Source organism: Orbicella franksi, chromosome 2 (genome assembly GCF_964199315.1).
Source record: "Orbicella franksi chromosome 2, jaOrbFran1.1, whole genome shotgun sequence".
Taxonomy (NCBI): Eukaryota; Metazoa; Cnidaria; class Anthozoa; order Scleractinia; family Merulinidae; genus Orbicella; species Orbicella franksi.
This window is the reverse complement of record NC_138146.1, coordinates 17,548,099-17,599,285: the sequence shown is the minus strand read 5'-3', so window position 1 is coordinate 17,599,285 and position 51,187 is coordinate 17,548,099. Positions and strand designations below refer to the sequence as shown.

The following is a 51,187-nucleotide window of genomic DNA, read 5'->3' as shown; positions in this document are numbered from 1 at the left end:
CATATTGACGCGAAATCAGCTAAGTCTCCATTTTTAAAACTACTACCTTCCTGGAACCCTCCATCCATACATTCGCGATAAACCCAACCTGTATTAGTTTTTAAGGCTTGGGGTATTGTCATGACCTGTTGTAAATAAAGACAGTGGAAGACTACGAACAGTCGGTTATTTTGTTCCTGAAATCCTCCTAGTGATTGGAAAACCCGAAGTTATATAAACCAGGGAAAGAAACGAGAAGGGAATGAGGCGAGACAGGAAAAAAACCTTTTCCTTCTTTCCGCGTCCGCACTTCTCGCCGCTCGATCGTTCTTTTGCTTTGCGTGAGTCGTGTATTCGCGCCGCATGCTAGGAAAAGAAAGGGACGACTCCAACTCTAAGCCAGTGGCCTGCATCCTTCCGACAGACTCATTTGCAAGCTGTTTATCTAAGAACTAATTGAATGTTGTTAACTACGCTTCCTACTGAGTGACCCCGCATAGATATAAACTATATATTCAAGGGCGACGCCAAAAGGTATGGTTACATAACCGTTCTGGTCTGAAATAGGGTATCTTATGTACACTTTGAACAGCAATTAACTATCATTTTAAAACAATCTATTTTTATCAGTGTTTTTAAACATAATTATAAAAGTTAACATCGGGAATTTGAAGCAAACCGAAGCAATTTCTCTGCCGGATCTTGTCTGATATAGGGTTAGTGATATCACATAATTTGGTCTGAAATACAGTTAGAATTTCAAGAAGGCATTGCACATACTCCACTCAAATGTTCGGAAGGTAAAGCCGAGGAGAACACTCAACTTGAGAAATGAAACGATATGGTGCGATAATGGAAATGCTTTTTACAAAGCACTGACTTCTGAACTTTATTAAGTTATTAATGCAAGCAAGACAGGTATGGATACGGTTTTAATGAAGATGGTGTATTTCTTAAACTAATACAAATTACCGTTTACGTTACGTAATTTCCCAAATGAACTTTCGTTCACAAAAATGGTGCAAGCCACTGCACCAATTAAATTGTTTTTATTCTGGCATCTATCTTAAACATGTAAACACACACTGAACACAGACCATGAAATATTCACTGTTATTCTACCAAATGAACGTTCGTTCACAAAGGCAGCAGACCTCTTCCTGAATTAGACTAATGGTGGCTGCTATCTATAATACATGTATATACAGACTGTGAATTCCTTAATATAATTTCTCCAAATGAACTTTCGTTCGCAAAAATGGTGTAACAGCCACCAATTAAATTTTTTCTATGCTGGTATCTATCTTATACATGTGTCTAAAAACTACTGATGAATGTAATTTCTCCAAATAAACTTTGCATTCACAAAAACGGTGAAAGCCACCAATTAAATTGCACTATACATAACGTAAACACTGTCCCTTTCATGTTATAAGACGATTCTTTAGAAATCCTTTCACAGAAGTCCTTAAACCTTTCTTGTTGCAGGTGTCATGATTCCAAACACATTATTTATTCTCATTTCAACTTTGATTTCTCACTGTTTAAATCCAGTAGAAAGCTACTTCCATGAATTTTCCCAACACAGACGTATCTTGCGCACAGATTCACAGAGGACTTAGTGTCTTGTAATACATCAAAACCGAGATACAGAGTCTTATCAGTTCTAAACATCGAGAAAGGAGTTGACAGTACATGTACGTCGCCACACAGCAGAGCATGGAAATGTGTGTGTGGAAATTTGGATTTGCTTTTGATCAAACATTGTGTCGAGCTGTAGATACACTCCTCTCTCAACTGAAACTATGACTAGCTGAGAAATGAAATCCTAAACTTCTACCCTAATTAAGCTCCGATACCCAAACTACAGTCACTGTTGTGACTTTCATTGTTTAAACTTGATGAAATCTAAATGCAGTTTGCGTTAAAGCCTACTTGAGAATTGTCTCCTAAGCTAAATAGTTTTAATAAACTATTCTATGGTTCGCGTTAATCAGTTTCTACCACTCGGTAACTGCTCAGATGAGAACAGGTCGGCTTAAAACTGCAGGGCTAATCATTGTTTTTCTGGCACATTTCTTCAAACAGCAAGTCCTTGGAGGTAAAGAAGGAGGAAGTACCTCCAGGAACTGTGTAGGTGCAGGAGGACCATCATAGAATGTAAAGCACCAAAGAGATGCTATCCTGATAACCTGTTTTTGTCTAAACGATATACTGATATATATTACTTTGAACATTTTTTTTTATGTTCTTCTTGTTCAGATTACTGCTTAGTTCAATGTGGGACTATGTACTTAACAGTGACTCCACCTTACCCACACTTCTCCTTTACAGATTAAAGATCAAAAGAGGTATGTCAATAAACCACTGTGCTATATATTCAGTATGCGCATTCAAGTTCGTAGACATGGGGAAACTCAGGTTCGCTAAAGATAAAACTACTGTAAACAGACGAGATTAAAGCCTCTTCCTCTAGATTAAAAGCATTTGCAATGGCGAGACGGGACCCGAACCCTGAGCTTTACATTGGAGTCATACGCGCGAATCATTAGGCCACCGCGCTCCATTTTTGACTCAGTAAGAAAAACATGAGTTATTGACCCATAGGATGCATACAAGGTCAAAAAATAAATCTTAACTATCAACGTTCATCTTTTAAAGAGGTTGTATTGATATTACTTCTACCAAAACAAATCAGTGTTTCGAAATATTCAATTTTTCTCGCCGGTAATTTTGTTTCCCTCAGCTGCTCAAGCTACTATAATATGCTACTGCAAAATTCAATAAGGCTTCTTCCCTGTGAATAAAACTTTTGCCCTGCATACTCGATAGCAAACCTTCCTTCACTTTCCATCTTATGGCATGTTATACTCTTTATAAAATTAAATCCTGTTGCTTCATAAACGACTCTAAGGTGAGAACTCCTGCCACTTGATTTGTTCTTCTTGGCCAAGTCAGGTTAGGTCAGGTGTTTAGGCAATTTAGCGGGCAGTTGAAACGACGTAGACATGGCCACCAGCCGGCAAGCGTAGAAGCCAGCTCTCTGCGAAATTTGTCACTCATCAGGATATAAATGCAAGGGTTTATTGCGCTATTGGCATGCCCGAGCCAGAAGAAGAAGAATTCCACTTCAAGGGGTAACATGCCCTTTACGTATAGATCAGGTCGTACGAACCAAAAGTAGTGATTGACATAATTCGGGAACCAACACAACGCAAATACGACGACAGTGACGACCAGAAGTCTCACAACTTTGCGTTTCGACTTTTCAGCTGCAGTGCGATTTCTATCTGTTGCATTTCCGGGAATTATACGACGCCACATTTTACGACAAATTAAGAAATAAATGACGATAATTATAGAAAGAGGAAGCGCGTAAAGCATGACAAAAACAATGCTGTGAAAGATCTTGAGGACGAGACGAGTTTCCTTAAAGGTTGGACCGTTTGGATCTTCCCAGGGCCAAACTTGAAGACATTTGTAAACGTTTCGAGATGAATTAAACTGGACTTGAAACAACATAGGATATGGCAGCATTAACACAAAAGACAGGATCCAAATGGTGCCTGACAAGATTTTCGGCTTTCGGAAGATCTTTTCTCCTAAAGGATAGAATACTGCCTAAAATCTATCGATTGAGATGAGCATCATTGTCAGTACAGTCGCCGCTATTGAGACCGGAATAACGTAGAACAAAGCCTTGCATGTTATGTTGCCCAGCATTCCTCCAATCCAGTCATTCAAACGGTAGAGAGAAGCCACTTGGAAAGGCATTGCTGTTACAGCTAACAAGAGATCTGCAACGGCCATGTTAGCAATGAAGAGGTTTGTGACTCTATGAGATTGAGAAGACTTCTTTAACACTACGAACAAACCAAGGGTGTTACCCAACAGAGCAATGAGAAAAATCACTGCATACGCGAACGTCAAGCGAATCCTTCCATCTGCTGGAAGAGCAAACCACGGGGTGGCGACTGTGGGTCTGTGTGAAATGTTTGTTCCTGCAAAGAGCAACCGAAAATAACTGATAATTTGGGAGTTTCAGAACTCTTTGAAACTGTCAGTGTAGGTTACGACAGTGCGTAAAGTGCCATTCATGTACGGTCCGCGTTCGTTAGAGTGAACTAAAGTTTGTTACACCCTGGGTACTAGTTTTCTGATAACTTGAGGGAGGTGCTAATTGGAGAGCAAATGCTTATTACGGGGAACACTAACATCTGACGGGAGGAAAGTTTTCTTCTTGAGAATCAACTTCAAAATGTGATACAACACTAATGAACAACAACAGAAGAACTGTAGCAATAGGGCTTCTGAAGGTGCTTCGAAGACTGGGACTATTAAGGTTGTGACGTCAAAACAAGAACTTATGTCCACATAGCTTTTGTACATGTTCACCGTTTTGAACCAGAATTGGAATTACGTACGCTTGATTGCCTAATTCCTAGTATATGTCCCCAAGTTTTTTCCTTGTCATTCGTTTGGTTCGAAAAATGTCGTCACAGCCTGACTAGTCCCAGTTCCTAATCCCCTGTGGTTTCCGACCCAGCCGTAAGTGAAATTTCACGTTTTTAGATGGCTGAAAAAACAACAATATCCATTTTTTGTTATTTCCATATCATGATCCCATGTAGATTTCATCAAGCAAATAAAAATACATCTGTCATATAAGCTGTAATTTCATTGCAATCGGATTTTGATGATCGAAATGCTAAAATTTCGAGCTTGGAAATAATAAATAACAGATTTACCATTTGCTCCCGTTGTGGTAACGTTGTTCGTCATGTTTACAGAAGATGGCATCTCCGTGATCCTGCATAATTCAAATAAAACGTGACCAGAATATAAACATTCCAGGACTGCAAGAGGAGTTCTTGAAATTATTTTAACTATGAAATATCGGTATTTACTTTAATTAAACAAGAATTCTCACATGAGCTAAATGCTTTATCAAAAATATGAATCTCATTCAGCAGTTTGAAACGTTTTGTAGAAGAGAAGATTAGCTTTCCTTGTTTCGCAAATTAGCGATCCGCTTCTAATTTTCCTGAAGGGACGCCAAAAAGCCCGGTGTGAATATGATTACTCCCTCGCTTTAATGTTTTGCTTACCAGTAACAATGCACGCTCAAATGACCGGTAACCAATCAGGAGCCGAGAGAGACAATAGGCTATTGTTTGGAGAACAATGGATGCTATTGTTTTCCAAATCCAAGATCACGTCTTGAAAAATCGGACCAATCCGGAACCGAATTAAGAATTCAAGATGGCGGCGACCACGAAAGTCAGCCATGTTGGAAAACAGCCCACCAGCCTCGAGAGAGGACCTGGGATCGGTCTCACGGATTTCCATGGCGACACAAATCACGCCAGGGTCACGCGAAAAATGTCATGCAACTTCAAACTCGATACTTACAGTGTCCTGTGGTCCTAAACGACAGAGGTCCGTCCGGCAAGTGGCCATGATGAAAACTGAGAGACTTGGGTCCGAAATAAACACATCCGAGGATTTAGAGTGAAGTGACGGGTCTCGAATCACACTTATATACCTTTCTATTCGTTCCAAAGCATCCTGGGACGTTGACCTCATCGGGAACCAATCCTAGACTTGCCCCACTCCCTTCGCGGTCCAAGAGGTAAAAATGGGGGCGAGGGGGTACTCCCCGTTCCAAAGCATGGTGGGACGGTGACATCATCGGGAACCCAATCCTAGACTTGTCCCACTCCCTTCTCGACCGAAGGGATAAAAGACTACTAGGATTGACCCCCGAAGTAGATGAGTTCAAGCACAAATGTTCCATCTGTCAAGGCGAACTTGTCATTGACTCCTTGACTCGATGAAGTGCGAAAACTTATTGCTGTGGGAAATTTTTGAACAAGAGATGTTTGCAACAGGAGTTACAATACTCAGATAAGTGCGGACATTGCAAAACCTCAAATCCTCGGGGGAATGAAGATGAGGAACAACTTACACCTTGGGAGGAGGTGGTACGCGAGAGGATTACCAACGCAACGAATGCCATCAATAGGTATCGGCAAGGGGGACGGCCTTATCATATTCACAATCGTAATATTGTTTCGTGGAGGACCTTGCCGTACCATGCGAATCTTTCCATCTGGTTTGAATTTTATACAAGACTCACCATCTTCGTGCAGCAAAGGCGAAACGCTGCCCTGTACATCCATGCTTATGTCAACTTGCCGTGGACGACCATTACTCAATCAATAAGACAGACGGTGTATAGAATGTTCAGTAGAAACATCCCCACTGAAGTAATGCTCTGCGTACGCGAAGTAAAGTTTAGGTTATTGTTCCGGTCGTGGCTGCATTACGACGCTGAGGATGAAGTGACTATCAACAGATTAACTCTTTAGTAATTCTTTTCACCTGCCCCCCCCCCCCCCCCCCCCGATTTACCCTGAAAACACAGCTTGGGTGTAACGTGTAACTTTTATTGTAACTCAAAAAACTCGCAAAAAAAAAACAAAACAAAGAGTCTGAGTCTTTACAACGTTTATTGAATAATGATGATAACAATAATAACATGAACTCTGAAAGAGAATTGATTACAATTTTTAACTCTTTAAGTCTTGACCGTCGGTATTCCACAAAGTCTTGGGAACTAAACTCGTTTCCAGTTTCACAGACTCTTGGTCCCTGGCCCTAAAACGCACGATATTCCGCCCTAGTTTTCTTTGCTTTAGGTCACGAGGTCTTTGCCTGATCCGTTCCTTATTCTTGGCATAATAACCTCTCCAATATTCGTTGATCCGTTCCCTGTTGTTTTACAGTATTGTCTTCGGTAATTTCTGATGTGCTCTTTGTTCTGTTGACAATAGGCTCTCTGGCTGCTGGCGAGTCGTTCCTTGTTGTCTTCATACCATCTTTTACGACGGGTTTTGAGAATCCCGACGTTCTCTGCACGATATCTCTTTTGCTGGACCAGGATTTGATGTCTGTTCTTGGCATAATATTTTTTTGTGATAGGCCATTTTACAGACAACCCTGATCCACTGCTTTGAGAACTATGTTTTTCGTTACGAATTCTACTGTCTGCACGAGAGAATAGTCTATGACAATATCGACAATAAAGGGACATGACTCCTTGCTAGTTTGACTCAAAATGAATTGAGGCAGTTAATGCCTTAGTTTTATACATGGTTAATGATGGAGTTGACGAGTGTGGTGGAGGTGGGGTAGGTGGTGTGATGGCGGCGGCGGTGGTGGTGGTGGTGGTGGTGATGGTGAATCTGGTGGTGGTGTAGGTCGTGGATGTGGCGGTGGTGGTGAATCTGGTGGATGTGGTGGTGTTGGTGGATGTGGTGGTGGTGGTAAATATGGTGGTGGTGGTGTAGGTGGTAGTGGTGGTGGTGGTGGATGTGGTGGTGGTGGATGCGGTGGATGTGGTGGCGGTGATGGCGGTGATGGCGGTGGTGGTGGATGTGGTGGTGGTGTAGGTGGTGGTGGATGTGGTGGTGGATGTGATGGTGGATGTGGTGGTGGATGTGGTGGTGGTCGTGGTGGTGGTGGATGTGGTGGTGGTGGTCTAGGTGGTGGATGAGGCTGTGGTGGTGAATGTGGTGGATGTGGTGGTGGTGGTAAATGTGGTGGTGGTATAGGAGGTGGTGCTGGTGGTGAATGTGGTGGTGCATGTCGTTTTGGTGGTGGTGAAGTGGTGGTGGTGGTGGTGAATGTGGTGGTGGTGGTGGTGGTGGTGGTGGTGGATGTGGTGGTTGTGAATGTGGTGGTGGTGTAGGTGGTGGTGGATGTGGTGGTGGATGTGGTAGTGGATGTGGTGGTGGATGTGGTGGTGGTGGTGGTGGTGGTGATGGTGGTGGTAAATGTGGTGGTGGTGGTGGATTTGGTGGTGGTGGATATGGTGGTGGATATGGTGGTGGTGGATGCGGTGGTGGTGGTCTAGGTGGTGGATGTGGCTGTGGTGGTGAATGTGGTGGATGTGGCGGTGGTGGTAAATGTGGTGGTGGTACAGGGGGTGGTGGTGGTGAATGTGGTGGTTGTGATGGTGCATGTGGTGGTGGTGAAGTGGTGGTGGTGGTGGCGGTGGTAAATGTGGTGGTGGTGGTGAATGTGGTGGTGGTGGCGGTGGTGGTGTTGGTGGTGGATGTGGTGGTGTGAATGTGGTGGTGGTGGTGCAGGTGGTGGTGGATGTAATGGTGGTGGTGGTAAATGTGGTGGTGGTGGCGGTGGTGGTGGATGTGGTGGTGGTGAATGTGGTGGTGGTGGTGGTAAATGTGGCAGTGGTGGATGAGGTGGTGGTGGTGTCGTAAGAGATGGTATGAAAACAAGGAACGACTCGCCAGCAGTCAGATAGCCTATTATCAACAGAACAAGGAGCACATCAGAAATTACCGAAGACAATACTGTAAAAACAACAGGGAACGGATCAACGAATATTGGAGAGGTTATTATGCCAAGAATAAGGAACGGATCAGGCAAAGACTTCGTGACCTAAAGCAAAGAAAACTAGGGCAGAATATCGTGCGTTTTAGGGCCAGGGACCAAGAGTCTGTGAAACTGGAAACGAGTTTAGTTCCCAAGACTTTGTGGAATACCGACGGTCAAGACTTAAAGAGTTAAAAATTGTAATCAATTCTCTTTCGGAGTTCATGTTATTATTTTTATTATCATTATTCAATAAACGCTATAAAGACTCAGACTCTTTGTTTTGTTTTTTTGCGAGTTTTTTGAGTTACAATAAAAGTTAGACGTTACACCCAAGCTGTGTCTTCAGGGTAAATGGGGGTGGGTGAAAAGAATTACTAAAGAGTTAATCTATTGATGATCACTTCATCCTCAGAGTCGTAATGCAGCCACGACAGGAACAATAACCTAAACTTTACTTCGCGTACGCCGAGCATTACCTCCGTGGGGATGTTTCTACTGAACATTCAATACACCGTCTGTCTTATTGATTGAGTAATGGTCGTCCACGGCAAGTTGACATAAGCATGGATGTACAGGGCAGCGTTTCGCCTTTGCTGCACGAAGATGGTGAGTCTTGTATAAAATTCAAACCAGATGGAAAGATTCGCATGGTACGGCAAGGTCCTCCACGAAACAATATTACGATTGTGAATATGATAAGGCCGTCCCCCTTGCCGATACCTATTGATGGCATTCGTTGCGTTGGTAATCCTCTCGCGTACCACCTCCTCCCAAGGTGTAAGTTGTTCCTCATCTTCATTCCCCCGAGGATTTGAGGTTTTGCAATGTCCGCACTTATCTGAGTATTGTAACTCCTGTTGCAAACATCTCTTGTTCAAAAATTTCCCACAGCAATAAGTTTTCGCACTTCATCGAGTCAAGGAGTCAATGACAAGTTCGCCTTGACAGATGGAACATTTGTGCTTGAACTCATCTACTTCGGGGGTCAATCCTAGTAGTCTTCGACTTCTTCTCACTTCCATTTCGTAAGTCAACAACTTTGTTTGCTCCCTTTCAAAATGTGTGAAGGTTTTATATAGCAGACTAAGAGGGAGCACTCCCTCATCCCTATTTTATCCCTTCGGTCGAGAAGGGAGTGGGACAAGTCTAGGATCAGGTTCCCAATGAGGTCACCGTCCCACCATGCTTTGTACCCCTTCGACCGCGAAGGGAGTGGGGCAAGTCTAGGATTGGTTCCCGATGAGGTCAACGTCCCAGGATGCTTTGGAACGAATAGAAAGGTATATAAGTGTGATTCGAGACCCATCACTTCACTCTAAATCCTCGGATGTGTTTATTTCGGACCCAAGTCTCTCAGTTTTCATCATGGCCACTTGCCGGACGGACCTCTGTCGTTTAGGACCACAGGACACTGTAAGTATCGAGTTTGAAGTTGCATGACATTTTTCGCGTGACCCTGGCGTGATTTGTGTCGCCATGGAAATCCGTGAGACCGATCCCAGGTCCTCTCTCGAGGCTGGTGGGCTGTTTTCCAACATGGCTGACTTTCGTGGGCGTCGCCATCTTGAATTCTTAATTCGGTTCCGGATTGGTCCGATTTTTCAAGGCGCCATTTTGGATTTGGGAAACAATAGCATCCATTGTTCTCCAGACAATAGCCTATTGTCTCTCTCGGCTCCTGATTGGTTACCGGTCATTTGAGCGTGCATTACTACTCTTACCTTTTGACTATAAATTTTTCCATTCTTTTAAAAGTGTTTTCAAAAGGCTGAATGACGCAAACGTGCGCAGGTGGTTCAACTCAGTCGACTTCCCTTTTGATAAGTTTTTACTTAGTCTTTCTTTCGACGATCAAACACGCTAAATCAACTTTGACACCTCGAGATATCTGGTGTGCAATTTTGATTAAATGCAAACTAATTATGTGCGGGGAATCAAATTTTAAATTTATTGAGCTAAAAATTAATAGTGAATGTTTTTTATCTGATGTCAGTTGCGATGAACTAAGAACGTTTTATCTATTTTTAAAAGAATGCATATGGGGTTCAAACACAAACACCCAATTCAACTCTCGCTTTTCATGGAGAAGTATACTTGAAGATATGAAATATTTTTAGCTGCACAAAGTGTAGTTCATTTTTTGGAAAGCTAAGCAGACTGAATGCGGACTTCCGCTAAAAAAACGATCGCTCACTAATTAATTTGGTAGATTTGCTTCTCTGAATCAGAATTATTCTTCAACTTTTTTTCACAAAGAAATTTTTTTTTTCTTTTTTTAGCCTGGCTACAATTCTGTTTGCCAAGGAAAGTCGTTTGAAAATTCTATGTACGTGCTTAAATTTCTTGCCTCGAAAAAACAATAGTCAGATGATGTGTGCTTGCATACTTTAGCGTACTAGCTAACTTAATTAATTCTTCGCGAACTATTTCTCTTGTTTTAATACTGGCAACAAAACTTTCAGATCTCTATTACTTAAATGTTCAAAGCACATGTGGCTCTTGAACACTTGGACGCTAAACTGGTATCATCTCAGTATACGGAACAATATACTAGATGATGACTACATCATCTTTCTTAGCTTCTTTCATATTATCGTTTGATTTTAAACAAGCTTTCTTGTTTAAAAACGCTCTCACCTTAAGACTAAAGAAGATATCCCTCTGACTGTATAACGTTACATAACTTAACCAGTGAGTGTTTAGTAAATGCAGTGGACTCGGTCAAGAGCAGTGGGTGTGTTTGGTCTTGGAGATTTCGTCGACAACTATGAATCAATAATCCTATTGAGACCGGGAAGGTGGGCACCAAATTTTGAACGCTTGAAAGCTGATTGGTTAATTTCGACAAAAATGTCTTGCGTTTTCATTGGCCAGTTCTTCAATTCCTATTGTGTAACCCTATTAATTATAAGCCCGAGAGGGTGGAAAACCAAATTAACGCTTGTAATTTGGCCGAGAATTGAAGCATGAGGTTGGCATGGTAGTCGCATTTCAACCGGTGTGTTTTTTATACTTTGAAAGAACGAAAAAACTTACACTTCCAGATTTTTTTGTCTATATTCAAAAAAAAAGATTGACCTTATTTCCTTTTATGACTACCTTAGGTTTATTTATCGGTTTTGATAACTTTTGCTGAATTAATGGTGCACAAAAAATATCAAATCCGAGATGGCGGATCGACAATGGCAGGAAGCTGTTTCAAAAAATGACTATTTTTCCTTCAAAAGCCAATAATTTCAAGGAAAAATGACCCAAAAAATGACTCAGCTGAGAATCCTTTTTAGTCTATATAAACTAAGAAATTTTTATCCAAGTTAAAAAGCATGCAAATGGAGATTAAACTCAAACACCCAATTTTTCTGCTCTCCGTGCTATCTGGCGTACAACCTAAATTAAATGTCAATTACGTGTGGGGAATTAATTTTGAATTTGCTGAGCTAAGATCCATGTCAAAACGTGTACAATTTCTGATTAACTACCAACTGAGTTTGTGCTAATATTTGATTTTGGTTTTATTGAGCTGAGAATTAAAAGGAAATGTTAGTCTTTTTTATCGTATGTCGGCGACGATCGCTTATCGATGTTTAATTTATAAACCCTGCGCGTGGGGTTCAAACTCAAACACCCAATTTCTATGCTGTCAGCTCCTGCTCTTTATTGAGAAATGTAGCGTTAAAAATACGGCTTTTCCCCGAAGTGCAATATATTTTCTGGGAAACAGAGTAGAGTAAATAACGGCTTTCAATGAAAACGATCCTAACTAATTAAATCGGTCGACGTTTTCTTCGTATTAGCTTTCTATATTGTTTTATATTTCCGTCATAGAGAAAGCGTTTTTAGTTTTCTCTGACGTACAATTCTGATTAAACAATAACTACAATTAAATAACATGATGAACATTGTGCACGCGCGGAGGCAAAGGCGAGTGAAGTTGAGAGAACAAATATATCGTCCTTAAAATTATATTGTGTATTCAAAGGAGAGTGTCCGTGCATTTAGTCTACTTAAACACCGTATTTCTTTTAGTATTAGCTTCGTGTCCATTTAATTTATTCTTTCAATTGTGTTCTGTACGAGCTTCTGGGTCTGGCAGGACTCTCATATTGGCGTTCAATCAGCAACGGCTGCATTTGCAAAGCTACTACCTTCCTGGAATCCTCTTTTCATTCGTTCTTTGTAAACCAAGTAGCCTTAGAAAAGACAGTGAACGACCAAATAACTTGCAGATTGTTCATATACAAACCGATTGATTGTTCTTAATTACGCCACTTAGAATGCCCCCCAACCCCACTTCCCCTGGGGTGTTACCTTTATAAGTTAGGCGTTCAAGCGCGGCGCCAAAGAATATGGTTATTGAAACAATTTTGGTTTAAAATAGGGTATGTTCTGTACACTTAAATTAGCTATTGGGTATAACTGTTAAATTATCTCCTTTTTTTAGTGTTATTATTCATGTTTAATTAACATCGGCAATTTTGAAGCAAACCTGGGAAACGTCTAGTCTGATAAAAGGTATAGATGCTTGGCTGAAGTGTTTGAAATACAGCAGTGAAAATCATATAATTTGTTCTGAAATACAGTAACAATTCCAAGAAACCCGTCGCACAACCTCCACCCAACTTTTCGGAAATTAACCCAAGCGAACACGTAGGGGCCAAACCACCCCCCAAATGTTTCATGAAGGCTATATTTGCTTGGTTTATATATTTCTGAACCAAGTTTGGCAGATGAGCTTTCTTTGTTCTCCGGTTTATTTTAATTTGGAGGTTGTGACAAAATGGCAGATTATGACGTCATAATTGATGACGTCACCAAAACGTGCTATAATTTTTTGTAAAATCTGATGTAAAGATTATGTCATTGGAAAGGCCTTGACTTGAGGAGTAAAATACCGGAAATCGTTTTTTGCTATGGTGATTATTTTTTGAGATATGGTAAATTAAATATTTTTTTGCTTTCCCCCCCGGAATTTGCTTAACCATACTGTCCTTCTTAAGTCAGTCTCTCTGGTTTATTTTTTTCAGTTTTTTTCTAGGAAGGCTAATAATCTAGAAAAATAGAAAGCTTGATGTTGTCAAAAATCGTATGGTTTTAGAAATTTGATTTTCGGCTTTGTTAGGATGGTATTAACAGTAAAAAAAACGGGTGACGTCACAGGTTATGACGTCGCAAAACTAATTTTAACGCAATAACACTAGAGGAATAATTTTTTATTTCGATTTTCTTCTTTGTTTTTGCTTTAGTCATCTGGCACATCACATGTGCAACATAGCTGCATTTGCTGGAACAAAATTACGGCTCCAATTTGGGGATTTTTCTCAAGGGGGGGACCCCATATTTTGCAGAGTTATTTTTCATATTTAAAAATGCCATACTTCATTTAATTTTTGTGATATGGACAAAATTTTTTCAGGTTTCAACTCCCCTTAATGTGCTCTTTCGAACACATTGTAAAAAATATGCATATTAAAAACTTCAAAAGTGGCCAAAAACATGACGTCATCACTGTGACGTAACAACTTTGACATTTACTGACATTTTTCATGAAAATATAATTGGCAATAGGTCTCCTGCTCATCTGCCAAGTTTGGTGTAGAAAGAGTCAATACTTTTTAAGTAATGCGAAGTAATGTGAAATACCCAAGAACTGACGAAACATTTGGGGGGTGGTTTGGCCCCTACGTGAAAATAACAAAGAAAGTAACCTTAGAAGTGGCCCCTAATTTTCCTCACTTGAGAATGGAAGCCTGTCATGAGAAGTGCATACAACGGTGTGGGATTGAAACGGTTGCTGCATAGCACTGACATTTAACTTTATTAAGAGATACGACGCCAAACAAATGAAGTATTGATAAGGATTTTAATTGGCTAATACAAACTTCCATTTACGTTACGTAATTCTGCCAAATGAACTATCGCTCACAAAAGTGCAGTAAACCACAAATTCTATTGTACCTGTGCTACCATATGCATTTGTATGCAGTCTGTGACTTCCTTAATTAATGTAACTTCTCGGTTATTCGCAAAATTGTTTTAGCCACCAATTAAATTGTGGTTATACTGGTATGTACATGTATCTTACACAAAGACTATAAATGTAGTTCTCCAATTTAACTTTCACTCACAAAATGGTGCTATGAAACTGCAGCTAAGCATAAAGGGAAGGTTATCTGTTTAATACTACCAAGAGGATTCTTTTATAAGTTTCTCAGAAGACCTTTCGTAATGCAGGTCTTATGACTTCTAAAAATATTATTTATTTACATCCACTCCTAGTTTTCTTGTTTTTTACATCCATTAGAAAGCTTCATCAATGTATTTTTTTATTTCTTGTAATGTATCATAAACAAGATAGAGAATCTTACATGTACGTCGCTACACAGCAGTGCATTTCTGATGATCTTTACCATGTGTGGAAATTGGAATTCGCATTTGGTCAAGCATTGTGTCGAGGTTTAGATATATTCCTCTCTCAACTGAAACTAAGACTAAGGAGAAATCTGAAAAATAAATTCTTAACGTCCATGCTAATTAGCCACAGATATCCCAACTACAGTCATCGTTGTCATTCCCATTATTTAAACTTGATGAAATCGTAGTGCGTTTAGCAACAAACTCCAAACTTAAGCCTTCTTCAAAATTGTCTCACGAGCTAAATAGATTTTTTTTTCCGGAACAATTCTTTAAACAGCACATTCTCTCATTGGAGGGAAAGAGTACCTCCAGGAATTTCTGATAGATCGAGATTGAACTGAGTAGCTACACGAAGGACCATCATAAAATGTAAAGCAGCAAACAAATGCCTGTTTTGAAATACTGTTTTTGACTAAAAGATAATGATACTTTCTTTTACGCTCTTCTAGTTCCGATTCTTTCTTATTTCAGTGTGGAGCGATGTACTTATCCGTGGCTCCACCTCACTACTCCTCACCTCTCTTAAACAGATTGCAAGTGAAAAGAAAGAGGCTTATCGACTACTGTACTATTTATGTGCTTCTAAATTACAATTTACGCAATTCTGACTGTTTTACCCTATTTTAATCCTGTCACTTTTAAAAAACACTCACTTACATATCTGGGTCACAGGAGGTTTTATATTTATAGTTAATTACACGCTGTTACTTGGTCTTGCTTAGTAAGCGACTCTAAAGAACTCCTAAGACCACACTGTTTGTTCGACTTTATCAGGTCATGCGCTTGGGCAATTTGACAGTCAGTTTAAACGACTGAGACAAAGACAACAGCCGCTAAGCGTAGAAGTCAGTTCTCTGCGAAAATTGTCACTCATCAGAATATAGAGGCAAGGGTTTATTGCGCTGTTTGCATGCTCGAGCCAGGTGAAGAAGAATTCCACTTCAAGGGGTAACATGCCCTTTACGTACAGATCAAGTCGTACGTGCCAAAGGTACATATTAACATACGTTGGGAACCAGACCGCGACAGACCGCAACAATGGTGACCAGCAGTCGCACAACTTTGCATTTGGACTTTTCAGCCGCGGCGAGATTACTCTCCGTTGCATTTCCGGGAATTATACGAAGCCACAGTTTACGACAAATTAAAGAGTTAATCACAACAGTTATAGAAAGAGGAAGTGCGTAAAGTATGACAAAAACAATGCTGTGAAAGATCTTGAGGACGCGATAAGTTTCCTTAAAAGCTGGATCGTTTGGATCTTCCCAGGGCCAAACTTGTAGACATTGGTAAACGTTTTGAGATGAATTAAACTGGACTTGAAACAACATAGGATATGGCAGCATTAACACAAAAGACAGGATCCAGATGGTGCCTGACAAGATTTTCGGCTTTCGGAAGATCTTTTCTCTTAAAGAATAGAGTACTGCGTAAAATCTGTCGAATGAAATGAGCACCATTGCTAGGACAGTCGCCCCTAATGAAACTGGGATGAGGTAACCCACAGCTTTGCATGTTATGTTACCCAGCATTCCCCCAATCCAGGAGACTTCTCGGTAGTAGTAGTTCACTTGGTACGGCATCACTGTGAAAGTTAAAAGCAGATCTGCAACGGCCATGTTGGCAATGAAGAGGTTTGTGACTCTGGTAAATTGAGAGGACTTCTTCAACACCACGAACAGGCCAAGGGTGTTGCCCAATAAAGCAATAATGAAAATCATTGCATACGCTGTCGTCATGCCAATCTTGATATTTGCGGGAATACTGAACGGTGCCGGCGGTGAAAAGGTGATGTTTGTTGCTAGGAAAGAAATCAAGAACTATATTGCTTTATCGTTATAAAGGGTTGTTTCCTCAGCATAAACATTAAAATGTGTTACAACACTACAATGAACAACAGCAGATGTAGAAGAACTTTAACACCATTCTCTTACTTACTTCGATGTTACCTTCAGAAAAGAAAGGAGAGGATAACGTTTGCTTGTTTAACTAGATCATTATCTGTCAATGTCTGGAACGTTACTTTCTTTAATTAGCAACGGGGAACGTGCTTGGCCGAGCGGTCAGCACGTCGGACTCGCAATCCAGCGGTCCCGGTTTCGAATACCGTCTGACCACTAGCTACTTGGATGTTTTTCACGATGGCCCCGAGTTCAAATCCTCGGCCACACTTGAAAATAACCAACTGGTTTACCTCCGGCTAGCTGGGATTCTTAGCAATGTTGTGTTCAATGAGAATCATTTGTTTCAGTTGTTTGCTCGGCCGTCAGCCTATGTGCTATAAACATTGCAAAGAGTAACTAAAGGTTATATTACATTATATTTTAGTATATACCACACAAGTGAATAGTACTTTTCGCGCCCGCTGATTGGCTAACTCGGAGGTGATTAGCCAAGTACTATTCACCTCCGAGCGCGCCAATTTTTTTGTCCGACCATTTGTCGTTATATTGTCACAAATAAAGTTACTCTTTGGTCCGCTAGTTATTCAGCTTGTGTGATATATACTAAAACAATTATTCACCTCAGTGTCGGTGAAAGTGGTGGATAATTATTATATATTATACTTATTGGAAGAGGAGGCACATACGAATAGGGCGCTTATTGACATAAGCGAGAGTCAAGGGGAGCGCCGGTTAGAAAGGGAGCACTTATTGGCAGGTTGCTGAATCGGATTATTTTGTTACATTTAAAGGTCTTTCACTCCTTACATTCTTGAAAACATTAGTCTACGTTCACTCCAATTAACGTCAACACAGGCCGCCAAAAATTCAGTAAGATATAGACCGTACATCAGATTTATTGATATTCTGAACAGCACAATCTTTTTTGTTTTTTCTTTTGTTAAAAAATAATAATAATAATACCCCTTGGCGTTAGAAAAATCAACCCATCTTTTTGCTGCTGATATGATTTGCTTCTTTTTAAAACGTAATTACTTAAATTTCGTTGCAATGACGCTTTCAAAATACTAAAATTTTGAGCTTGGACATGAAAGGATGAAATGTAATAACAGATTAATACCATTCACTCCTGTTGCAGAAGTGTCGTTTGTCGTATTTATGGAAGCTGGCATCTTTCTGATTCTGAATAACACAAAGAGAATGGATCAGAATCAAAAAACATTTAAGAATTAAATTGTTTCTGGTACCTATCTTATACATGTGTCTAAAAACTACTGATGAATGTATTTCTCCAAATGAACTTGCATTCACAAAAATGGTGCGAGCCACCCATTAAAGTGCACTATACATAACGTTAACATTGTCCCTTTCATGTTACAAGAGGATTCTTTAGAAATCCTTTCACAGAAGTCCTTAAACCTTTCGTATTGCAGGTCTCATGATTTCTAAACATATTATCTATTCTCATTTCAACTTTGATTTCTCGCTGTTTAAATCCAGTAGAAAGCTACTTCCATGAATTTTCCCAGCACAGGCGTATCTTGCCACAGATTCACAGAGGACTTAGTGTCTTCTAAAACATCAAAAACGAGATACAGAGTCTTGTCAGTTCTAAACATTGAGAAAAGAGTTGACAGTACATATACGTCGCCACACAGCAGAGCATGGAATTGTGTGTTGAAATTTTAATTTGCTTTTGATCAAACATTGTGTCGAGTTGTAGATACATTCCTCTCTCAACTGAAATTATGACTAACTGAGAAACGAAATCCTAAACTTCTATCCTAATTAAGCTCCGATACCCAAACTACAGTCACCGTTGTGACTTTCATTGTTTAAACTTGATGAAATCTAAATGCATTTTGCGCTAACGCCTACTTGAGAATTGTCTTCTAAGCTAAATACTTCTAATAAGCTATTCTATGGTTCACGTTAATCAGTTTCTACCACTCGGTAACTGCTCAGATGAGAACAGACTGGCTAAAACTGCAGGGCTAATCATTATTTTCCTGGCACATTTCTTCAAACAGCAAGTCCTTGGAGGTAAAGAAGGAGGAAGTACCTCCAGGAACTGTGTAGGTGCAGGGAGGACCATCATAGAATGTAAAGCACCAAAGAAATACTACCCTGATAACCTGTTTTTGTCTAAACGATATACTGATATATATTCATTCGAACATTTTTCTTTTATGTTCTTCTTGTTCAGATTACTGCTTAGTTCAGTGTGGGACTATATGCTTAACAGTGACGCCACCTTACCACACTTCTACTTTACAGATTAAAGATCAAAAGAGGTATGTCAATGAACCACTGTAATATATATTCAGTATGCCCAGTCAAGTTCGTAGACATGGGGAAACTCAGGCTCGCTACAGATTAAACTACTGTAAACAGACAAGATTAAAGAATCCTGCCCTAGATCAAAACGCATTTGCAATGGCGAGACGGGACTAGAACCCTGAGCTTTACATTGGAGTCATACGCACCAATCATTAGGCCACCGCGCTCCATTTTTGACTCACTATCACAGTAAAAAAAAAAAAAACTTTCGACAATGCTGTTGCTCATAACAAGAGTTATTGACCTATAGGACGCATACAAGGTCAAAAAATAAATCTAAGCGATCAACGTTCATATTTTAAAGAGGTTGTACAGGTCCTACTTCTAAAATACCAAAACAAATCAGTGTTACAAAAAATTCCATTTTTCTCGCCGGTAATTTTGTTTCCCTCAGCTGCTAAAGCTATTATAATATAGTAATATAGTAATATAGTAAACCCTCCTTCACTTTCCATCTTATGGCATATTATACTATTTATAAAACTAAATCCTTTTGCTTCATAAATGACTCTAAAGTGAGAACTCCTGAAGCCACTTGATTTGTTCTTCTTGGACAAGTCAGGCTTGGTCAGCTGTTTTGGCAATTTAGCGGGCAGTTGAAACGACGTAGACATGGCCACCAGCCGGCAAGCGTAGAAGCCAGCTCTCTGCGAAATTTGTCACTCATCAGGATATGAATGCAAGGGTTTATTGCGCTATTGGCATGCCCGAGCCAGATGAAGAATAATTCCACTTCAAGGGGTAACATGCCCTTTACGTATAGATCAGGTCGTACGAACTAAAAGTAGTGATTGACATAATTCGGGAACCAACACAACGCAAATGCGACGACAATGACGATCACCAGCAGTCTCACAACTTTGCGTTTCGACTTTTCAGCTGCAGCGCGATTACTATCTGTTGCATTTCCGGGAATTATACGACGCCACATTTTACGACAAATTAAGAAATAAATGACGATAATTATAGAAAAAGGAGGCCCGTAAAGCATGACAAAAACAATGCTGTGAAAGATCTTGAGGACGAGACGAGTTTCTTTAAATGTTGGATCGTTTGGATCTTCCCAGGGCCAAACTTGTAGACATTGGTAAACGTTTTGAGATGAATTAAACTGGACTTGAAACAACATAGGATATGGCAGCATTAACACAAAAGACAGGATCCAAATGGTGCCTGACAAGATTTTCGGCTTTCGGAAGATCTTTTCTCTTAAAGGATAGAATACTTCGTAAAATCTATCGATTGAGATGAGCATCATTGTCAGTACAGTCGCCGCTATTGAGACTGGAATTACGTAGAACAAAGCCTTGCATGTTATGTTACCCAGTATTCCTCCAATCCATTTATTCAAACGGTACAAAAAAGCCACTCAGAACGGCATTTCTGTTACAGTTAACAAGAGATCTGCAACGGCCATGATAGTAATGAAGAGGTTTGTGACTCTATGATATTGAGAAGACTTCTTTAACACTACGAACAAACTAAGGGTGTTGCCCAACAGAGCAATCATGAGGAAAATCACTGCATACGCAAACGTCCAGCGAATCGTTGCATCTGCTGGAAGAGCGAACCACGGGGTAGCGACTGTGGGGCTGTGTGAAATGTTTGTTCCTGTGGAGGCTGTGACGTCAAAACAAGAACTTATGTCCACATATGTTTTGTACATGTTCACCATTTTGAACCAGAATTGGAATTACGTACGCTTGATTGCCTAATTCCTAGTATATGTCCCTAAGTTTTTTCGTTTTCATTCGTTTGGTTCGAAAAATGTCGTCACAGCCTGACTAGTCCCAGTTCCTAATCCCCTGTGGTTTCCGACCCAACCGTACGTGAAATTGCACGTTTTTAGATGGCTGAAAAAACAACGATATCCATTTTTTGTTATTTCCATATCATGATCCCATGTAGATTCCATCAAGCAAATAAGACCACATCTGTCATTTAAGCTGTAATTTCGTTGCAATTGGATTTTGATGATTAAAATGCTAAAGTTTCAAGCTTGGAAATAATAAATAACAGATTTACCATTTGCTCCCGTTGTGGTAGTGTCGTTCGTCATGCTTACAGAAGATGGCATCTCCGTGATCGTGCGTAATTCAAATAGAACTTGATCAGAATATAAACATTCCAGGACTGCAAGAGGAGTTCTTGAAATTATTTAACTATGAAATATCGGTATCTACTTTAATTAAACAAGAATTTTCACTTGAGCTAAATGCTTTATCAAAAATATGAATCTTATTCAGCATTTTGAAACGTTTTATAGAGGAGAAGATTAGCTTTCCTTGCTTCGCAAATTAGCGATCCGCTTCTAGTTTTCCTGAAGGGACACCAGAAAGCCCGGTCTGAATATGATTATTCCCTCGCTTTAATGTTTTGCTTACTTTTTTTGACCATAAATTTTCCATTCTTTTTAAAGTGTTGTCAAAAGACTGAATGACGCAGACGTGCGCAGATGGTTCAACTCAGTCGACTTCCCTTTTGATAAGTTTTTACTTAGTCTTTCTTTCGGCGATCAAACACGGTAAATCAACTTTCATGCTTCGTGATATCTGGTGTGCAATTTTGATTAAATGCAAACTAATTATGTGCGGAGAATCAAATTTTGCTGAAAATTAATAGTAAATGTTTTTTATCCGATGTCAGTTGCCATGATCTAAGAACTTTTTATCTATTTTTAAAAGAATGCATATAGGGTTCAACCCCAAACACGCAATTTCTCCACTGTCAACTCTTGCTATTCGTGGAGAAGTATACTTGAAGAAATAAAATCTTTTTAGCCGCACTGCACGAAGTGTAGTTCATTTTTTGGAAAACTAAGCAATCTGAATACAGACTTCCGCTAAAAAAGATTGCTCACTAATTAATTTGGTAGATTTGCTTCTCTGAATCAAGATTATTCCTCAACTTTTTTTTTCACGAAGAAAGTTTTTTTTTCTGTTTTAGTCTGGCTACAATTCTGTTTGACAAGGAAAGTCGTTCGAAAAATCTATGGACGTGCTTAAATTTCTTGCCTCGAAAAAACAATAGTCAGATAATGTGCATGCATACTTTAGCGTACTAGCTAACTTTAGGTTATTTATTGTTGTAATGCGCTTTTGATCACCTGGTATGTTAAAAACCGCACTATAAATCAATATTTCTCTTGTTTTAATACTGGTAACAAAACTTTCCGATCTCTGTTACTTGAATGTTCAAAACACATATGGCTCTTGAACACTTGGACGCTAATCTGGTATCATCTCAGTATACGGAACAATATGCTCGATGATGACTACACCATCTTTCTTACCTTCTTTCAGCATATCGTTTGATTTTACACAAGTTTTCTTGTTTGAAAAAGTTCTTACCTTAAGACTAAAGAAGATATCTTTCTGACTGTATAACGTTACATAACTTAACCAGCGAGTGTTTAGTAAATGCAGTGGACTAGGTCAAGAGCAGTGGGTATATTTGGTGTTGGAGATTTTGACGACAACTGTGAATAGCGTGAAGGTTTTCATTTCTTAACTTCCTGTTTAATAATCCTATTGAGACTGGGAAGGTATCAAATTTCGAACGCTTGAAAGCTGATTGGTTGATTTCGACAAAAATGTATTGCGTTTTCATTGGCTTTCTTGAATTCCTGCTGAGTAACCCTATTAAGCCTGGGAGGTGGAAAACCAAATTAACGCTTGTAATTTGGCCGAGAAGCATGATGTTGGCATGGTAGTCGCATCTTAACCGGTGTGTTTTTTAAACTTTGAAACAATGAAAAACCTTACAATTCCTCCTAACACCTCTCTTAAACAGATTGCAAATGAAAAGAAAGAGGTTTATCGACCACTGCACTGTTCGTGTGCTTCAGTCTAAATTGCAATTTACGCAATTCTGACTGTTTTACCCTATTTTAATCCTGTCTTGCAACGACGGCCAAAGAACCATTGAGCTGGAACCGTGTCCATCCTCTCGCTTGGAGTATTCCGCCAATCAAGAAGTCCTTAAAACTCACTGGCACCAGCAGCTCAGCATTCCGTGAAGAGACGTTTAACGTTGCGAACCGCATTCTTGGTCTTTCCATTGCTCTGGGTATAGCGGGGACTCGAAGTGACATGTTGAAAGTTCTACTGACTGGTCAATGTTGCGAATTCTGACAATGCAAAGCAAGGTCCGTTATCAGTGACTACGGATCCGTATCTGCTACATGGCCATTGGACTTCTGATCAGGGCTTTGGAGTTTTCCGTCGAGAGAGAATCCACCTCACTGGAGTTACCAAAGTTGTCCCTCACAACTATAAGGACCCAGCATAGGAAATAGTAGAGGTCAGCAGCTATCTTGGCCCAAGGAAGTGGTGAAAGATCGTGCTGAATTATGGGCTCCCTGACTTGCGAGTCGTGGTGAGTCTGGCAAACATCACATTGACTGACAAAGTCTTTCATTTGTAAGCTCATCCCAGCCCAGAACATGCATTCCCGCAGACGACGAAGGCAACCACCAAGGCCAATGTGACTTAAATATTAATGAGCCAGGTACATAATTTCTTTTCTCAGGGCACTGGGAAGCAAACAGATGAGAGCCACGGAAAATCAAGCTCCTTTGGACAATCAGTTCTCTACGGAACTGTTCCAGTTTGAACTGGAAGAAGGGCTGGCCAAACTTCCAGCATGACTCGCTTGAGAGATTTGCAGACTTGATCTTAAGAGGATTTTTTTTTTTTTAATCTGTTGCGGTCGTGACGGAGTGAGACTTCACTTCTTCACAAGACGCCGTTTCATTGAGATACGCGGGACTCAGGGTATCAGCGATATAAATGAGAGGGCCTTTCTTGTACCTAACTTCGAGATTGTAACGCTGAAGTCGGAGCAGCATTCGCTGCAGTCAAACAGGTGCGTGCGTCACAGAGACTCTTTTTGAAAATCTCCTCCAGGGGCTTTTGGTCTCTTTCCACCTGGACGACATCACGCCTAAAATACACTTGTCAAATTTATCGCAAGCGAACACAATGGCGAGGAGCTCTTTCTCAATTTTCAGTTTGGGTAAGGGCTCTCGATGCACAGCTTCCTGGCTGCTGTAATTGAAGAAGAGCGCCTCCACCTAACGCTGCATCAGAAGCATCACATTGGAGGGTGACCTCATCATTTAAGCTGTAGTAACGTAAGACGGGTGCTTGCGTGATGGCCTTTTTAATGTCGCTCCACGCTTTCTGCTTTAAATCTGACCATATCTGACTTTTCTCGCTTCAGGACCTATTGCCGTGAGGAATGTAGCCACGTGGACCTCACCGTTACATTGTAGTGTAGCCACATTTCCCCCCATTCGTTCCATTTCTCTACAACGTTGGAGTCATTAATATCGAGAGAATGAGGCGCAGACAACGACTGAAGATAAGCCATTGTTGATCAAACCACTCCTGACACCATGTAACGAGAAATTTCTTGATAAATGGTTATTTAATAACGGAGCATATTGCGAGCGACTATCCAAGTTCCTACGACGCTAGAATAGTGATCGCCGGCCGCGCGTATATTGACTATAAATTACGAATAACTTATAACTAATAAAACACACTAGACAATAACTGACAATAACGCGGGAAAGCATAGTTCGTAGTTCGTCACAGAAATGACGCAGGCGTGCACAGATGGTTCAACTGGAATAAGAGAAAAGACGTGAAATGTCCTTATATCAATCATCAAATTTTGTGACACACTGCCTCAGTCGACGTTGTGTTTTTACTTGATCTTTCGTTCGGCGATCAAACATGATAATTTAACATGTACACTTCGTAATATTTGGCGTTCAATTTTGAGTAAACAACAACTATTTGACTATGTGCTTAACTCAGTCGCGCTCAACAAAAACTATTCATGATAATGAGATTCTATCGAACTTGTATACCTGACCTTACAACCTTACTTATTTTCTTCTCAGTACATCTGAAGTCTTGAACAAAGATGTTTTTATTGGCTTTCTTTATTTTCCGTTGAGCAACCCTATTAAAATAGGGAGGGGGAAGAGGAGGGGGGGACTTTTGACTCCCCACCAACCTTGCACGCTTGTAATAGGCTTTTTTAATATCCCGTTGAGAAACCCCTATTCACATCGAGATGGGTGAGAGGGGACACTATTGACGCCCCCGCCAACTTTAAAAGTTTGCAATTTGTTTGGGGAAGGAAGCTGATGTTGCCATGGCAACTGCACTTTGACGGGTGATCCTGTCTTAAATGAAATAACTGACACTTCCACATTTTCCTGTTTCATATGTAATACACATACAACTGGTGCAAACTTCGGAATGAACCTACTAACGTATGCACTACGTTTTCGGTCTCTCAACTTATGGATGGTTTTGTATTGGTGCTGTCAGTCTCAATGGAATATAACAAAAAACAATTTTGAAGCATTCACAATAAAGAAAAAGGTTTTCATTCGCAGTCAGTTTTCGTTCTTGATGCAAGACACTGGGCAATTTCCGTGTTCGTTTCACACCGAACGAATGTACCACCAGTTTACGATTATGTCTCTCGAAGCTGCGGAAGATATTTTCACACGACAGAATATAGAGGATTGCTGTAAGAAAATGTTAGTTTCGACTTCAAGTTTAATGTACCAGTGGGCTGTTGATGGTTTTCAAATTAGCCCTTTCGCTGAAAAGCTTCGATTACGGCATTTGGATCGGCCTTAAATATTATTAAAAAAATTGCAGCTTTTTTAAACCAAATTAATGCTTTAGAAACAGCGAGACATGCACTATGATTTACCCAAAGCACATTTATAGATATCACCGCCTTGATCTGTACAATCAAAAGGAAAATGCATGATTTTGCGCCATTTTCGGCTGTGGCTGGGAGCTAAAACTGGGATTTTCGAACTTACCTCGATTTCGCAAAATTTAAAGCGCTTCAGAACCTTTGAATATGGTATTTTCTAAAAGAAACTCACCGTATTTGGAAATGTCCCAGCTGCCGCCTCTTTTTCGCCAATTAGAGAAATTGGCTCTTAATACCGGATCTCTGTTCAAAAATCACTTGGCACTTGAGCGCTTGAAGACTAAACAGATATCATCTCCGGTATATGAAACCAATATGCTTGGACACTGAGCTACATCATCTTTCTTCGTTCAGAATAGCTTTTGATTCGTAACATTTCCCTTAGTTTAAGTTTGATAATAAAGAAGCTTTCTTGTTTGAAAAGCTCTTACCTTAAGACTGAAGAAGATAAGAAGATATCCTTCTCAATTTCTAAGGCGAGTGTGTAGTTAATGTAGTGGACTACGTCAGTCAAGAGCTGTGGGTGTGAATTTTGTCGCAAACTGTGACAGTTATGACTCACGTCAGTGTCATGGGCCATGGCTTTCTTGATTCCCTGTTAAGTAACTCTATTGAGTCCGGGAGGGTTGGCATAAAACTTTCGATGCCTTTAATTTGATTGGTCGAGGAACATGATGTTACCATGCAACCACATGTCGACCGGTGTGTTTGCAAAATTTGAATTTTCCTGTTTTTAATGAAAGAACTGTCAGTTCCACACTGTCTGGTTTTTAATGAAAAAATGGCTTTCTTGCAGTAACATCCGCTTTCATAGATAACTGCACTTTTTCGGTTTCAGAGAAAGAACAGAAAAGCCCGGTCTGAATGTTATAAATACTTAACTCTGGCGTGTTGCTTGCTTTTTGACTATTAAGAAAGGCTATTTTTAACGATTTTTAACCTATCGTCAAAAGAAGTGAACATTGCTGACATTTCCGTATTTTCTTGTTTTTAATTTTAAGAAAATTAACTTGGTGGGCTGACGTTTCAATCCTTGTTTTCAACAACCTTAGCTCTACTACTTTTTAGGTAGTTTTCCTGCTCTTCATTGATAGAGGAAGTGTACCTGGAGAAAAGTTCGACTTTGTAGCAGGACTTTCCAAATTGTACTTTATATTTGAGAAAGGAAGCAGTTTGACTATCGACTTCCGCTAAAAATAATTTCTCCCTAATTTGTTTGGTCGATTTGTTTCTCTGAAGCAAGATTATTGAGATATTTTTTTGTCACGAAGAAAACTTTTTATTTTATGTCTGGTTAACAATTCTGACACAAAGCCAACGAACGGATTAACTTAAAGTTTGCTGCACTCGAAAACATTAGTCACACACTTCAGCTTAGTAGCTAAGCAGAAGGCAGGATAATTTTTTGGAACGGATTGCACTAGCTCGAACAGCTAATGTTTTTTTTTTTTTCGCACGAATAACGTCTTGTGTTTTTGAACGAATTGCAACGAGCCGTTCGAAAAGCCGGTTGACGATTGTTTTGGAAGGGATAGCTCGAGCCTTTCGAACGGATGACAATATTTTTTTGAACGGATAGCTCGAGCCGTTCGAAGGGATGACAATACTTTCTGAACTGATACGCGATGTCTGATGTAGCTCGAGCCGTTCGAACGGTGGCCCATCTCGTTTGAACGGCGAACGAACGGCTAGCCGTTAGCATCGTGTTCGCTTGAGAGGTCACAATTTTTTGGCCTCTTGGTGCATGTGCAGTCTTGAACTATTTCTCTTGCTTTTTATCCTGGTACTGCGCAACACTTTCGGATCTCCATTACTCTTCTGTTGAAAGCACATGTGGCTTTTGAACGCTTGGATACTAAATTGATATCATCTCAATATATCAAGATGGAACAATATGCTTGATGATTACTACACCTTCTTTCTTCGTTTAGAATAGCTTTTGATTTCTAACGGTTGCCCTAGTTAATTTAGTTTCATAATAATAAACAGGCTTTCTTGTTTAAAAAGTTCTTACCTGAAGACTTAAGAAGGTATCCCTCACTGACTTTAGAAGGTTAGAAGTTGTTTCACACAATGTTTAGTTTGTTCTTCAAAAACACAATAAATTGGACGTTGCTATAGCAACAAAATTACTCAGCTTGAATTAATATGAATTGTTATACCTCCCAACTCGAATACGTTTTCCGATTGGAGGAAAACGTGTCACTTACTGTGGGTCAAAACTGGGGCGAGTAAAACTCACTAACTCCTTGGTGAAACTACAACATGAACTTTCCACTCGCACGTGATCAGCTCGTGCTCCTTGAAACCGCGGCAAATTTGTGAGCCGGCGTAAAGCAAACCAGGATATAAAGACACGGATTTATGGCGCTGTTTGCATGCGCTAACCAAAACAACACGTACTGAACTTCCGCTAGTAATTTATGCCCATGTTCAGGTTGAATGAACAAAAAATAGTGATTGACATATGATGGGAACCAGCAAAGCGCAAATTCAATGATTATGACAATCAACAGTCGCACAACTTTGCGTTTAGACATTTCGACAACGGCTCGACTTTTTCCTGACACGTTTTCTGGGATCCTACGAGGCCATAACTTGCGGCAAATTAAGACGTAAAGGACTGCCATTACCATCAAAGGGAACGCATACAGTATACAGAAGAGGCAGATGTGAAAGATCTTACGTGACTGCTGAGTCAAGCGTCTCCCCGACACACGCGTACATACGCGTTTCCACTAGGAATAACTTTAACTTTTAAAAAGAGAAGAGTTGGGATCATTGAAATGAAGGGTAAAACCCAAAGAACTGCTGACACGATTCTCGCTTTCGGAAAAATAATAATATGCTTGATGATGACTACACCACTTTTCTTCGTTTAGAATAGCATTTGCTTGCTAGAATTTCTGGTAGTATAATGTTATAACTTCAAAAGCTAACCGGTTTAGTAGCTCTAAATGGGCTCAGTCAACAGCTGTCGGTGCGTTTGCCGTTAAAGCAAAAATCCTCAGTGTAATCCTAATCCTATTTAGTAATCCTATTGAAACTTGAACACGTGAAAGCTGATTGGTCTAGTAAACTATGTTGCCATGACAACCGCGTTTTAACTGATACGTATTTGCTTGTTTTAATGAAAGAACTGACAGTTCCACATTTTCATGTCTGAAATAAAACATACATTTGTTGCAGTAACTTTATACATGACTTTACCTTTTTGGGGCCAGAAGACAAAAAGAAATGCCCGGTCTGCCCATTAAAGGTAGTAGTTAGAAAATGAGAGGTCTGGGCCAGCCCGAGTCCCCAAGGTCAATTTTTGGCCCACTTTTTGGGCTGCAGGAACTTTGAATTATTTTTTTGTTTTCAAAAGTGATAAAACAACTTTGTGAAAAATATAATTAATTTGAAATATATTTATGCAGATTATTAACGAAAAAATATTTCAAAGTTTACATAACTACTTAAAACGCTAAAATATTTTTAACAGTAGTTTTATGAACTCTGAAATATTTTAACGCAGTTATTTTCACTTAGAATCTGCACTAATCTGTTTTAAATTATATTAAAGTATTTTTAAATTAATTTTATAAACTCTGAATAAAATTTGAAATAGATTTATGCAGTTTCTAAGTGAAAATAACTGAGTTGAAACTGCAAAAATATATTTCAGATTAATTTGGAATTAATAAAACGTTTTCAGCCACTTCCGAAAAATCAAAAAATAATTATATCGTTGGCAGGTCAAAAAGTGGTCCAAAAATTGATCTTGGGGACTCGGGCTTGCCCAGACCTCTCATTTTCTAAATACTGCTTTGTCCTTTAGCGAGAAAAAATTAGGAGACTGGAGGCAACTCTGTATCCCTCGAGACTATCGTCAACTCTTTCCGGACGAATGCCCTTCCCGGACCATCCTTCAGATAATACAGAACCTTTTCTCCCTTATTCACTATGAACCTATCAATCTTGTAAACTTTCAATGGCCAATTAGGCACCGTGGCTCTATTCTTTTCTCCTTCAAGCTCACCATCACTATAGAGATATCTCACATTCACTAAATAATCCAATCGCTTTCCTTTCAAACCAACGGGTCTCAGATAACATCAATAACTCGTTGAACTCTTTGCATCGACCGCCTTCTCTCTGTTGGCATCAACGGGTCTCTTTCTAGTCAAACGAGTCACCTCATTGTTCAGAGCTTTCACTACTTCTGGAAGCCAGTTCACCCATTCTCCATTTCTCTCAGAGGATTTAATATTCCTCTCCTTACTGTATTGATAACTGAAAAGACGCTCGCTCAACGTTCGAATAAAAGGTTCAACGATTCCTTGATCGCGGTGAACGTCTACAATTCCGGTTCCTATTCTTACATCGTGCTTCACCATTTCTTTCTTAACTTCACCCATGAATTCACGCCCGGGATCAACCTGAAGATCAGAGGGCCACTTTAATGGTCCTCTATAAATTTTCTGAAAAGCCTTTGAAACTTCCGAAGACTCCTTTGAAGTGAGTGGTTCAGCGGCCTTGAATCTGCTCGCGACATCAACGACCGTCAATGCGTCCTTGTAAACGTTTCTGCCTCTCGGGAGTTTATCATGGGGGAGGAAAAGAAGATCGGCTTGACGAACTGAATTTGGGGATGTAACGTCAAACTTCGGTCTCGGGATATATATTCTTCGGGGCTAGCAAATAAATCTGCCAGATGGCCTGCTTCATCAGCCAGAGTTTTGCGACATCTTCAGAGACTCCAGCCGTCTGAACCAACTTCTTCACTGGATTCAATCCTTTCCAAAAACCTTTGGGGCTGTAATAAATCTTGGATAATTCACAAGAAATGGCTCGCCGCCAATCCGATTGCCAGGGTCGAAGTTCCAACGTAAATCATCTCTCCCTGTTTTTGTCGAACGGAAGGTTTGTAAACGCCATAATTCGTGTAAACATGACCCGCCTAGATTAGCTCAGCTACCCGCGAGCATGATAAAATTGTAATTTTTTGAAAACAAAAATAAAATGTATGTATGTATGCATGTCTCGCCTGAAAACTGAGGTTCTCGCACTTCGTTCAAATCCATTTGATCTTGATGAGTCTTGTTACAAAGTTTCAAAGCGTAATCAGTGTTTTCAAAGTTTATTTTCGCTTCATCTTTGATTCTATCAATAATGGCCATCCAATCGGGAAGCCTCGTTCTGTTTTCTTGAAACTTTTGATATTCTTTTTCATATTTTTCCACGGCAAAATCGTGTCTTTTCTTTTCTTCTCCAGGTGAATCACCACTCAAATATTTTGCCAGATAATTTCCTCCGACGAATGCCGTGGCATTGATAATCGCTCCTCCAATCATTATCGCTTTTTCGCCATTTTGTTACAACTAATTACTCTTCACATTTTTGATTTTCAATTTCTTCCTGAATTTCTTTTCTTAATATAATCATTACCGCTTGAACTAATGAGCAGAAAGTGGCGAATCCCAAGGCGGAAACAGTAATTACACTCAACGTTTTATTTAACTCTGCAAAATCTTTTGATCTTCGAGATAATGTTTTGTAGCGATAGAAGCCGCTACTACCACCGTGACAGTGAATTTCACATAGTTCATTATATTCACCGAAGGATCAGAAGTCATCGGCTCTTTAATTACTTTCTTTGCGACCCATCCATATCCAGCCGCTATTCCAGTGATCGTAGCGGCTAATCCATGGGTTTTATTTTTGAGGATGTTCGATCTTCACTTCACTCCGGAACTTCAGGTTGCAACGCAACGCTCGCTCTCGCTCAATCCTTTTAGGTTTAACGAGAGACATTAACTCTTCCCTCTTATAATATAATCCCTAGAGAGAAACAACAATATTCACCGCTGAAACAACTTGAGTGAGTGAAAATGATAATGAAGAATTTTCATTTTCATTTTTAGATTTAACATTCCAGTCTAAATCAGTTCCTTTCTGAGGCGTAGATTGTAGCTTTGCATCTCTTGCTTTTCTGTTGAATTCTGCGAGTCTTTTTTCTGCCGACTCTCTCCGAATCTTTTTCGGGTTTTGTTTTTTTCACAGTCGAGGGCACTTTTTTAGCGGGCTCTTCAATGGTTTTTACAGGCTCTTCAGTGGTTTCTACGGGTTCTTCAATAGTAGTTTCTTCATTTGCTTCGCTATCCATTTTATAGATATTCTCAAGAACTTACTAAAGTTCTTCAGAAGTGTTTTCTAAGTTCTTATCGAGTTCTTCAGGCAAGTTCTTATCAAGTTTTACATTCCTCGCAGTAAGACTGCACTCGCCACTGCCATGTACTTTCCATAGTTCAGGCTCAATATTCCGGCGATCATGGAGAGTTCTTCTCTCACCATGAAATTATCGTTCAAGTCTTTCAAGAGTTTACTCCGATCAAGGGGGTGAAAATGGAATATCAATCCACAACTAAGCTGAAGAAAGGTATCAACCATCGCGTCACAAGTCTTTGAAAACAATGAAGTCTTATTCTTTTGACATTCTCCTCAACATCTTTCTCACTTAATCTCTTGACTTGATCTTGTGCCAGATCAGTTCCAGTCATCTCTTTCGCCTTCCCACTGGCTACCAGGACCGCGAGCCGTTCTCTACGAGAGGCTAACGCCCCCGACTCAGGTTCATCTTCAAGAATTTTCATTACATCTTTCAAGGCTTCTTGCTAAGTGATTTCCATTTTAATACTCAAGATTAATATCAAAAGGATGGCTGAGAGAGGAAACCAGATGTGAATATTTCTTTTTCTTCAACTCGTTAATCAATTTCAGCTTTTCAAAATTCGTTAATCCTCCTCCGTAATTATCAAATATCTCTTTCATGTCTTTCTGGGAGGGAGTATAGAATAATCCTAACGCGACGATTTTCTCGCGGAAAGACTTGGCAATGCTTGTCAGCTGCTGAGTTATTACCCAGACACTGATTCCGCTGTGTCTCGCGCTGAATGCCGAATTCACCAGTTCACCTGATCTCCGTTTCGCATCCCTGGAGGCGGCACAATCATCGAGAATTATCAGGGAATTAGTTCCCTCAAACACGAAACTGGTAATCTTCAACCAATCATTGATTTGATCTCGATGAGGAGTCAAGACGAAGAAATCTCTATCTTCCTCGGCGAAAGCTTAGTAAGTCTCGTTTAATGCGTAAGTGGGGCAGAGAAGGATCGCGTAATCAAGCCTTCCGTTGAATTCATCGCTCAGAAGTAAGTATTTGGTCTTTCCTGAGTTCGTGGGACCGTCTATGAATGCGTTGAATGGAATATTATCGAAATTCATTTTAATTCATATTTTATTTTATAGGCGCAAGCGATACGAGCGAAGCGAAACTTTTGTGGCCATGCGCGAGGGTGTGAATTCCATCTTCCATTATAAATCTCTCATCATCGTCAGCGCTCAGGGCTACCTTGTTGATTGTCTCGGTGAATAACTCATGCCGATGTGATCTAATTACATTCACCTCCCTCATTTGCTCTTTTCTGCTGAATAAACAATTTTTATAGTCCTGATGTGAAATATTATTTTTCACCACTGATTTCTTTATTCCTTTACACTTTTTTTCTCTTCTGCTTTATGAATCTTGAAACTACATAATTTAGCTCTCAATCCGACGAACTCCTCAATGATCCTCCCTCCCGCTTCATCTTTCATCATTCCTATCACTTTCTAATTATATCCTTGAATCCCTGAAGGATGATCTCCAGGAAAATCGCTGGTGTCAAACTGTTCTCTGACGTCAGATTTAATATCTTCGTAAAAGTCTTCAGTCTCAATCTCAGACATCAGACTGTCAATATCCGTGAATAACAGTTTTGCATTCTCTCCATATTTTTTCTTGATGAAATCCTAATGAAAGTCATACATCAGAGTCTTGCTGATGTCGAGAATTGTAAATCGGTTTATCAAACGTTAGTTTTATTCGTTTCATATGAATCGCGATGAGATTTTCATCGAATATCGTGAAATGTTTAAAGTTTGGTTTCACCGTGAGTTTTCTCGCAGATTCTCGGTTGTTGACCAACTTTACATCAACTCTTTTTCTGATATTCTCCATCTTCTTCCCGAAGACGGAGTTGTTTATCAACTTGAAGAAATCCTTTTCAAAAGAATTCCTCGCTTTCTTCCTGAGTTCAGTGTTCTTTTCAATGTAACTTTTCAACCATGGCTTTTCATCAAATTTGATTCCTCGATGAATATTGGTCAACTTTAATCCGAGATCCAGATATTGCTTCAAGTTTCGACGACGAATTACACACTTGTCTTTATTATATAGATTTGGAATCAGCTTTTCAACTTCTTTAACTCTGAAACTCTCCGGGGTTAGCGGATAATCATTATGCAAATTGTGAAGTTCCTCGGGATACTCGAGATCAACCTCGAGAACGCACGGAAAATCGCGCCAGTTATCAAATTTGGAGGAGTCATCCTGCCCCATCCACTCAAAAATTTCAACAGGGAGAGGCTGACACATTGCCCAACCACAGAGATTATTAGCCTCGAGATATTTAATGTATTTTGTGGGCTTGGTTTTATCAAAATCTTCACCCATGTATTTATTATTAGCCCTTGCATATCGGTTTGAAATCATTGAGATTCCTCCTCTTATTCCTTTTCCACCAACAAAAGCATGTCAACGTCGTTCAACAAATCAAGTTCCACTCCCGACTCTTTCAAAGCCGCGTCCTAGGCTAAACTGGGGGCGGTGAAATACCAAGCGAAATCTAATTTATAATTTTCAAGACAGACGTTTCTGAATTCTTCAATGACGTCAGGGAGAAGGAGGACATCAGATTTCAGATACAGATCGTGATAATCACCCCGGCGTAGTCTTCATCCCAAACTTCTTCCATACCCTCTTTGCACGCTCATAATCTTCATTAGAGATATCACATTCATTGAGCCTTGACTAAAATTCTCTTCTCCTTGGCAACTGAGTTTCATCAAACTTTGAAATTTCCGGATGGTTTTCATGAGTGGCAAAAAGCCCTCCTAATCATGTTCACGTTTTATTTGAATAGCTCGGTTTGTTTTAGCGGTCTGAGTATACTGCATTACACGTATAATAGAGAGAAACAAAGAATTAGATTAGTGAGGACAGCAGAGAGATACACAAGCGAAAGCATCCAAATACGTGGAGAACGAGTGGAGACCTCTTTTCTTTCGTTGTTCTCACTGCGAATCCTTGTGTAGCCTGAATTTCAGGCGTCTCCTTTTAAGTCTCACTTCCAAGAACCAGTAATACCGTCTGTGTCGTCACTACCCGAAACCGAGTTTTTATTTTGATTGGTTTATTTTTTAAACGTGGGAATTATTGTACATAAAGCTAGCGAGGAGGGAATTCGAGTACGCATAAAATTAATCCTTTTCACGTTTGTCCCCTATAAAAAACTCCTGCAAATCGTGCTTTTATATAACATGACGCCGCACTGCGACATTGAGGCGGCGGAGAGGGAGGTTGGGAGAACAAATAAATTTTCCCTTAAATTATTTCATGGATTTTTAAAGAGAGCGCTGCTGCTTTTCGTATACTATCTGTTTAGTCTATGCTGTATTTCCTTCAGCAATATTTTTCTTTCCAGTCTGCTTAAAACGGGCATTTCGCAATTGTCTTCGGAACGGCGTTTCTGGATCTCTTGGGACTCTTATATTGGCGCGAAATCAGCTGAGGTTCCATTTTTAAAACTACTACCTTCCTGGAACCCTCCTTCCATACATTCGCGATAAACTCAACATGTATGAGTTTTTAAGGCTTGGGGTATAGTCATGACCTGCTGTAAATAAAGACAGTGGAGTACTACGAACAGTCGGTTATTTTGTTCCTGAAATCCTCCGCGTGATTGGAAAACCCGAAGTTTGCAAACCAGGGAAAGAAACGAGACGGGAATGAGGCGAGACAGCAAAAGAAAGCTTTCCTTCTTTCCGCGTCCGCGCTTCTCGCCGCTTGATCGTTCTTTTGCTTCGCATGAGTCGTGTATTCGCCCAGCATGCTAGGAAAAGAAAGGGACGACTCCAACTCTAAGCTAGTGGCGTGCATCCCTCCGACAGATACTGGACGACAGATTCATTTACAGGCCGTTTATCTAAGAACTAATTGAATGTTGATAATTACGCTTCTTACTGGGTGACCCCTCATGATATAAGCTATATATTCAAGGGCGGCGCTAAAAGGTATGGTTATATAGAGGATATTACATTTCCGCGTGTGGATATTATATTCACACTAATGACGACGTTTTTGACGATTTTCCGAAGATTTCCGACCACTTTCCAAAGATTTCCGAAGACTTTCCAAATCGTTCCGAGGGCCAGACTAACGCTTTCGAAAATTTTCCGAAGATTGCTGAAGATTGCCGAAGACGACCGAAGAAGATCCGAAGATGTTTCGATCATACATCAACAAATTTAAGTGTAGTTAAAGGGACAAAAGAAAAATGTTATGATAAAGGAATCATATCTTCACAGTGTGAAAGATAAAAATAGTATCTTCACTACGCGCGATGAAGATATGATTTTTTAGTAAAAGGAAAAATCCTGGTATTTCACTGGTGTTTATATAATAAATAACCGTTCTGGTCTGAAATAGGGTATGTTATGTACACTTTGGACAGCAATTAAAAAATCATTTTAAAACAATCTATTTTTATCAGTGTTTTTATACATAATTATAACAATTAACATCGGGAATTTGAAACAAACCGAAGCAATTTCTCTGCCGGGTCTTGTCTGATATATATAGGGTTATAGATATCACATAGTTTAGTCTGAAATACAGTAAGAATTTCAAGAAGGCGTTGCACATACTTCACCCAAATGTTCGAGAGGTAAACCCGAGGAGAACACTCAACTAAAGAAATGAAACGATATGGTGCGATAATGGAAACGCTTTTTAAAAAGCAAGAATTGACAGTACATGTACGTCGCCACACAGCAGAGCATGGAAATGTATGTTTGGAAATTTGAATTTGCGTTTGATCAAACATTGTGTCGAGTTGTAGATACATTCCTCTCTCAACTGAAATTATGACTAACTGAGAAATGAAATCCTAAACGTCTATCCTAATTAGGCTCCGATACCCAAACTACAGTCACCGTTGTGACTTTCATTGTTTAAACTTGATGAAATCTGAATGCATTTTGCGTTAAAGCCTACTTGAGAATTGTCTTCTAAGCTAAATACTTTTAATAAGCTATTCTATGGTTCACGTTAATCAGTTTCTACCACTCGGTAACTGCTCAGATGAGAACACACTGGCTAAAACTGCAGGGCTAATCATTATTTTCCTGGTACATTTCTTCAAACAGCAAGTCCTTGGAGGTAAAGAAGGAGGAAGTACCTCCAGGAACTGTGTAGGTGCAGGGAGGACCATCATAGAATGTAAAGCACCAAAGAAATACTACCCTGATAACCTGTTTTTGTCTAAACGATATACTGATATATATTCATTTGAAAATTTTTCTTTTATGTTCTTCTTGTTCAGATTACTGCTTAGTTCATTGTGGGATTATGTACTTAACAGTGGCGCCACCTTACTACACTTCTACTTTGCAAATTAAAGATCGAAAGAGGTATGTCAATGAAACACTGTACTAAATATTCAGTATGCGCATTCAAGTTCGTAGACATGAGGAAACCCAGGCTCGCTACAGATAAAACTACTGTAAACAGACAAGGTTAAAGCCTCCTGCCCTAGATTAAAACGCATTTGCAATGGCGAGGCGGAACTCGAACCCTGAGCTTTACATTGGAGTCATACGCACTAATCATTAGGCCACCGCGCTCCATTTTTGACTCACCATCACAGTAAAAAAAAAGTTTCGACAATGCTGTTGCTCATAATAAGAGTTGTTGACCCATAGGACGCATACAAGGTCGAAAAATAAATCTAAGGGATCAACTTCATGTTTTATAGAGGTTGTATTGGTACTACCTCTAAGCTACCAAAACAAATCAGTGTTACAAAATGTTCCATTTTTCTTGTCGATAATTTGTCTCCCTCAGCTGCTAAAGCTATTATAATACGCTATTGTAAAATTTTAGAAGGCTTCTTCCCTGTGAATAAAACTTTTGCCCTGCATACTCGATAGTAAACCCTCCTTCACTTTCCGTCTTATGGCATATTATACTCTTTATAAACTTAAATCCTGTTGCTTGATAAACGACTCTAAATTGAGAACTCCTGAAGCCACTTGATTTGTTCTTCTTGGACAAGTCAGGTTAGGTCATGTGTTTAGGCAATTTGGCGGGCAGTTGAAACGACGTAGACATGGGCACCAGGCGTCAAGCGTTGAAGCCAGCTCTCTGCGATATTTGTCACTCATCAGGATATAAATGCAAGGGTTTATTGCGCTATTGGCATGCCCGGGCCAAATGAAGAAGAATTCCACTTCAAGAGGTAACATACCGTTTGCATATAGATCAGGTCGTACGAACCAAAAGTAGTGATTGACATACGTTGGGAACCAACACAACGCAAATACGACGACAATGACGACCAGCAGTCTTACAACTTTGCGTTTCGACTTTTCAGCTGCAGCACGATTACTATCTGTTGCATTTCCGGGAATTGTACGACGCCACAATTTACGGCAAATTAAGAAATAAATGACGATGAATATAGAAAGAGGAAGCCCGTAAAGCGCGACAAAAACAATGCTGTGAAAGATCTTGAGGACACGATAAGTTTCCTTAAAAGCTGGATCGTTTGGATCTTCCCAGGGCCAAACTTGTACACATTGGTAAACGTTTTGAGATGAATTAAACTGAACTTGAGACAACATAGGATATGGCAGCATTAACACAAAAGACAGGATCCAAATGGTGCCTGAAAAGATTTTCGGCTTTCGGAAGATCTTTTCTCTTAAAGGATAGAATACTGCGTAAAATCTATCGAATGAAATGAGCACCATTGTTAGGACAGTCGCCGCTATTGAAACTGAGATGAGGTACCACTGAGCTTTGCATGTTATGTTGCCCAGCATTCCTCCAACCCAGGCGACTCCACGGTAGTAGAAGCTCACTTGGTACGGCATCACTGTGAAAGTTAAAAGCAGATCTGCAAAGGCCATGTTGGCAATGAAGAGCTTTGTGACTCTGGTAGATTGAGAGGACTTCTTCAACACCACGAACAAGCCAAGGGTGTTGCCCAATATAGCAATAATGAAAATCGCTGCATATGCTGTCGTTATGCCAATCTTGATGTTTGCAGGAATATTGAACGGTGCCGGCTGTGGAAAGGTGATGTTTGTTACTAGGAAAGAAATCAAGAACTATATTGCTTTATCTTTATAAAGGGTTCTTTCCTTAGCATAAACATCAAAATGTGGTAAAACACTTCAAGACAACAACAGATGCAGAAGAACTTTAACACCATTCTCTTACTTATTTCGATGTCCCGTTCAGAGAAGAAAGGAGAACATAACATTTGCTTGTTTAACCAGTTTATTATCATTCAATGTCTGGAACGTTACTTTCTTTAATTAGCAACGGGGAACTTGCTTGGCTGAGTGGTCAGCGCGTCGGACTCGCAATCCAGCGGTCCCGAATACCGTCTGACCACTACTTGGATGTTTTTCACGGTAGTCCCGAGTTCAAATCCTCAGCCAAGCTTGTAAATAGCCAACTGGTTTGCCTCCGTCCAGTTGGGATTCTTAGCAATGTTATGTTCAATGTGAATCATTTGTTTGAGTTGTTTGCTCAGCCAGCAGCCTTTGCATGTGCTATAAACATTGCCGAGGGGAAATAAAAGTTATATTATGTTATGTTGTGTTGTTTTGTGTTGTGTTGTGTTGTGTTGCGTTGCGCTGGCTGTGCTGTGCTGTGCTGTGCTGTGCTGTGCTGTGCTGTGCTGTGCTGTGCTGTGCTGTGCTGTGCTGTGCTGTGTTATTGTTATGTTGTGTTGTGTTGTGTGGTGTTGTGTTGTGTTGTGTTGTGTTGTGTTGTGTTGTGTTGTGTTGTGTTGTGTTGTGTTGTGTTGTGTTGTGTTGTGTTGTGTTGTGCTGTGTTGTGCTGTGTTGTGTTGTGTTATATTATGTTATGTTACAACGATAAACGAGAAAAAACAACGAAAAAAAACAACGATATCCATTTTTTGTTATTTCCATATCATGATCCCATGTAGATTCCATCAAGCAAATAAAAACACATTTGTCATATAAGCTGTAATTTTGTTTCAATTGGATTTTGATGATCAAAATCCTAAACTTTCGAGCTTGGAAATAATAAGTAACAGATTTACCATTTGCTCCCGCTGTGGTAGTGTTGTTCGTCATGTTTACAGAAAATGGCATCTCCGTGATCCTGTATAATTCAAATAGAACGTGATAAAAATTATAAACATTCAAGGACTGCAAGAGGAGTTCTTGAAATTATTTAACTATGAAATATCGGTATCTACTTTAATCAAAGAAGAATTCTCACATGAGCTGAATTCTTTATCAAAAATGGGAATCTTATTTTGCATTTTGAAACGTTTTGTAGAAGAGAAGATTAGTTTTCCTTGTTTCGCAAATTAGCAAGCTGCTTCTAATTTTCCTGAAGGGACACCAGAAAACCCGGTCTGAATATGATTACTCTCTCGCTTTAGTGTTTTGCTTACCTTTTGACTATAAATTTTTCCATTCTTTTAAAAGTGTTGTCAAAAGACGGAATGAAGCAGACGTGCACAGATGATTCAACTCAGTCGACTTCCCTTTTGATAAGTTTTTACTTAGTCTTTCTTTCGGCGATCAAACACGGTAAATCAACTTTCATGCTTCGTGATATCTGGTGTGCAATTTTGATTAAATGCGAACTAATTATGTGCGGGAATCAAATTTAAATTTATTGAGCTGAAAATTAATAGTGAATGTTTTTTATCCGATGTCAGTTGCCATCAACTAAGAACTTTTTATCTATTTTTAAAAGAATGCATATAGGGTTCAAACCCAAACACCCAATTTCTCTACTGTCAACTCTTGCTCTTCGTGGAGAAGTATACTTGAAGAAATAAAATCTTTTTAGCCGCATTCCACGAAGTGTAGTTCATTTTTTGGAAAACTAAGCAATCTGAATATGGACTTCCGCTAAAAAAGATTGCTCACTAATTAATTTGGTAGAGTTGTTTCACTGAAGCAAGATTATTCTTCAACATTTTTTTCACGAAGAAAGTTTTTTTTCTTGTTTTAGTCTGGCTACAATTCTGTTTGCCAAGGAAAGTGGTTTGAAAAATCTATGTACGTGCTTAAATTTCTTGCCTCGAAAAAAAAATAGTCAGATAATGTGTGCATGCATACTTTAGCGTACTAGCTAACTTAATTAGTTCTTCGCGAACTATTTCTCTTGTTTTAATACTGGTAACAAAACTTTCGGATCTCTGTTACTTGAATGTTCAAAACACATGTGGCTCTTGAACACTCAGACGCTAATCTGGTATCATATAAGTATACGGAGCAACATGCTTTCTTGTTTGAAAAAGCTCTTACCTTAAGACTAAAGAAGATATCCCTCTGACTGTATAACGTTACATAACTTAACCAGCGAGTGTTTAGTAAATGCACTGGACTCGGTCAAGAGCAGTGGGTGTGTTTGGTCTTGGAGATTTCGTCGACAACTGTAAATCAATAATCCTATTTAGACCGGGAAGGTGGGCACCAAATTTCAAACGCTTGATAGCTGATTGGTTGATTTTGACAAAAATGTCGTGCGCTTTCATTGGCCAGTTCTTGAATTCCTATTGAGTAACCCTATTAAGCTCGAGAGGGTGGAAAACCAAATTAACGCTTGTAATTTGGCCGAGAAGCATGATATTGTGGCATGGTAGTCGCATTTCAACCGGTGTGATTTTTATACTTTGAAAGAATGAAAAACCTTACACTTCCAGATTTTTTTTGTTTATATTAAAAAAAAGATTGACCTTATTTCCTTTTTATGACTACCTTAGGTTTATTTATCGGTTTTGATTACTTTTGCTGAATTAATGGTGCATAAAAAAAAAATATCAAATCCGAGATGGCGGATCGACAACGGCAGGAAGCTGTTTCAAAAAATGACTATTTTTCCTTCAAAAGCCAATCATTTCAAGGAAAAATGATCCAAAAAATGACTCAGCTGAGAATCCTTTTTAGTCTATATAAACTAAGAAATTTTTATCCAAGTTAAAAAGCATGCAAATGGGGATTAAACTCAAACACCCAATTTTTCTGCTCTCCGTGCTATCTGGCGTACAACCTAAATTAAATGTTAATTACGTGTGGGGATTTAATTTTGAATTTACTGAGCAAAGATCCATGTCAAAACGTGTACAATTTCTGATTAACTACCAACTGATTTTGTGCTAATATTTGATTTTAGTTTTATTGAGCTGAGAATTAATAGGAAATGTTAGTCTTTTTTATCGTATGTCGGCGACGATTGCTTATCGATGTTTAATTTATAAACCCTGCGCGTGGGGTTCAAACTCAAACACCCAATTTCTATGCTGTCAGCTCCTGCTCTTTATTGAGAAATGGAGCGTTAAAAATACGGCTTTTCCCCGAAGTGCAATATATTTTCTGGGAAACAGAGTGAAGGAGTGGCCCCTAATTTTCCTCACTTGAGAATGGAAGCCTGTCATGAGAAGTGCATAACAACGGTGTGGGATTGAAACGCTTGCTGCATGGCACTGACATTTTTACTTTATTAAGAGATACGACGCCAAACAAATGAAGTATTGATAAGGATTTTAATTAGCATGGCATCTTTCTTATGCTAATACAAACTGCCATTTACATTACGTAGTTCTGCCAAATGAACTATCGCTCACAAAAGTGCAGTAAACCACAAATTCTATTGTACCTGTGCTATCATATGCATGTGTATACAGTCTGTGACTTCCTTAATTAATGTAATCATGATTTCTCGATTATTCGCAAAAATTGTACATGTTTTAGCCACCAATTAAATTGCGTTGATACTGGTATGAACATGTATCTTACACAAATACTATAAATGTAGTTTCTCCGATTTAACTTTCACTCACAAAATGGTGCTATTAAACTGCAGCTAAGCATAAAGGGAAGGTTATCTGTTCAATACTGACAAGAGGATTCCTTTATAAGTTTCTTAGAAGACCTTTCGTATTGAAGGTCTTATGACTTCTAAAAATATTATTTATTTACATCCACTCCTAGTTTTCTTGTTTTTTACATTCAGTAGACAGCTTCATCAATGTATTTTTTTGTTACTCGGGCTTCCGTAGGAAAGCTCGAGTCTTAATATAAAATGCTAGAGTTTTGGTCGCCAAAACGGGGGTCATGGTCCCAGGCGTTCCATGCGTAGACCATGGAAACTGAGGACGAGAAACGCGACATTGCTCGCTCATTGTGACAGAATGCGGTGTTTTGCGAAGAAAGTTTTGGCAAGAATCGCGCCTTTTACGTTCATCTCACATACAAAGATGTCGATCGTTTTCAGAAAGGGTCGGTCCACGAATTATATTGCTTGAAAGCCAGCCAGGTAAGCAAAGTTCACGCTGGAAACGTTCTCGTGAGATAACAATTAACTGAGCCGACTGCGGTATGAGTTCAATCTACGAAAACACTGGCAAAAATAGGCAGTCAAATGACGGTATGTGGCTACTGCTGTTATTATTTAGAACATTGCAGTAAAACAAATCATATTGCAATAAAACGAGCGAAATACGAAAACGTTTTTGGACTCGTAGCTCAATAAAAACATGTGACTTGTTTCTTGCACCGCCCAAAATATGTCGATCTCCAATGTTGTAAAGGTAAGACTTTTGGTAACTTGAGTTGAATATCTTGCCTCCAAGTTAGTTGGCTTTCAAGTAGGGTGAAGGAAAAAAAAAATAACGTGTGAATTTGGAGGCACATTGTGCGGGAGAATTAAACCTTCGATTGTGCGGGATTATTGACGAACCAATGTTCTTGCCAAGTCCTAAGGAAAATCTGCATTGACGATAGTTTAGCCATTTATTTCACTAGTAGTTCAAATATACTTAGCAGTCTTAATTAGCAATCGCCAATTCAATTAGAAAACTGTGTCTGACTGCAAAAGAAAATCACGTTGCGTGACATGAACTAGACGAGCATGAAACCAAAATAAATAGCAAAACAGAATGCCGCATCTTCCCTTATAAATGAGAGTCCTTTTTAAAAAATACTCATACCTTGATTCAATAAAAATGGGTAGCTTGAATATTTCTTCATAAACTGTGTTAAGGGTCGCAAATTCTTGGAAGTTATCCGCAAAATACACAACTTGAAAGTTTATGTAAATTATGTGCAAGGCAATTTCAGCCTAGTCACAGGACTGTTGTTTTCGCGAAGGCGTTTATCATGATTCGTTTTGGCTCTCTCGAAAGGGGTTATTCGCTCTCCAAAGAAGATATGACTCTTGAAAAGGAATTAAGATCGCAACACGGCAAAGATGTTCAGCTACACAATTTACTCGGATCGCCGCGACCAGTAAACAAACTTCGTACAATTTCTGCTAGCATGTACAAAGAAATCGCCATAAGTTGTAAAAAGACCTCGAAAATTCTTTGCAAACAACTTCTCCATCAATGCGTAGACAGCTGTGCTTCATTCTTGAACCAAAATGGTTTAAACTCACAACTTGCGATAGGATGAGGAGGATCCTAAACGAAGCAACTTGAATAGTAAATATCTAAGCGGAACTCTTGTGCTAAAATATCCTGATTCTTTAGTTTGCTTTTATTGTGTCCAATACGCGTTTTCGTAAAGTACGATTTGATACTGTGGTACGAAGCCCGAGTAAACGATCTTAGAGCGTCTAGTTTCTTGTAATATATCATAAACAAGATAGAGAATCTTACATGTACGTCGCTACACAGCAGTGCGTTTCTGACGATCTTTACCATGTGTGGAAATTGGAATTCGCATTTGGTCAAGCATTGTGTCGAGGTTTAGATATATTCCCCTCTCATCTGAAACTAAGACTAAGGAGAAATCTGAAAAAATAAATTCTTAACGGCCATGCTAATTAACCACAGATATCCCATCTACGGTCATGGTTGTGAACTCTGAAATTCCAAACTCCAAACTTAAGCCTTCTTCAAAATTGTCTCACGAGCTAAATAGATTTTTTCCAGGACAATTCTTTAAACAGCACATTCTCTCATTGGAGGGAAAGAGGGAGGAGTGACTGCAGGAATTTCTGATAGATCGAGATTGAACTGAGCAGCTACATGAACGACCATCATAAAATGTAAAGCACCAAACAAATACCTGTTTTGATATACCGTTTTTGACTAAAAGATAATGATACTTTCTTTTACGCTCTTCTAGTTCAGATTGTTTTTTATTTCAGTGTAGAGCTATATACGTATACGTGGCTCCACCTAACTACTCCTCACACCTCTCTTAATTAAACAGATTGCAAATGAAAAGAAAGAGGTTTATCGACCACTGTACTGTTTATGTGCTTCTAAATTGCAATTTACGCAATTCTGACTATGTTTTACCCTATTTTAATCCTATCTTGCAACGACGGCCAAAGGACCATTGAGCTGGACCCGTGTCAATCCCCTCGCTTGGAATATTGCGCCAATCAAGAAGTCCTCGAAACTCACTGACACCAGCAGCTCAGCATTTCGTGAAGAGACGTTTAACGGTGCGAACCGCATTCTCGGTCTTTCCATTGCTCTGAGGATAGCGGGGACTCGAAGTGACATGTTGAAAGTTCCACTGACTGGCCATTGTTGCGAATACTGACGATGCAAAGCAAGGTCCGTTATCAGTGACTACGGATCCGACACCCCGTATCTGCCACATGGCCATTGGACTTCTGATCAGGGCTTTGGAGTTTTCCGTCGAGAGAGAATCCACCTGACTGAAATTACCAAAGTTGTCCCTCACAACTAGAAGGACCCGGCCTAAGAAATAGTAGAGGTCAGCAGCTATCTTGGCCCAAGGAAGTGGAGAAACGTGCTGAATTATGGGTTCCCTGACTTGCGAGTCGTGGTGAGTCTGGCAAACATCACATTGACTGACAAAGTCTTTCATTTGTGAGCTCATCCCAGGCCAGAACATGCATTCCCGCAGACGACGAAGGCAACTATCAAGGCCAATGTGACTTGAACATTAATGAGCCAGGTACATAATTCCTTTTCTCAGGGCAGTGGGAAGCAAACAGACCAGAGCCACGGAAAATCAAGTTCCTTTGGACACTCAAACAGTTCTCTATGGAACTGTTCCAGTTCGAACTGGAAGAAGGCCTGGCCAAACGTCCAGGATGACTCGCTTGAGGGATTTGCAGGCTTCATCTTGAGAGGATTTTTTTTTTTAATCTGCTCCGGTCGTGACGGAGTGGTAGGCAAGGCCTCGATATGATCCACAAGCTCTAGGGACTTCACTTCTTCAGAAGACGCCGTTTCATTGAAACATGCGGGGCTCAGGGTATCAGCGATATAAATGAGAGGGCCTTTCTTGTACCTAACTTCAAGATTGTAACGCTGAGGTCGCAGCAGCATTCACTGCGGTCAAACAGTTGCGTGCGTCACAGAAACTCTTTTTAAAAATCTCCTCCAAGGGCTTTTGGTCTCTTTCCACGTGAACAACATCACGCCTAAAATACACTTGTCAAATTTCTCGCAAGGAGACACAATGGCGAGGAGCTCTTTCTCAATTTTCAGTTTGGGTAAGGGCTCTCGATCCTTAGCTTCCTGGCTGCTGTAATTGAAGAAGAGCGGCTCCACCTAACGCTGTATCAGAAGCATCACATTGGAGGGTGACCTCATAATTTAAGCTGTAGTAACGTAAGACGGGTGCTTGCGTGATGGCCTTTTTAATGTCGCTCCACGCTTTCTCCTTTAAATCTAACCATATCTGACTTTTCTCGCTTCAGGACCTATTGCCGTGAGGAACGTAGCCACGTGGACCTCACCGTTACATTGTAGTGTAGCCACATTTCGCCCCATTCGTTCCATTTCTCTGCGACGTTGGAGTCATTAATATCGAGAGAATGAGGCGCAGACAACGACTGAAGATAAGCCATTGTTGATCAAACCACTCCTGACACCATATAACGAGAAATTTCTTGATAAATGGTTATTTAATAACGGAGCATATTGCGAGCGACTATCCAAGTTCCTACGACGCTAGAATAGTGATCGCCGCGCAAATATTGACTATAAATTACGAATAACTTATAACTAATAAAACACACTTGACAATAACTAACAATACCGCGGGAAAGCATAGTTCATAGTTCATCACAGAAATGACGCAGGCGTGCACAGATAGTTCAACTGGAATAAGGGAAAAGACGTGAAATGTCCTACATCAATTATCAAATTTTGTGACACACTGCCTCAGTCGACTTTGTGTTTTTACTTGATCTTTCGTTCGGCGATCAAACATGATAATTTAACTCGTACACTTCGTAATATTTGGCGTTCAATTTTGATTAAACAACAACTATTTGAATATGTGCTTAACTTTGTCGCGCTCAACAAAAACTATTCATTACAACGTTACCTATTTTCTTCTCAGTACACCTGAAGTCTTGAGCAAAGCCTTTCTTTATTTTCTGTTGAGCAACTCTATTAAAATTGGGAGGGGGGAGGGGGGGGACTTTTGACTCCCCACCAACCTTGCACGCTTGTAATAGGCTTTCTTAATTTCCCGTTGAGAAACCCTTATTCACATCGAGATGGGTGAGAGGGGACACTATTGACACCCCCGCCAACTTTAAACGTTTGCAATTTGTTTGGGGAAGGAAGCTGATGTTGCCATGGCAACTGCACTTTGACGGGTGATCCTGTCTTAAATGAAATAACTGACACTTCCACATTTTCCTGTTTGATATATAATATACATACAACTGGTGCAAACTTGGGAATAAACCTACTAACGTTTGCACTACGTTTTCGGTCTCTCAACTCATGGATGGGTCACAAGTGTTAACAAAACGCTTATATTGGTGCTGTCAATCTCAATGGACTATAACAAAAAACAATTTTGAAGCGTTCACAATAAAGAAAAAGGTTTTCATTCGCAGTCAGTTTTCGTTCTTGATGCAAGACACTGGGCAATTTCCATGTTCGTTTCACACCGAACGAATGTACCACCAGTTCAGTTTACGATTATGTCTCTCGAAAGGGTACTTTTTCCGGGCTGCGGAAGATATTTTCACACGACAGAATATAGAGGATTGCTTTAAGAAAATGTTAGTTTCGACTTCAAGTTCAATGTACCAGTGGGCTTTTGATGGTTTTGAAATTAGCCGTTTCGCTGAAGAGCGTCGATTATGGCATTTGGATCGGCCTTAAATATTATTAAAAAAAATTGCAGCTTTTTCAAACCAAATTAATGCTTTAGAAACAGCAAGACATGCACTATGATTTACCCAAAGCACATTTATAGATATCACCGCCTTGATCTGTACGAGCAAAAGGAAAATGTCTAATTTTACGCCATTTTCGGCTCTATCTGGGAACTAAAACTGGGATTCTCGAACTTTCCTCGATTTCGAAAAATTTAAAGCGCTTCAGAACCTTTGAATGTGGTATTTTCTGAAAAAAGCCTCGCCGTATTTGGAAATTTCACAGCTGCCGCCTCTTTTTCGCCAATTAGAGAAATTGACTCTTAATACCGGATCTCTGTTCAAAAATCATTTGGCACTTGAGCGCTTGAATACTAAACGGATATCATCTCCGGTATATGAAACCAGTATGCTTGATGACACTGAACTACATCATCTTTCTTCGTTCAGAACAGCTTTTGATTCGTAACATTTGCCCTAGTTTAAGTTTGATAATAAATAAGCTTTTTTGTTTGAAAAGCTCTTACCTTAAGACTGAAGAAGATAAGAAGATATCGTTCTCAATTTCTAAGGCGAGTGTTTAGTTTATGTAGTGGACTACGTCAGTCAAGAGCTGTGGGTGTGAATTTTGTCGCAAACTGTGACAGTTATGACTTACGTCAGTGTCATTGGCCATGGCTTTCTTGATTCTCTGTTAAGTAAACCTATTGAGTCCGGGAGAGTGGGCATAAAACTTTCGATGCTTTTAATTTGATTGGTCGAGGAATACGATTTTACCATGCAACCACATTTCGACCGGTGTGTTTGCAAAATGTGAATTTTCCTGTTTTTAATGAAAGAACTGTCGAGATTGTCGGGTGTTTAATGAAAAAATAACTTTGTTGCAGTAACATCCGCTTTCATAGATAATTGCACTTTTTCGGTTTCAGGGAACGAACAGAAAAGCCCGGTCTGAATGTAATTAATACTTAACTGTGGCGTGTTGCTTGCTTTTTGACTAAAGAAGGCTATTTTTAACGATTTTTAACCTTTCGTCATAAGAAATGAACTTTGCTGACATTTCCGTGTTTTCTTGTTTTTAATTTAAGAAAATTAACTTGGTGCGCTGACGTTTCAATCCTTGTTTTCAACAACCTTAGCTTTACTACTTTTGAGGTAGTTTTCATGCTCTTCATTGATAGAGGAAGTGTACCTGGAGAAAAGTTCGACTTTGTAGCAGAGCTTTCCAAATTGTAATTTATATTTGAGAAAGGAAGCAGTTTGACTATCGACTTCCGCTAAAAATAATTTCTCCCTAATTTGTTTGGTCGATTTGTTTCTCTGAAGCAAGATTATTGAGATTTTTTTCTGTCACGAAGAAAGCTTTTTATTTTATGTCTGGTTAACAATTCTGACACAAAGCCAACGAACGGATTAACTTAAAGTTTGTTGCACTCGAAAACATTAGTCACACACTTCAGCTTACTAACTAAGCAGAAGGCTGGATAATTTTTTGGAACGGACTGCACTAGCTCGAACAGCTAATGTTTTTTTTTTGTTGTTGTTGTTTTTTTTTTTTGCACGAATAACGTCTTGTGTTTTTGAACGAATTGCACCGAGCCGTTCGAAAAGTTGGCGATTGCTTTGGAAGGGATAGCTCGAGCCTTTCGAACAGATGACAATATTTTTTTAAACGGATAGCTCGAGCCGTTCGAAGGGATGACAATATGTTCTGAACTGATACATAATGTAGACGTCTGATGTAGCTCGAGCCATTCGAACGGTGTCCCATCTCGTTTGAACGGCTTACGAACGGCTAGCCGTTAGCAACGGCTCACGTGCAAATTTACCATGCCATGCAAATTTACTGGAACAAAAGAAAGTGTTTACATACGAAAAGAGTTGAACTCCCACAGGATGATGATGACTACACCGTCTTTCTTCGTTTAGAATAGCTTTTGATTTGTAACAGTTGCCCCAGTCAATTTAGTTTCATAATACTAAACAGGCTTTCTTTAGAAGGTTATAAATTCACTAGCGAGTGTTTAGCAGGTGTAGTGGTATCAGTCGACAGAGTTGAATGTCAGTGTAGTTGAAATTTTGAAAAATATGACTTGCGTATTCTTTGGCTTTGTATCAAATTTTTAACGATGGTTATTTGATTGGTCGTGGAACATGAGGTTGCCATGGCACCCGCATTTCGATTGCTGTGCCGGGTGGTTTTATTGAGCTTTGAATTTTCCTGTTTACAATGAAAGAACTGACAGTTCCACCTTTTCAAGTTTTTGATGAAAGAACAGTTTACTTGCAGTAACCTGTACTATCATAGAAAACTTTCCCTTTTTGGTTTCAGCTAGAAGACCGGCGGTATGAACAAGTTTTTATTGAGCGTATTCAGTCACGTGTCCAGCAGCCATGCAAATTTACTGGAACAAAAGAAAGTGTTTACATACGAAAAGAGTTGAACTCCCACAGGATTGGTTTGGTACACCAACATGGCCGCCGTTTCATTGTTTTGGAACACCAATATGGCTGCCATGACGTCATGTGTATACTCTCTATACCTTAATCTGGCGTGTTCTTTGCTTTTTGACTGTTTAAAATTCACTATTATTTTAAACCTTGTATCAGGAGAAAGGAAAAGTCCTGACATTTCCACATATTCTTGTTTCATTTTTTTCTAACAAAATATTTTTGTGCTATAGCGTTTTCGTAACAACCTTAGCTTTATTTATCGGTTTTTAATTCTTTTGGGCCATTTTGCTGCATTTTTATCGTCGTGAAAAGATCATGAAATCCAAGATGACAAATCCACGATGGCGGGAAGTTGTTTCACACAATGTTTAGTTTGTTATTCAAAAACACAATAAATTGGACGTTGCTATAGCAACAAAATTACTCAGCTTGAATTAATATGAATTGTTATACCTCCCAACTCGAATACGTTTTCCGATTGGAGGAAAACGTGTCACTTGCCGTGGATCAAAACTAGGGCAAGCAAAACTCGCTAACTCCTTAGTGAAACTACAACATGAACTTTCGACTCGCACTTGATCAGGTCGTGCTTCTTGAAACCGCGGCAAATTTGTGAGCCGGCGTAAAGCAAAGCATTTCCTCGCAGTTTATTATTATTTTTTTTTTTTCTACTTTTGAGTTGGGATGTAGAACA

General features: G+C 39.6%; 3 protein-coding genes and 3 pseudogenes across 4 annotated transcripts in view; all 6 read right to left on the bottom strand.

The window, feature by feature from the left end:
- Positions 1-2,700: 2,700 nt before the first annotated feature.
- On the bottom strand, positions 2,701-4,020 carry LOC145471239 (neuropeptide FF receptor 2-like; annotated as a pseudogene).
- Positions 4,021-6,828: 2,808 nt separating this feature from the next.
- On the bottom strand, positions 6,829-22,052 carry LOC145471223 (uncharacterized; annotated as a pseudogene).
- Positions 22,053-27,223: 5,171 nt separating this feature from the next.
- LOC145480103 (uncharacterized) lies at positions 27,224-31,126 on the bottom strand. The gene is given in 4 exon segments (XM_081458569.1): positions 27,224-28,476; positions 28,479-28,662; positions 29,969-30,211; positions 30,842-31,126. Coding segments are annotated over 4 exon segments (1,110 nt in total). The 3' UTR covers positions 27,224-28,078.
- On the bottom strand, positions 29,457-34,326 carry LOC145480102 (uncharacterized; annotated as a pseudogene).
- LOC145478336 (tachykinin-like peptides receptor 86C) lies at positions 33,896-41,718 on the bottom strand. 2 transcript variants are annotated; one of them, XM_081456322.1, is made up of 3 exons: positions 41,238-41,718; positions 40,013-40,074; positions 33,896-39,025 (listed from the first exon to the last, which is right to left on the bottom strand). In XM_081456322.1, the coding sequence occupies exons 2-3, from the start codon at positions 40,062-40,064 to the stop codon at positions 37,998-38,000; spliced, it is 1,080 nt and encodes a 359-aa protein (XP_081312448.1). In that variant the 5' UTR covers positions 40,065-40,074; positions 41,238-41,718; the 3' UTR covers positions 33,896-37,997. The 2 variants fall into 2 exon arrangements, with proteins under 2 accessions (XP_081312448.1, XP_081312449.1); XM_081456323.1 differs by lacking the exon at positions 41,238-41,718 and having other exon boundaries at positions 40,013-40,105.
- Positions 41,719-50,051: 8,333 nt separating this feature from the next.
- Positions 50,052-51,187, bottom strand: part of LOC145478349 (galanin receptor type 2-like) — an 11,095-nt gene continuing 9,959 nt past the window's right edge. Inside the window, exon 4 of the mRNA XM_081456351.1 lies at positions 50,052-51,128. Within this exon, the coding sequence (XP_081312477.1) occupies positions 51,073-51,128 (56 nt within the window). The 3' untranslated portion in view covers positions 50,052-51,072. The remainder of the gene's footprint in view (positions 51,129-51,187) is intronic.

Bases quoted from the DNA above. Each gene is read 5' to 3' on its own strand.
- LOC145478336 (XM_081456322.1), bottom strand. From the start codon at position 40,064: ATGCCATTTTCTGTAAACATGACGAACAACACTACCACAGCGGGAGCA. The intron at 39,026-40,012 runs GTAAATCTGTTA...TTTCTTTCCTAG, and splicing joins TACCACAGCGGGAGCAAATG to TAACAAACATCACCTTTCCA.